Source organism: Seriola aureovittata, chromosome 17, assembly GCF_021018895.1.
Source record: "Seriola aureovittata isolate HTS-2021-v1 ecotype China chromosome 17, ASM2101889v1, whole genome shotgun sequence".
NCBI lineage: Eukaryota > Metazoa > Chordata > Actinopteri > Carangiformes > Carangidae > Seriola > Seriola aureovittata.
Window position 1 is genome coordinate 9,550,039 of NC_079380.1, and position 59,393 is coordinate 9,609,431.

General features: G+C 40.9%; 4 protein-coding genes across 7 annotated transcripts; 1 reads left to right on the forward strand and 3 right to left on the reverse strand.

Annotated features, from left to right (window-relative positions):
* Positions 1–573: 573 nt before the first annotated feature.
* micall2a (mical-like 2a) lies at positions 574–12,486 on the reverse strand. Its single transcript, XM_056400759.1, has 17 exons — positions 12,226–12,486; positions 11,800–11,848; positions 10,423–10,564; positions 10,090–10,256; positions 9,762–9,892; positions 9,162–9,671; positions 8,872–9,056; positions 7,651–7,711; positions 6,958–7,148; positions 5,917–6,024; positions 5,630–5,694; positions 5,324–5,447; positions 2,789–2,891; positions 2,401–2,474; positions 2,194–2,308; positions 2,014–2,060; positions 574–1,922 (listed from the first exon to the last, which is right to left on the reverse strand). Exons 1-17 carry the CDS (start codon positions 12,366–12,368, stop codon positions 1,843–1,845), a joined length of 2,295 nt encoding a protein of 764 aa, XP_056256734.1. The 5' UTR covers positions 12,369–12,486; the 3' UTR covers positions 574–1,842.
* Positions 12,487–14,001: 1,515 nt separating this feature from the next.
* si:dkey-43p13.5 (visual system homeobox 2) lies at positions 14,002–17,514 on the reverse strand. The gene is made up of 3 exons (XM_056401937.1): positions 17,148–17,514; positions 16,693–16,850; positions 14,002–16,058 (listed from the first exon to the last, which is right to left on the reverse strand). The coding sequence occupies exons 1-3, from the start codon at positions 17,380–17,382 to the stop codon at positions 15,636–15,638; spliced, it is 816 nt and encodes a 271-aa protein (XP_056257912.1). The 5' UTR covers positions 17,383–17,514; the 3' UTR covers positions 14,002–15,635.
* Positions 17,515–25,103: 7,589 nt separating this feature from the next.
* Positions 25,104–41,999, reverse strand: ints1 (integrator complex subunit 1). 4 transcript variants are annotated; one of them, XM_056401737.1, is made up of 48 exons: positions 41,882–41,999; positions 41,446–41,544; positions 41,039–41,329; positions 40,722–40,918; positions 40,389–40,526; positions 40,137–40,296; positions 39,928–40,033; positions 39,520–39,706; positions 39,165–39,310; positions 38,926–39,067; positions 38,615–38,791; positions 38,424–38,532; positions 38,214–38,334; positions 38,036–38,113; positions 37,798–37,955; positions 37,361–37,457; positions 37,186–37,277; positions 37,046–37,106; positions 36,768–36,965; positions 36,029–36,158; positions 35,662–35,841; positions 35,352–35,501; positions 35,093–35,272; positions 34,873–34,977; positions 34,600–34,767; positions 34,200–34,311; positions 33,953–34,111; positions 33,712–33,858; positions 33,503–33,601; positions 33,121–33,245; positions 32,687–32,941; positions 32,425–32,584; positions 32,205–32,336; positions 31,683–31,851; positions 31,029–31,152; positions 30,802–30,917; positions 30,619–30,706; positions 30,246–30,496; positions 28,625–28,754; positions 28,027–28,160; positions 27,711–27,903; positions 27,503–27,627; positions 27,300–27,409; positions 27,012–27,125; positions 26,844–26,914; positions 26,661–26,752; positions 26,357–26,466; positions 25,104–26,144 (listed from the first exon to the last, which is right to left on the reverse strand). In XM_056401737.1, exons 2-48 carry the CDS (start codon positions 41,498–41,500, stop codon positions 26,029–26,031), a joined length of 6,558 nt encoding a protein of 2,185 aa, XP_056257712.1. In that variant the 5' UTR covers positions 41,501–41,544; positions 41,882–41,999; the 3' UTR covers positions 25,104–26,028. The 4 variants fall into 4 exon arrangements, with proteins under 4 accessions (XP_056257712.1, XP_056257711.1, XP_056257710.1 ...); XM_056401736.1 differs by having other exon boundaries at positions 31,029–31,155; XM_056401735.1 differs by having other exon boundaries at positions 34,864–34,977.
* A 4,817-nt stretch (positions 42,000–46,816) lies between these two features.
* Positions 46,817–57,555, forward strand: mafk (v-maf avian musculoaponeurotic fibrosarcoma oncogene homolog K). Its single transcript, XM_056401028.1, has 3 exons — positions 46,817–48,319; positions 54,640–54,718; positions 54,798–57,555. Exons 1-3 carry the CDS (start codon positions 48,156–48,158, stop codon positions 55,233–55,235), a joined length of 681 nt encoding a protein of 226 aa, XP_056257003.1. The 5' UTR covers positions 46,817–48,155; the 3' UTR covers positions 55,236–57,555.
* Positions 57,556–59,393: the final 1,838 nt, after the last annotated feature.

Sequence of the window (59,393 nt, forward strand, 5' to 3'; positions counted from 1 at the left end):
TGTATTAGACACCCCCCTGACACTAAGCCCTCGCCTTTGATTCTTAATTGCAGAAGTGCAAGCATTTGCAGTAGATGGGGCGCAAAGCTTTAATTAACTCTAATATCACACATTCAGTCTCGACTGTCACCCACATCACGCGTGGCATTTTTGTACCAATATCATCCCCAACTCTGCTCAGCTAGAAAGATTGTGTTCCAAGTTCATGATCACGATTTCATGCATCTCAAAATGAGGGATATGTAGTTTATAAGTAGCTGCAATATATTGACGCCAGTGAATTATCTTGATGCCGTCTTTAAAAAGCCTTTTAAAAAAAAAAAAAAAAAAAAAAAAAAAAAGCATACATTGCAGCAGCTCTGTGATCACTGTGCAGCTTTAATGCAAAGGAGTCGCAGCATTGTTGGTTTCTCAGTGGAAAGCAACGTCTGATCTTGGCAGTCGTTGAATCAACAGTCTTTGGGTGAAGCTTGCAACATGGGAAGTGGAGTGATAAAAAAAAATAAAAAAAGTTCTGGGATGTGCGGCAAAGGAAGGTGTTATTAAGTAAATAATTCAACCTCTCGTGCATGCTAATCTTCAAAGGATTTATTGGACAACAGATTTCAAGTTTAAAAATATAAATAGAGTACAAGTACAACATAGCATTCAATAACACTTCTAAAATTGCAACATTACAGTACGTCCCTCACAAACACTGTGAATGCCATTTTCACACACGAGTGACTCTACGCGTCGTTTGAACATTTTAATAGCTCAGGTGCAGAGCAATTCTGATGCAGATATTAGTAAAGAGTAATGTTTAATTAAACCAGGTTTGAAGATAAAGAGCTCAATACAACCTATAGTTTATAAGCCTTCGCCGGCCATAAGCTACTGCTCTACCTAATCCTCTTTCACATAACATTATTGCATCAGCACAGCTGAACATTTTTGCAGCATTTATAAAATTAGCAAAGAAATTAACTGTCTGTACTGTGGCAAATTGGATTTCCAAGTTCTTGCCTTGTGATACAGCATACCCAGGCTGCCACCTACAGTACAGAGTGAGAGGGGAGCTCCAGTCTGCAACAAGGCAGTTCAACATGTGTGGCTCTCCATTTTACACTCCACAGCCATTCAAACTTAATTGTCAAGGCTTTTTTTTTCCTCCTGCTAATATCCTTACAGGAAATTTGTTAAAATCCATTATTAAATAAATACTGAAATAATTTCATTTTGGATCAAGGCTGTTGAAGGATTACACATTTATTCTCTTCAGTCCTATTTGCACGTGGAGCATCCAGTGCTCCCTTTGTAATTTACACATCATGATATTTGATTTTAACTTCCCAGCATCCAATTTTTTTTGACCAAGTGCATTTTAATTTGCTAAACCTTAAAATGAGACACCTCACTCCAATCATTCAATGAAACATAAAGCACCTTTACATAACATCTATATCCATAAATAGTGGCTTTTTAAAAATCGATATAAAGGAAACATTCACAGCAGTGTTGGCTACGTAATTAAACACCTTCTTTTCTTTTTTCTTTTAAATGTGAAAAACAATTGTGAAAAAACATGACACCCCTTGTGAAAAAAAGTAAAGACTGAGTCACAACCTACAGAGAAATTTCTTGCCCCACTTAAATACCACCAAACTAAGAACTGAAGGTGAATCTTGAACCAAAATTTGGGAGAATTAAAAACATTATGCTTCTTCATTCGACACCTTTTCCTTTGCCTTTTCATTAGCACACCATCTACTGCAGAACTTAAATATAAAAAGCTTAGAATTCAATATAAGGAATATTAATACATTAATAAAATAACAAGGTTTAGTAGAAAAAAAAAATCCATCATTCCACTCGTCTTTTACTTCTTCGTCTGAACAGTTTCGAGATGGAGGATTTCCTCTTATTTTTGGCTTTCTTTACTCCTATTCACCAACAAAAATGTACATTAGAATGATATATTGAGGTTTAAGAAAAACACTTTCTTAAATAAAAGACATTTTATATGGGACTTACCAAGATTTTTCATCATTTCATTCAGCTGCTGATCCTCCTCCACTTCCCTGGAATTAATCAAAAATAAAACCACATTCAGTCTTCTTTGCATTGGATTCAGATTGTTATCTAAGCAGTATTGCTCTACATTAGTGATCACTGTTTCAATGTAAACATTCGTGATAAGACGCATCATGTTACCTCAGCCTGTCTTCATCCAGACCCTCCACAATCGCATTTCTGCCGTCCACAATCTCCATCAGCCTGTGCATCAAAAACGTCTCCCGCTGTTGCTCCTCTCTGGACTTTAAATGATCTGTGATACCAGGTGGATTTCAGTGTTCAGTGGAGACAAAAAAAAAAAAAAAAAGAAGTAATAGAGCTGAAGTTAAACCTGTAATGTCTTACCTGGCTTCTCCAGCAGCCTGCGAAGTTCCCCCTCCACACCTGGCTGCTGCTGCTCCAGCTCCTGAGTCCTGGCTCTGAGATATCCATCATTAATTACATGCAAAAAGAGGCAAATCTAATTTACTATGCACATGACATCTATCCCAACACGGTAACAATCTTGAACAAATGCATTTGGTTTGACAGTCAATAAGTTTGAATTCTCCCTTGTGTTATACAACTGTATGGAAAAACAGGCTTCATTCTCATAGAGGAATCCCAGTGGAGAGGAAGTTATTTCATATTACTAAAAAATAAAACAACTTTGGCACAACATCAACACTGACTGTAAGAGAATCAGTTACAACTAAAACTCTGATGTTTTAAGCTATAAAACAGTTGCACTCACGTGTACACAAGCTCCGACTCCTTCCTAATGAACATCTGCTTCCTTCGAATCAGGTTGAACCAGTCGACCATCAGTGGGTCCATCAGTACGTCTCCCTCTCCCTCTGAAAAAAAAAAAAACACAACACAAACTTGTTTCAAATACGTTTGTAAAACACTGGATACAATTTGTGACTCTCTCAACGGAGTAGAGACTCATGAATCAGTCATGATACAACACTTATAATGCCGGTTTTTAAAAACATATGCGTTTAGTATCTCCTGCTGTGTGGTCGATTTAATGCAACTCAGCTGTATGCTTCTGATTTGTGAGTAAATGAAATTCTGCAGGGATGAATTAAGCTCAAAGAAAGTGTTCAGACAGCAATATTTAAATACTGCTCTGTGCTCTTCTGATGTCAAATAATGCGGCGACTGAGGTTAATGGGGAAAGCGGTAAAATAATTCTGTTTTCATTTACATTATACCGTTTTTTCTATAACATTCAAGAAGCATCCCCTCATCCAGAATCATGGCTCATTTTTTCTTCACCAGCTCTTTTGTTTTCATGAGACTGCATTCATTACACAATAATAAAATTAAGTGCAATAACAAATTAGGTTTTTGAGTAATTTGGCTGGTGGAGGTGAGATGAAGGGTGACTCACCTCCTGGGACCACGTCAACACTCTTAAACACTCTGCAGCAGCCAATAACACACAGCTCTCAACCTTAAAATGGATCCCTTAAAATTCAGCGTTAATATCACTCTCATATGCAGCAGAGCAAAGACATCTTCAACATTTATCATGTAATGGAGATCATTGGTCAACCCTGCTGTTGTGTATACTTCTCAGCAGGACGCTGCGTTCCTTCATTTTGCAGAGTGTGAATATTTCGATTAGTCGATTATCAAAATAGTCGGTCGTGTAATCACTTCGGTCAGTTTTCATGCAAAAATGCCAAAGATTCTCTTATTCCGCTTTGTCAACGGGAAAGGAACTGTTGCTTTTCTTGTCACATATGAAAGTAAACTTAATTTTTTTTTTGGGGGGGGGGGGGGGGGGTTCAGACTTGTCACACAAAACAAGGATTTTAAAATGTCACCTTTTGAAATTATAATGAAAATTTTTCTATCTTTTTTGACACTATATTAAAACACAGAGACACACACACACAGTGAAAATGAAAATAAGTCTTATTTGCAGCCCTTCATTAAAGGCAGAGGCCGCAGCATTGTGTCTGTCAAATGCTATGAAATGCTACACCCAAATGTTATCTTAATGCTCGAGTTTTAACATGCAGAGGACGTAGACCTACACAGAGGGAATACACAGTGAAGTACAGATTTGTCTTAATCACTTATTTAATAATGACTAGCAACAATTCAGCAGGGATTAGCTTTCATTCTTCTAATAGCTTTGGCACGCTTAAAAAGAAAAGGACCATGTTCAAGAAGTCCTCGACAAATAGTGAACATCCAAACTCTAAAACATTAAGGCACTTTAAATATTTTTCTAACCCAGTTTTCATGGTTAAGTGACTATGTTGTCACACTATACTGTGTGCACAATAACACAGTACTGGGTAGCGATGTCAACAGTTTGAATATTTTGTGTTTCACAAAGTCAGGTTGGAGTACCTGAGTAGGTGGAATAATTGATTTTAAATGAATATTAGCCATTGCCAATTAGCGAACCAATCAATCAAAACACACACGAGAGTCACATTTACAATAATGGCTGATCTGGACTGTGACAAGGCAGCCCACATCCTGCCATCACCAGAACAAACACGATTTTATTCTGAATTGAACTCGAGTGCCAGGGTTCAGTTTTTTACGCCGACAAATTCCAGAAGTCGATGATCTCCTAGGTGGTGTGCAATTGATGTCAAATTCTGGCCAAGCGGTTGCATGCTCAGGCTTCCTGGGTGGCACGTAGAGAAAAAAAAAAAAAAAAAAAAAAAAAACACAGTACGCAATTGACCAGAATATATATTACTATACCCAAGTCATGTTGACCTTGAGGAAAGCAATCAGGCCCCCTACTCCCACTACCTTAAAAGAGAAGCAACATCCCTATGGGCTGTCTGTGCCTCTCACCTCATTTGGCTGCAGAAACAGTAATAGAAATGGTAGGTAAATCCCCTGCACACACACACACACACACACACACACACACACACACACACGCACACAAACCTCCAGCTGACTGTGAGTTAATGTGAGTGTGTGTGTGTGTGTGTGCGCATGTGTGAAGCTACCAGGACACAATTCTGCACTAGAGATACTGAAGCAGGAAAAGGGATTCAGCAGTTTGCACTAATACAGTAAAATATCAAAAGTTTGTGGCGGGGGTTATTCACGGCAAGAGAAGCAAAACTGACGACTGGCATCATCTTCTGCCTCAGAGTAAGTGAGCGGTTTGAAGGACTCTTTATTTCCTAAATTGAAAAGCTTGTTTCCGATTTGTCCACATTCAATTTTATTTGTATGACTAAACAAGGCAAAAAGGAGGAAGTGGGATAAAAAAAAAAAAAAAAAAAAAGAAAAGTACCTTCTTCACAGCTGCGCAGCTTCTTTTCCAGCTCCACACCCTCCTTCTCCAACTGAGCCAAGTTCGTCTCAATATCATTCAGCTCCGTCTCAATCTGCTCCACCGGGATGTGATAAGACTTCACCTGATATAAAACAAAGAATTTAAAGTGTCACAGTCAAGTAAAGATCATTTTCATTTCAAAATTCTGACTTTGGCCACTTAGATGTAAAGAAGGTCGTCCATTTTTTTTCCTGGGAATGTAATGAAAGCATATTTGTAGAGCTGTTAATTAATCTCTTAAGAGACTTAATGGAGGGAACTTACAGAGGGTGACCTCATTTCAGTCCTGGAGGCGTTGGTGGGTGACAAATACTTTCCCTTTTTAGCGCCTAAGAGGTAGATAAAATAGGATTAGATAGTCCTTTCATGGCAGCTTTTCAGAAAAGCATTGTCACATACGACTTCACCTGATTTATTTTCAGTATAAAAAAAAAAAAAAAAAAAGAAGAAAGAAAAAAAGGCTGCTCGTATGAAATCAACAAGATGGCTGAGGCCATACATGTGTGGCTTTGATGATGACATTTTTTTTTTTTTTAAAGCTGGGAACCAACCTGGCGGATTTCCGTGATTGGCTGGAGCAGTGGTGGAGAAGCTAATAGATTCCACAGCTGGTCGTCTGGGTGGGGATTTCACAGGCGAGCGACTCCCATGTTTAAAACCTAAAATAAGGACAGGAAGGTTTACATGCAGTAGTTCTGCAGTAAGTTCAATCTGCTAATGCCTTTTTCTGTTTCCTGCAGAATCAGACAAAAATCTTATCACAAGAATCACCAGAACACATGTAAGGCAGCGTGTCTTTGTGGGAATCAGTGTGTGTGGATGTTGCTTCATGAACTTCTAGCCACACTACTTTTGTCCGGACTATATCTCAACGCGTATGGGATGGATTGCCAAATGTGTACAGATGTGCATGGTCCCCAGAAGGTGCCTTCAGTGACCCTTTTCTCCAGCGTCACCTTGAGGTTCATATATGTGGTTTTGAGTGAAATGTCTCAACAACTTCAGGAAAGGATTGCCATGAAATGTGGCACAGTCATTCATGCCCTTCTCAGGATGAATTGTAACGACTTTGAGGATCCTCTGACTTTTCATCTTTACTTGTGTTTAGCGTTAATTAACAAATGTTGGCATGCTAACACACTAAACTAAGCAGGTAACCATTACACTGGCAAAACATCTCGACGTCGACGTGCTGGTATAATAGAATTTGGTTCACCTGTAAGCTTCAGTTGCTGTGCACTCTTAGTCTTGTTAATGCTTTACAAGGTTTCAGCGTAAAAGTTGATTAAGCTGAACATAGCTGAAAATAACTGAACTTTGGTTCCACAATAGACTCTATTGTGGAACCAAAGTTCAATTATTTCTTTACACACAGACATAGACTAACAGTGAGAGTGTACACAGCTTTTCAATGGGGATTGCTTAGACAAGTGCAAAAAACCAGTTCCAAGCACTGTATTTTTATCCACTGATGCATTTTACCGACTACATCAAGCAGTACTGAAGAAAAATAGCTTTTTGGTATCCAACAACCAACAAATACAAATAGACATTGCTGGAAAACAAATGTCTCCTATAACAGTGTGACTTACTGAGGTTTCCAGAGGCAGGCAGAGGTTTCTGTGGAGAGACATCCACAAAGTGCGCGGGATCAAACAGAGCAACGCTGACTGGAGGTGCTGCAGGTGGTGGGGACGACGGAGGCCTTGTTGTAATGACGGAGGCATTTGAGGACATGAATCGAGGCTTATGTTGCTCAGTGGAGGGTTCAGCTTCAGCATCTCTGTAAGAAAGTCATACCGAAATAAACCTTTAAGTGTGTGACCATTTAAAAAAAAAAAAAAAAAAAAAAAAAACTGTAGAAGCACAGCTTGTATCTGACACAGATGTAACACACCAGCAGGGCTGATCATAAAGAATGAAAATATAAGAAAAAAGGCCTCACCTTTTTTATTTTGAAATGATAAAAAAGGTGGGGACAATGGAGGGATCATCAGCAGGGATTAGAAACGAGAGAGTCTATAGTGTTAAGAGTAGGAAAGGTTCAGGCCCGGCACTCCTCAGGGTTTGTTAGGATCGGGGACAGAGCTAGCGGCTGCACTCTGAGCCAGTCAACAAGGACAGAGACGGATGAAGCCTGAGGTTTCTGCATTCTGGAGAGTGAATATGCTGAGTAGTCAGGGATGTGTTAAGGCAAAATCTTTCTCCACCTGCGTGACCTTCCCGCTCCCAGCTGAGTGAGTTATATGGTAATATTGATTATTAAGATGATTGATCATACTTACTTCAGACCTAGCTCGGTTCTCGCAGCTCTGAGCTTTGACTGTCCCTCTAGGCAGACTGGATCTGCAGAAGAACAATTACACAGCAAACTAATGAAAACAAAAGTAAGGCGGCCAATTATTTTAGTTATTTATATTTTTCATTGACACTTAATCTGTTGATTATTTTTTCAATTCATCAATTAATTGTATAATTTAAAGTACAAAAAAAAAAAAAAAAAAAAAAAGCTCAGGATGATATATCTCAATAGTCCAAAACACAAAGATATTCAATCTAAAATAATATTTTAAAAAAACAGAGGAATTCAGCAAATACTCAGATTTGAGAAAGTGGGACTCAAACATTTGGCACTTCTGCTTAATAAACAACAGGAGCCATTAACTGATAATCAAAACTGTTCAGTTGATCAACTAATCAATTAATCAACTAAATGGTTTCAGCTCTGAATAAAAGCATGATGATATCATCTTGTGTCATGCGTAACTACTGAAATCATCAATTTCAACACCAGGGAGAAAATAGCACCTCAACTTTAATGGTGCATCTGCTTCGGCGATGAGGTGTGAACTCAAAGCAGTTCAAGTTTCTGTACAACAAAAGACTCCCTCGACTCTTCTCCATGTCACACTCACCTGAGCAGCTGATAATGAGTGCAGCTACTGGTTTCATTATCTAGTCTCTCACAACAAGGCACTAAAGTGACTGATCTTCATCTGCACATCTGTATTAAAGACCCAAATCGCGCTTTAATCCGTGCATGAAACAAATGGATAAATGCAAACCGATTTCCGAGACAAGTTGGAGTAATGTCTACATGTGGTCCATATTAGCAAACAGAATTACTTTCCACAATAGGGAAACTTCTATCGATGCTGATAATATGGTGACCATATATACTGAAAACCAACAGTAATTGTATTTCTGTCTGAATGGCTTCTGACTGTCAGGATGTTGCACCCATGCATGCACATCCATCCCGGGAGAGTGACAGTTCAACTATGAAAGTTCATTACAAGTGTGAGAGAGAAATTAAAATGTCAGCTAACAGCCCACTAGATAGATGCACTGGCTGTGTAAATAGGGCAAAAAATGACAAAAAGGGGGCTTTGTTTTCTATGAATGCTTTCTGAGACAGACAGAGAGAAAGGATGGGGGGGGGGGTGGTTTGGCTAGATGTCAAATAATGGATCAAGAATAACTGAAATGAATTTAGTGGCGCTTGCCTTTGGCTGTTGTGTGTACAGTTGTTGGCCTTGTGTTGTCTATGTTCACGGCCTTCAGACATGGCGATTCCTTATTGTTTGTCTGGCTGGTGGAGGGCTGTCTTGCCCAGTTTCCTGCTGGGCCTTGGCTGCATTTATCCTTTCTGAGACTGGGGCTGTCAGCTGAACTTGGCTCATCTCCAAACCTGCAGAGGCAGAAAACCCTCACCATCAGCAAAAGCTATTACAAAACCATACAGTGGGAAAGAATAGAAATATTAAAATACTGCGAAGAAGAGTCCAAAGCTCACCGTCTTTCTGCTGAGCGGATGGTGAACGGGCGTTTGTTGTTATTGTTGCGGTTTTCTTCTGCTAGTTTCTTTCCAATTGTAGTCCTGGCTCTGTTCTTCTCATCATTAGGACTCAGTGGGGCCTTTGCCCTTCCTAAAACAGTTGAGGGCTCTGTGGGCTTCCTGTTGTCTGCTGTGGCCTCTGTGACTGGCTTGGCAGTCTGGAAAAACCTCTGCCGGGCTGCCTGAGTCTTCTGGGCTGAGACCGTCCAGGACTGGGAAGGTGGAGGAGGATTGACTGGCTTCAGAACAACATTCAGCGGGGCTGACAGCACGGAAGAGGGGCGTGGTGCAGGCTGGGTCTGGCTGGCACCATTTATTCGTACAGCTGAACTGGCGGGTCCGTTTTTGATCCCAGCCTCGGAGGAAGAAGGTTTACAACTGTTCTGGTGGGCGTTACAGATAAAAGTGTCTGGACTCTTCCCAGGTTTGTAGCCTCCCGCATGAAGCACGCTGGAGCATTCGCTGCATCTGGTGGAAGTTTATTAACACAAAAATGACTCGTGCAGCAAATACAACACATGAGGGGAAGGTATCAAAGAATATGGGTCAAATTCTTACTTGAAACAGCTTCTGTGATAGAGCTTCCCGTCCACAAGGTGCCTCTGAACCAGATGAACGTGGCTCTTGCATGCAACACATTTGCTATTGAGGGTCCCGCTTTTGTTGGCATTTTCTGCCAAAACCGCCTTCTGTGAAAGAAGAACTAAAAGTGAGGGACTGCTCCATCCAAAAATGTCTAACACTTCCTTCATTAACATTTACCTAACCCACTGAAAATGAGCTAAATCCTCCTTATTCTTAAATACGGGGGATTAAAAAGGCAACACTGTAAGACAACAAAGATGTATTGTAATTTTGAATGCATGATAATGACCCGAGCACTGACCTGAGCAGCAGCTCTGGACAACGTGGGTGAGGTCTGAGCCTTGAGAGTGGAAGGTAGACGGTTCTCGATGGCGGTTTTAGACACAAAGGTCTTGGCAACCACTGGGAGATTTTTCTTCTCTGATGGCTCCTCCTTGGAGCCCTCTGCTGGCCTTTTTACACCTCCCACTGAGGAGAAATAAAACACCATCAGTGTCAAACATCACAAGGTAGCACAGGAGAGGAACAGTATACCTCAGCCGGGGAAGTAAAAATATTAAGAATTAAAGAGAATCTTAATAGTTGGGAGGATGGACAGCTCTTAAACTTTGCTACAAGTCAGACTTGTTCTCACTCGGAGGCCGCCCCTTGAAGTAGTTGTAGTACTGGGAGACGTAGGTGAGAATGCTCAGCCTGTCTGGGATCCTTAAAGCCACCATGTCTTCTGCATCCAACAAAGCCGGGATCCCCAACTTCTCCTCTGCGACCTGAAAAGCCTTGAGAGAAATAAATAAATAAATAAATAAATAAATAAATAAATAAATAAATAAATAACCTACAGCCTTCCACTCCTGCCAAGACAACATTTAATGGCAGTGTATGATGTGCCAAGTAAACAGATCTAAAAGCATTTTTCACCATATAAAAAACATGGTATTCACCAGGGCACACAGACTCCCTACAATTACAGCATGTGTAAAAATGTCAGACAATACAATTTACTTTAAATAGAGCATTCTGTGGCTCAGGCACAGAGAGGTCTGAGAAGGGCTGCATAATGAATGGCAAACTTCCTGTGAGCTTGTCGGGGGATAAGAATGAGAATGGAGGGAGCAGGATATCAGGGCATTGTTTAGGATCAGCCTGGACATGCTCATTAAATTTACAGCAAGGGGCCTTACTGAATACTAAGTTTGCTCATGTAAAAGAAGAACACAAAAAATAAAGAACGTGTGTGAGTCTGTGAGGTGGATCTGCAAACTAAATACAAACAATTTTCTTACTTAACAACCACCTGTAAGTAACACGACACTATTCATGAAATATAGAAGGGTGTAAATTAAACCACAAGGAGCTGTGTTCTCATGTTCCAGCACAGGAAGCCTCTTCGACAGTTGATCAACGCTTAAACATGATCAAATGCACAATTCTCCCACCACAAATCTGGTTTAAAGTGAACCTTCAAGGAGGTATATAACTGCAGTGTCTTCCAGCGAACTGTCATCATGTGGAATCAAGTGGCAGACGACAGCAGGCCTCATTCAAAATGAATGGCCCGGAGAGCCTCTCCCCAGAGCTCAGGTTTGTTGCTGACACTGCCAGGTTGGTCCAAGATGACAAGGAAGTCATACAGAGTGCATACTGTAGCACACTGCAGGGCCTGTAGCCCCCAGAGGAAGCCGGTAGAATGGAAGAAGACTAAATAATAGAGAGGTCCCCCGCTGTGCTGCTCGGGTCACGTCAGGGTTAACAAAATGAATTAGGTCAAGTGGACAGAGGGAGAGTTTGAGTTTGGTTTAAAATTCTGTGCTGTTCAAAATGTGGAAACAGATGAATATTTACCCACATACCCTCCGTGTGTGTGTCTGTGTGTGTGTGTTGCCTGGATGTGCCGTCATGTGTCTGGGGTTAATGAGGTGGATATTTTTTGCTGCATCAGATTGTGCATGTCGAGTGTGAAATCAGTCCCACTCGAGAATGCAAAGGTTCAACAAGTTGATCATCATCTTACCAGTCTGTTGTTCTCGAACACATCCTCCTTTCTGAGTGAGTCATAGTCTCTGGGAAACGAACAATGTACAATGAACAGATAAGACATGTGTCAGACATGTTGGTGACAAGTGAACTCACCTAACATAGGCTCGGGACTCTGAGGAGTTAAAACTATTGAAACATGTTAGATCTACACAAGCATAAGGTTTCTTTAGAAATAACACATGCTTCACGCTGTAACAGCAGATTTACACTAAAGGGGTCAAACATGGTTAGAATAAAACCACTTTCAGGTCAATGCTGAGCATCAAAGACAGATATAAACTTATGGAGAAAACCAGAAGAAATTATAGTAACTCAGGAGGGAACAGGGAAGGCTGCTCCAGGACAAAGCCTATCACTTCCACCTGCATTTTAACCACCTACTCAAAGTTCCAATACTTACATCAAGTCCGGTCTGTACTTGTGTATAAGCGCACAAAAAGCCAGTCCGTTCCTGAATGAGGTCGTCATGTTAGTGATGGCCACATCTCGGTAGCCTTCACACTGCATTTTACACCACTGCTCCAGAGCCTTGATGGCAGCCATGCTCACTGCTCAACACTCACTGCTGACAAGAGTGCGCAACAGGCAGAGCCGTCAGCGTGGGGAGGAGCCGGAGGAAAGAGAGGTAAAAACAAAGTGTCTCACTGCTCAGGGTTTGACCGTGAACTGCGGCGCAGCAGCTGCGTCCTGTTTCCGTCTTTTTACCCGAATGAGTCGAGTCTCCGAGACGAGCTGTCGCTGGTTCTGCTGCTGGAGGTGGTGGTGTGCGTTTCTGTGCGCTCATTACACCATTACACTAATTGACACCCACTGCCGATTCGTCATTCACAACCGTTGAATCAAACTCAGAAAGGTAAATAATAGTTTTTCTAATGTTGTCTCAAGGAAAAAAATCCAGCAAAATGAATTGGTGCATAAACCTGAATCCGATCTAAATATCAAGCACCTGAAGTGATGGTGAGCTACATTTGAATGCAACAGTTCCAGTTATATTCTGTAAAAAAAATAATAATAAATAGTCAAATTGTCATATTAAAGTTACATATTCAAGTTTGAGACTATAATCCAACCACCTGATGAAATATAAGTCCATAGAATCTGATTCTGCTTCAGCTCCCGGTATGAAAGGTAAAATTAGTGCAGTTAGTCCTTCACCAGCCACCATGACATGTTCAGGGGGGGTTTCCTCAGAGAGAACCTTATGCTTAAAAGTGTGACCTTTCAGATAAAATGAAGGCGAATTCTGATTATATTATTGCTCTTTACAGTTTTTTGCTTCTCATTATTAAATGATGTCTGAAGTAGCCACCTGGATTGTTGGGAAATTAAATGTTACAAGAAGAAGTTATAGTAGCCTATCATTTCAATTCTGGTGGAGCAGAGTGACTTTTTTTTGATAGTTTGCCAATGAAACAGTGTATTGGAATCTGACAAAGGATGCTGCTGCGCTTTTTTGTGTTTAAATGGTCTTTTGGAATCTCATCTGAGGGGAAAACCTTCATTTGTCATTTCCACACAGGTTATTTGAACATTTACAATAATATTTTCATTAAAAGATTCAGGAAATTAATCATTTTTTATGTTCCAGTAAGGGGGGTGGGGCAATGATGCTGTAGGATTTCTGAGGTAATTATACACCAGACCTGGTTATCTCAGCCAGCATGTCAGGGTCATTATGCAGAGGAACCAATAACAGAATCTATGACATGCTTTTTTTTTTTTCACCTCAGTCATCTTTGTGTGGGGCCTAACTGGGGGACTAATTGAGGCCAGCCATTGTCATATAAGGATTCTGACCTAATTAGCCCTCATTATAGTGTCCCACAAAAAATTTTGGGAACTCAGCAACTTTCATTTCATTAACTGATTATGAAGAATTATACTACTATGCTACATCATTCCATCTTAACATGAAACAAAACTCCAATCTTCGAATGTGCTACTCTGACCCATTTTAAAATGCGGTTTCAGATTTGACCCACGGACCTCATCAGTGAGGGTTAAACCTCTGACATGGAGGGTGTAATTAGTGTGAGGCCAGAGCTGAACTTTAGTCTTTGAAATGTGAGCGACCCACACTGACCTCATTCACTAAAACGGGTTACAAATACTGTCAACATGAATTGTTTATTAACCGTAAAAAACAAAACAAAAAAAAAAAAACAAGAGGCCTGAGAAAATTTAAGCAGAGCAACACAGATTTAAAAGTATTGCAAACAACACTTGAAAGATGTGTGATGACATTACAGGGGGAAAAAAAAGATGCAAACAGTTGTTGCATTTTAAAAACTCTCACTGTATGTTGCCACATCTTTCCTGTCTGAGGACACCTTCGTGCCCAGAAGGGGGCAGTGTCACTCTGCACTGTTTAGAGATACTTTGATCACTCCAAACCTGTGGTCACATGCATAAACAATGCATACACATTATTAGTATCACTCCCATGCAATAGTATGTAATAGCATATATAAGATGTATGTAAGTTAAAGTAGAATTACGCCAGCACACCGCCTGCAGACTGTGTGCACAGTTCAGAACAACCAGTCGATGTTATGGAAATAGGCAGTTTTATAAACCATTACTTTTATCATCTTATACTATTCACATTATCAATCTCTATTATCAGAAGATGAAACATTCGATTTATTAAAACTTTATGTGGAATTTATGAGCTGATGTTTCAAACCAGTATCTTCCTGTCATGTTTTTTGTGTGTGAGTAAAGTCTGATGTATTCAGTAAAAACACACCCAAGAGATTATGAAATGCTTCCAGCCCCTCTGCTTAATGTTTTCTTAACATTTAATGATTCACTTTCATTCACCGTCTTGTCAGTTTGTGGTGTTTATGTGGCGTAACCTGAATTTATTTGTTAGGGCAAAACTAGATGCATATTGTTCTTCACTAAGTCACATCTAATGACCTCAACATTGATCTACCACAGCTGATATTTCATTATGATATTATCATTGTTGTATTTGTTGACTGCTTTAAATCACCTTCACAGCTCTTTATACAATCTGTGTCACTATCTACCAAATGTCAGCGCAGCCAGGTCTTTAATGTATAAGCTATATTTAAAAAAACAAAAAAACATAGACATGTATCATGTCATCTACATACAATAGACTCACTCTTCATGATTGGAGTTTTCAGCTATTTCCATTGTTTCCTGTGAGGACATGTGGCTGCACGCAGACATCCTGCCTGTCTGTGAAGGTAACCTGAGAGGTCATGGATGAGCTCGTCACTGGTGAAATCATTTTAAAATCACTTGACATGATAAGATGGCAACATTTGCCATTTGTCACTGCTCTGTTCTGTTTAAGACCCAGAGTACAGTATCTGCAGTATCTGTATTCAGAGTAAAAATTAACATTTAAGATGCGATGAAAATCACATTCAAAATATAAGAGGCTTAAAAAGCCCATGCATGTGATGTTAACTAATACATGTAGCGTATAAAACCTTTTAACGGTTCTACATTTCTATCAAAACAGAAAAAACAGTGATACATGTTCACATGCAAAAATTCGAGAGAAGTTTAAAAGTTCTATGAAAATAAAATAAAATAAAAAGTCAAGAAAATGTCTCAAAGGCTGGATGTACCATGAAGGCAAAATTAGAAATAGCTACAGTATAACCACTTGTCTATAGTTCTGTAGATATTACTAATATTTTATATTGTAAGACATATTTTAATTATAACAGCTAAATGATGAAAAGGCTCAGAAAGTTCAGGCATATTGATGGTATACACTGTTTTTCTTTAGGTTATGATTATCTATACAAACAGGAAGAAGGAAAAGAATCAATCACTGTGCATAGCATCAGCTTCCTGTGTTTGTGACTGTGTGTCACCTCCTGACATGTTTACAGTGCTGTGGATCTCGGCCTCGTGCTCTCTGGCTTTGGCCCTCAGATTGGCGATGCTGCAGGAGCGGAGCTCGTCTGAGCTCGGCCCCTCCGGCCTCTCCCACTTCTCCATCTTCTGGGTCACAGGCTGCATATGCCCGCTCAGCGCGCCACTCACAGCTTTTGTCCATGGGTAATTTTCTCCTTCCTGTCGCTTCTCCCAGTGCTCGCTGTCAGAACTCTCTGAGTGCTGTTTTAAACTCCTTTTCACTCCCTCAGATGTTTCATCACTGTCTCTCTTTACATAAGACCCAGCAACAAGCTGGCCCTGGAGCTTGAGCTGTCGCCTCATCTTGGCACGACGATTTTGAAACCAAACCTGGAAACAAACAAAAAAGTATCCAAACATAAATATAAATATGAATATAGGGTAACGTTTGTGTTAAAGTTTCAAAATGTTGACAAGATATCAAACTAAAATCGTAACATAAAAGTTATGTAAAAACTTTCCATAATATTTTATTAGGTAAATGAAGCCTCATTTAAGTTTCAGCTGAACTTTTGAATGCAAGTAGTGCAGATTTTGACCCCCATCTCTTACAGTATAGAGAAATGTATATTGCAAGTAAGGAATTTTTCCGCAGCCAGTATGGACCGGAGGAACAAATACAGAAACCAGTAACTGTTTCACTGTACATGGGGGCGTGTGACTATTGTTTTAAGACAGACTTGAGGAGCTGTAAACCTATCCAAGCTATATTAGATTTAGTGATTGCTGTGCCAAAATACAATGCATTTTTCCCAGAATTTATTGTGACATTCTTGGTACTGTTGACAACTTTGAGATCATGAAAAGAACTGACTTCAGAAACAGGAATTCAATGTTAATCAACACAAAAAGAGTTGGTTGTCACAAGCTGAAAAGCTTCATTTACACACTGTACAAACAAATTAATATCACATGGATGAGTATGAGGTGAATATTTCCAGAAAGAGCTCAGTCTGCCAAGTACCTGTACTCTGGCCTCAATGAGGTCCAGTCTGAGGGCCAGGGCTTCCCTCATGAAGATGTCCGGGTAGTGTGTGGTCTCGAAGGCCTTCTCCAGCTCCTCCAGCTGCCAGCTGCTGTAGTTGGCCCGTGCGCGACGCTGCTTCACTGGCCTCTGTTCATCTGGAAAGCACAGCGCGAGCACCAATTACACAATCGCCAACGGGTGACAAGGAACTAATGGCTCTAGATTGGGTAATTAGCGCAGCGATCATTAGGCCCACTTTAACACTGCTTGATAATTGATTGTTAGTTACGAGCTGTTAGCCAATCTTTTGTAAACATTTACACTGCAATCAGATGGTGCTCACTGACTGTCTTAGACACTGTGGTAACACAGTGCCAGTTTGGCTCTGCACAAGTCCTGTATCATACAGTCAGTCCCCGGGTCTAGTCACAGCAGCTGTGGTTTGAACTCACCTATGGCCTCTGTGAGTGGCCCCATCCCGACTGCCTGTGTGGCCAGGAGCAAAGCCTCCTTGCATGGCTCCGGCTGCAGATAACTCCTCAAGGTTTCGTAGCTGATAAAGGGCCCCGGGATCAGAATCTGAGGCTGAGAGCTCAGTCTGGTTGGGAATGCCGGGAAAAAGTGAGCTGCAGGTGAATGGAAAACTGCAGGCAGGAGAGTAGAGACCAGTTGCCCTGGGCCAAACATGTCCAAGCTATTAAGGGTCCAATATTAAGCAGCAGTCCAGTGGAAAGGGCCAGGTTGACTCCTACAGGGATGCTGATTGGATGGTGAAATGCATCCCAACATTCCAGATTTTAAAAAAATACAAAGAATTAAAAAAAGTTATGATAAAATCGCTGCATGTATCAGTCCAGTTGGTTGTTGGAGCTGCTGGATGTGCTTCAGTGCAGGTATAAGGTGTTGCCTGAATAAGACTTGAGTGGTGGAGGTGGTCTCACCATAGCTCTCTGCTCTTCTCTCTCAATCCTTTCCCCCTCCTTTCCCAGTCACATGACCTCCAAACAGACAGCAGGGTTTGGTTTAGAGGACAGAGGTGAAAAATCCAACCTGTGACTCATCTCTCAGTGGATTATCAGTATTATCCCATCAGTGTTTGCTGTGTTCCTCATTACTTTCCCAACCGCATAGGCCCTGTACTCTATTTCTCTCTCATCTATTAACATTATAGTGACAGTGTACGACTTCCTCAGAATTTCTCTCTTTCTGCCTGCCGGGGACAAGTTGCAACATCTTTGGCTCCTGAGGTTTCAAGCAGTGAGATGGACGCGATCTCAGTGTGCGTGTGTGTGTGTGTGTTTATGTTCATCTAGACACGTACACCTTGAAGATTTGCACAACTCTTATCTGACTGGTTTAACAGTTGTCAAGTATAATAAGAGAAAATTACTGCAAAGGAGACTTAATTAAAAGAAAAAAAACACACGCAGGTTGTTCAGTCCTGTGGGACAAAAAGGCAGCAGACCCTGAAAAGCAGGTTCCAGGATAAACACCTCTCCTGACAACAAAGTGACATTTGCGAAGTGTTTTTTTTAAATCCCTCCTAGTAACGTCATGTTAAATCTTATTGTTGATTTAATTTCATCGTTTTTTTTCCAAAAGTATTATTTTCCATATCTGAAAGACAATTATGTCAATTGTCTAAACAAATAGTAGCAGTGTAGACACACACACACACACGCACACACACACACCTTCTTTACCTGACAGAAGACATCCATTAGTGGAATATTAAAGCAGGTAAGCCAGGTGTAATAAAAAATGACAACTGTAAAAATAGGCTAATAGATAACTACATTGTTGTGCTTAACTACTTGCATGCCATGCTTTTTATCTTTACTTATTATACTTTTATACTCACTGACCTCATTGATGTTAATAAAGTGTGACTTATGGAACACATGGATCTTTGTACAAGATCATCATACCATGTAAAAAAGCATATATATGTATATATATAGCAATAATTAGTGGTGCTTTCTTCTTATTACCATCGTTGTAAAGCATGCAGTAGTCAGTGTTACCAGTCACCTACAAGATTTTTCCATCTTAGATCAAAGCACACACATCAACACATTAACAACCAAGACAGGAAGATTATTAACACTTCTTTTTTTCTTTGAGGAGGCAGCTGTAGCTTAGTGTTGATGGATCTCTGATGAGATGATTGCCAGCACTGTCTGTGTGAATTAAACACAGGTGTGTCAATTAATCCGCAGATGCATATCACCCAACAGCGCATCTCGCTAACTGCTCACCACCGGCTCAGACGGCGGTGAAAAACACTCAGCTGTCAGTGTTGTCACCGCTGAACTGGCGGGCTGAGGCGGCTTTGATCAGCCCGGGACCTCTCTGCAGGCAGGAGGCAGCTGGTCAGAGCTGAGGTGAGTCAGAGGATGGTCATACCTGTGCAAGCAGCGAGGACTGCAACTCCCTCACCTGTGGCCCTTTCATCTGCACCTGTTCAAACACCACATTAAAGCTTTAGTGGCGGCAATAAAGAGGTCAGGGCTAGAGTTTGACCGTTTTGGATTTCTTTAAAGCCGATATTTAGTTAATTCTACTCGTTTTTGTGTCAATAGATTCACTGTTTGACCCCTAATGTGAATCCCTGACATTGTTAGAAAATCTCTTTGACAGCATTTAAAACATCATGGGACACTCAAACTCCCCAATAATGCTTAGGCTGACAAAACATTTCCATCATCAAAAAACACCTAGACTGATCGACCACTTTTAAGGCACGTTTTTATGATACACCTTTTAGTTCTTGGTTATTTTTAACTATATATTTTAACCCGATGAAGGATTTTAACCTTCGGATAACCGGAACTGAAGTTATCAGAGAAACAAGCTGAGCAAACGTTAGCAGCACCTGCATCCGTTGATCAGTGCCGGAGAAGCACTGATTTCTAACATGAAACTGCTTTATCAATGATTTTACCAGATTTAATCACATGGTTATAACCGCAAGTAGCTCAATGCAATGACAGCAGTGGTGGTGAAGACAACAACTCCCATGATCCCACGCTACTTCACAATGTCACCAAGATCCGTCTTTTGTTCCTGTTTTGATTGAGAGACTCCTAGCAGCAGAAAATTACATATTGTGTCTTTAAAATACACATTACTAAAAAGGTACCTATATTTATTTAATATTGTGAATAATTCAGGCTCTGCATTACTTTAATGTTTGGCCACCATCAATGATAGATGACACAACCAGCTGATTTAGGACAGTTTTTAGCACTTAAGTATGTTTGTGTGTGTTAGAGGGAGAGGGAGGACAGACAGAGATAGAAAGAAATCATTTCTTCTTTGCAAGTTCTGCAGGGAGAAGGAAAATAGATTAAAAGTGTCTGGTTTGAGCTGTAGCTAAATAAACACTGTGTGTGGTGGGACTGACGACTGAATAGGCATCTTCGTTTGTCCCTGGCACACAGGTAGTCACAGGGATTTCTGGTCTGTCTGAAAGTAGACCCCCTTACCCCAACCCCCCCAAATTTCTGTGTTTGTCTGTGTGTGGGTCCTTTAATGCCCATTGATCCAGGTAATCAGGGATAAAATTGGTGAAAAACCGGTGGGGGAGGTTCTGACAGTAGCTGCTCAAAAGAACTGCTCGTGGATAATTGAAGGAGGCATTAAGACAACAATAGTAATGGCTAATGCCAGGCCTTATTGGTCTCTTAGGTATTTCTAGCTCCCTGGATGACAAGGCAACACCGGAGATCTTCAGCTGAAATGGCAATCATCGTATCATTAGCAGACCTTCAACTGCAGGGACATAACGTGCATTATCTGTTGGTTTAGCAAGCCATCAGTGGGATACCCTTCAGAAGGCATTAGCTTGAAATGGACTTGTTTGAGCTTGCATTCATTCATTCATTGCAGAGTGGAGGAAAAGGGACATGTGAACTCCCCCCTCAAAGGTGTGTTTTCGGATCTCAGGTAACATAATGATTCTGAAATTTGGAGACACTTAAGGTCTAACTCCACTCAAAAATATGCTCTGCTTATTGTTATTGTTATCTGCACGTTTCATCTTCACTGTACAGAATGAGGTATGAAGAGTCACTGGAAGGCTTCTCTGTGTTCAACCACAACCATGTGATTGTGCTTTTGTGATTTCAAAACTAGTTTGGAAGCCAGTTGTGGTCCAGGATGCAACTTATACAAGTATGATGTGGAAACTTACATTTTTTGTAGGAAAATCTAAACCAAATTATTATTTAAAGCAGAGCCTTTTCCTTTATTAAGTCTTAAACATGTCTGAGGAGGATCTTTAAACCTGTAATAACATTTTTTTTGTGTGTGTGTGTGTGTGTGTGTGTGTGTGAACACAATACTGACATATCATCTTTTAAAGGGTTATAATATGTCCTCTGATCAGCACACATCAGGGCGCACTCAGGGCACATTGGAGGCTACAGTGAGTCACTATCGGTGATGAGATGGGCTGGGGCTAGCTGGTTAGCATGTTGAATTCAGGGGAAGAAAAGACATGATAGAGACAAGAGTAAATGTTGCTCTCCACCACTGAAGACAGGTCTTGGTGAGTAAAGGAATGAAGTTTGATGCTGAACTCGACCGGTAAATACACAGCTGTTTAAACTAACGCTCGCCATGTAGCTGTAGCAAAACTTAAAAATAGCTCCTTTAAGTTGATATGCTGAACTGAACTTTTATCCAACAGTTATGGAGCAACATTATCTTTCACTTGAGGTTATTTTTGTGAGCATTTGATGAATGCAAGTCCAATATTCCCTCTCTTTTTATCTCTGTTTTTGGTCTCCACCCCCCTGAGGGAAATATCTGGCTCTTTGGCTGCAAAACGCTCCACTATGTTCAGTAGCTAGACGCTAACTGTGTATGTCTGCTGTTTGATGCTGATCCGCTAAGTACAGTGGCTTTAAGAGCTTTTTTTTCTTTTTTTAATTCTGAAAACAGCTGCCTGCAGCTCTACAAATATTCATCATATTAAACATTCGATTATTTTTTTTTTTTTTTTTTTTTACAGGCTTATACACTGACATAGAAATTTTTTTACCTTGGAATTTGTTGCAGAAAACACTTAAAGTGAGATGAAATTTAAATGAAATGATGTGGGCTATTAACCCTCTTTTTTCCTTGACAGGCATGGCTGAAGTGGATTAACTGTCACACTCTGCCCTCAGTGTGATAAGATACAATCTGACATAATGGAGATCGTGAACATACCACATTATTATACTTTCTCTTCCACTACAATGGCACTTTAGCTCATAAAACAAGAGTTCTGCCAAATGTCATGCGAAGATGGATGATTATTGTCAGCTCCACTGTCATGGGAATATATCTATCTGGTGTAATTTGCAAGCTGGAGCAGCAATGAGCACAGATAAGATCAATATTTAATGAAAGTGTAAGTGAAGCTTAAGGGTTGTCACTTATGCCTCTGCTGTTAATGACATGTCACATTATCATTCTTATCAGATTGGGTCAATCTTTACTGCAATTACTGGCCTCATTTCTTTTTAATTCATTACAAATGTTGAATCATTTCAGTCTCTGTGCAAACACACCAGGAATATATTCCCCGGCTGCTTGCATATGTATTTTAGTGTCAACCTGCACAAACTTCAAATTAAAATCTATTAATGGGAGTGTGGATTGGTATAATTCAATCAACACACCTAAAATGTGTTTGTAACTTGGAAGAAATGTGTATTTCATGGCTGAGGAAACCCCTATGCTTGGTGCCCCACTCTCCCTGGTAATAGTATCCCACTGTGAGCAGGCTGATTGTTTTAGTCCTGGATCACTGGCCATGGGATAAACCTGAGAGCCCAGCCTGCTTTTCATGTCAAAACCTTCAAGGGAAAGCGGCCACAATCCAAGAGCAATCACACTTGAGACATCAAAGTGCCAGGGAGAAGAGAGGCGAGAGACGGTCCACATTTTTTCCACGCAAGCCAAGTGCAACTCAAGCGTGGAGGAAGAGGAGATGATCTAAGGCGAGGGTGCCATTGAGAGGAAGACGGAGAGCAGACAGATGTGCATGGGCAGGTAGCGGCACATCAGGGCCCCTCCTGTAGCTGAGAGAGACACAGAGAAGCCTCCGCTGGTCGCATTCCTGTTTGCTGCTCACTCCCTGTCCACTTTCACATGGGCAGGAGGACCCACTGACAACCATGTACTACCTGCACTTTGAAACATTTCACATAATATTTCTAACACCCTTAATCCTGGAACAGGTATTCAGATCCTTTAGTCAACTTAATGTGCCAATGAATTTACGAAAAGCAAACACTTCATTACAAGTCCTGCATTAAAAACTGAACATAAAAGTATGAAAAGTAAAAGCACAAAGATGTTCCCCTCTGGACGTTCCAATTGCCTGATGTTTAAGGCGCATGCCACGTAACAGCCGCATCCACGGTTTGACTCCTGACATGTCATACCCCTGTCTCTAACTCCTCTTCCACTGTCGAATAAAAGCAAAAATGCTCAATCATTATCTTGAAAAATGCCCGCTGCGTCAGACACATTATTATATATGACACTATAAGATTGTTAATACTGATGCATTATTAGAATTTCACTGTTGTAACTGGTTGAGGAATCTACACTTCCTCGGTTTAGTCCAAGGCATCAGGCCCACTCCAAAGGGCCACAACATAAACTTGAGAGATGATTAATGAGGTAGGAGGGGGGGGGCTTATACACAAATTTCTATTAAAATGTTGTGAAATATTACATAAGCTGAATCCATCTGAGAAGTTTAGAGAGGAAATCTTCGATGGAACTGCTCACAACTCATTTTTTGTGGCGGGTAGAGGAGTAAAAAGTATATTTCCCTTTGAAATACACTGTAGTAGAAGTATAAAGTTGTATAAAAAAATAAGTACTATAGTAAAGTACAAATACCTCAAAACTGCACTTGTGTAAATAAACTCAGTTACTCTACACCACTGCCCATGTTTACCTTTAATAAATATGTTCTATGAAGATATATTTCATGGACACATGAGCACTTAGCTCGTAGCAGTTGTATTTGAGGGCACCCAGCCTGGTACAATGTACAAAGTCAGAGGTTGTTAACTTGTCATTGGTCTATCACACTATTCAGCAGCAGCGCAGCCCCCACCTGCCCCATCCTCGTTGGCTCGCTGTCACTCATCTCTGTTCCGCCTCACTGCTGCCCAGCCAATAGGATGCTGGCGCCTGACCAAGAGCCCAGGCTGCTAAGACTTGTGCACTAAGTTGATTGATAACCATAAACAGAGCTTTCGGCGAGTTATAGGACACCATACAGGTGCAATTAACACATCAGACAGAAACAGCATTGAGAGATCAGCAGGTATGGTGCATGATGGGTAGGGCGCGATTGGGTTTACATATGAAGAAGTTAATTATAGGAATGAGTGCGGGAATACATATTCATTAAAGAGGATTTTGAGCCATCATGATGGTTCAGAAGACAAAAAAGTGTTTCGTTTTTTTTAATTCCATACATGACTATTGTTACAACAGCCAGTTTATATTTTCTGTTGCCCAAATACAAAAAGGAAAGATGGTTTTCATACTTCAGAGCACTTTGACTCTCTACTGCGTTAGATTTACAAACGCAGCCTGATACAACCTGCTTTCAGCTGTCCACATCCAGCCCGTGTATCTCAATGAATACCTGTTATTTCTGAATGACAGATTCCACTGACCCACCAGTGTGGGCATGTCTCACCCTCACTGAGGATCCTTAACCATGCTGTGGCTTCATCTCCATGTCCTCCTATGTAACAAAACACCAGCAGCGGTCTGAGCTGCAAAAAGGCCTGCCCACATCACATCTTCAAAGCAGCCTTTGCTCTATGTGATTGAACAATTACCGCCATGCTTAATTTACCATCAATAGGGGCATCCACTTTCCTAGTTTACCAGCATGCATACACATTGTTTAACTTATCCCTTTGACTCCATCAAGAGGTTTTCAGATGAAGTCAGTAGCGCTGGGCAAAACAACTCACACTTTCATGGCAAAATGGTTTCCATCACAGCATGTGCATCGCGCCTTTAATTTGTCTGTTACACCCCAGTGAAGAGCAAGCGTACCAATGACAGCTGTTTCCAGTTTTATCAGGATCCAAGAATTATTGGAATGAAATGAAAGACCACAAACCTTCCACCATTTATTTTTTTCCCCTCTTCAATCTTTTTTGAGGTGCTAAAATGTTTTTTTTTTTTTGAAAGGTAATAATTGGTTTTTGTGAAATTTGTATTTTTACTATTTCAGCATTAAACTGCCTTCCAATTAAACAGCGGTAAACTGTCTCCATTTAATCTCTGAACTACAGCAGTTAACTGCTGAAATATGTTACACATTTCACTTTCTGCCTGTTAAAGCTGAATAAAACATTAAAAAAAAAAGAAGGTAATTTCCTAAAAATTATTTTATTCAGTTCACACATCTTAGTGACGGCTCACAGATGGTGTTTCAGTAACAGCAAAGCATCATGACTTTAAAGCATTAATTTCAGCAGTTAAAGGAATGCACAAAACTGTTTTGACTTCTTATTTTTTTGGCAACATTGTTTGGTGTGCTTTTTTTTTTTTTTTTTTTAAACAAATAATGTTGATATTTTTTATTTAAACTTTTAAAAATATGAAGCCAAAAACCAGGTTGCCAATTTCCAAATACACAATGACATTTGTGGTGCCGAATAATGGAACGGCTGGTAATTTAATAACTGCAGAAATGCAAAAATCTCCCTCTAAATGCAACCAAAATGCTTTTATAATTATTTCAATTTAATTGAAAAGTTTTTTTTTTTTTTTTTTTTAAATATTTGTAATACAAGACTATTTATTATGTCACTATTTATTATGTTTTCAATATTTCTCCAATTTTGTATATTATGTGTTATCTTTCACGCATTATATATATTAACATCGCCTAATAATGTTCCAGTTTTTGTCTTTTTTCATTATTGGTTAATGTATTGTTACATTATCAGTTAAAAAATAATTTACATCCTTTACAAAGTAATGGACGCACTAATTGTGACTTTATTACAATTACCAATTTCACAGTTTTAATTATTACATTTTCAACTCATTTAGAGGGAGTTTTAATACATTCTTTGAAGTCGCTGAATTATAACACTGGTAGCTACCAGCTCACTGGAGGATCCTTTAATCTGAACCATTGAAGAGCCAAAGAGTTCGTTAATCTGCCATCATCAAATTAGAGCAACGTTTGAACTAAAGGCTATTAAAAAAAAAAGAATTATCTAGCTGTGGAATGCAGAGAGTGAATGACACCATTTCCAATCAGATGTGGAGTTGTGCACTTTGTTGTTATGTTGTTGCTTCCATGTGAAGGACTTTCATAGACTCTGAGATCATTGAACTGGTGTCAATTTGTCCATAGATACCCACTAAAAACGCCTTGTGGAGCAAGATGTCTGCATGTTCTAGAGAGAGGAAAAACAAAGAAAACAAAAAAAAACACTTTACATCATGTAGCTGTGGATGTGTGACTTCAGTTGCATGCTTCATTAAATCACATCTTTTTGCTGGGAAATACTGCATGGTCATATGACATATAATCCACGACAGGCACGGGAGTGACTGCTTCTTAGCAGATCACTGTCAACAAGGATGTAGCTAAAGAGCTTCTTCTTACCCTGACAGAGAAGCACGTATTCTGGAAGATTCCTGAGAGCAGTCTGTACCACGTCGAAGTTGCCGCTGCCCATACAGTACATGAAAGTCGGCAGGAAGTCTGTTGCCAGGCTGCAGCACAAAAAAATATACACAATCACTTAGTGAAAAGTAACTGGTAATGAACAAAAGTGAATAATGATTGTTAAACATATAGGTCTCACTTTATTTAAACCTCTGGTTTTCCTTCTTTATTTATCTCCACACATTTCCTCAGTTCCAGCATGTTTCTGTTGGTTTTTTGTCCTCTAGTGCCGTAAACTTACCAGGGATTATTCTGCATGCAGCGCAGGGCCAGACTGAAGGCCATGTTCCGACACAGCTCCTCAGAGGAAACCATAAGTCTCTGCAGATCGTTCTACAAACAGCAACACAGGGTGGTGGTGATGGATGTGTTACACACTGACAGGGACTACACATGACCCCTTTTTTTTTTGTTTATGACTCACAATGAAGTATTGGATGATCTCTGGGCTCCTCCTCGACTTATCATCCACCTCTGTCAACACTTCTAACACGTCTATAGCAGATAGAAAAAAAATTTAAAAAACCTGCGCGTTACTCACTATTATACAGGATTTATATGCGTCACATTTCTGCAGCGGTATGTTAGTTACCCTCGACGGCTTCGCCTCTTGACATCTTTTTCAGGTACATTGTCATGTCAGCCGCACTCAGTGAAACTGAGGCGGATATGTTGACCAGGGGCAGGGAACCAGTGGACAAGTCGTCTAGTAAAGAGAAAAAATATCATTTAGCGAAACATATGCCTCTGCAAATGTTGAAGTCTGTAAGAAGGGAGACTTTAGATTTAGATATGCATGTTGGTGCAAGGTGATTACCTTATATTATAAATATTCTCATGTTGCAGGTGTACGAGGGCTGATATGATAAACTGTGCTTACCATCCCTTTCTTCTGTGGTGACCTCTGCAGAAGAGCTTTTCACTGGCAAAGTGAGTCCAGCCAGCAGGGATTTCAGCTGGACCAGGTCAGGGTTTTCTGCACTCAGACACCTAAAAAAAGAACCAACACTAAATCTTTAACAAAACTAATCTTACTTCAATTACTGTTTAAAAAAAAAAATATTGTTGCCATGATATACGAACTGTAAGATGTCAGAGTGCTTCTGTAGATAGGGAATGGCTGTCGCCGCATCGTGCGTTATGTACTTCTGTGTGAACTGCAGAAATTTGTTGATGAAGAGCAACGGAGAACGAGTCCTCTGAAAGTTCTGCAAGAAGAGAAGATGCACTGTTAAACTGATCTCCACACTGAATCCTCAAGTGAACATTTGAAAGTGAGTGAGCCGCTCACCTGAAGGACCTTCATGAAGGACAGAAGGCAGTCTTGAAGCGCCCTCTGGTGGTCGCTGTGGAAAACAAGCGGCTGCAGCAGCTCCAGGATGGCGAGCGCATTGCTGAAGAAGGTCATGTGGTTTTGCTGCCGAAACTCGTGCATGTTTAGGTGAATGCGACCGTGGAGAAGACCTGCAATCATGGGCAGGTGTCTGGGGAGCAAAGCAAAAACGGTCGGCAGGTTGCACCTTCTTCTATGGTGGCAGATAATCCACAAATTTGTAGACTGGATCACAACAAAACTCCTTTTTTAAAAAAAAATATATTTATTTCACCTGAGCAAAAGGACGGGGTGCGACACAGCCAGCTTCCTACAGGCAAGGTTAGCATCAGACACACGGTTCTCTGCAGATTTAGAGTCTCCTATATCAGCGAGCAGAGTGACCAGGCGATGGACCAGGACATCAAGCTGAGAAATGAAAATAAACACTGTATTCTGAGTGGTGTCATGGTGAATTTACGGTTTTACGTATGTTATTTCAAAAACAACCAAAAAAGTTCTTTGCGAATACAAAGAAAGAGATTATAAAATCAGATTTTCACTATGAGAGATTGCTTAACACATCAATGAAATTCAGTAAGAGCTGTAGGTGATGACATTTGTCCGACTCTGTGGAATACTTCAATGTATATACTGCTCGGCATTACTTATGCAGCACTTAGAAAATCTGTTTTCACTCAAATGTATCCAGGAGGTTGCGACTAAACCAGAACAGATACTCCATATGGAGAGCCTCTGGCTTAAGCGACATCTTGGTTATATTCATAAGAAGGATAAACAAACAGAAATCATTACACCATGGCAGCATGGAATTAAAATTCAAATGTCACAACAAAAATCGCTTAGAATTGTGATCTGCCAGAAATCTTCACCTTGCAGCTGCTGCCGTCTGCAGCCCCTCCGCTGCTGAAAGTGCCGTCGGGCAGGGTGACGTGCTGGATGACCTCAGGAAAATGCAGATAGATCTGCAGCAGCAAGTTCTGGCACCGCTTACTCATCGCGCTGAAAGACAAAATAAACAAAAAAGGTAAGTATACCGTGTACTGGAGGCTTAGGGAAGAGCCACTAACTATATAATATGCCATTCACTTTAGGGAAAATACATGTTATTATTGGCTTAGGACAGTTCAGCTGTCCATCATAAAGCCAGAAGCTTAGTAACAAAATAATCAAGACTGTAATCCCTGATGTTATTGCGTTGTGTAGCTTGAAGCTATTTAATTGACAGTGACTGGTTGACCAGTTTTGTGCAGCCATAAAAAAAGTTTGTTACAGCTTTTCAACTCAAGTGAGCTTTACTCTTCAGTGGCACAAACATTATAAAGCAGACAATGTTCCCAGTCGGGTTTTGTGAAATTCACTTTCTCCATCTCTCGCAACTGATTATCACCAGAGCTGATATGAGATCACAGATTAGAGCGCATGATGAAGCACTTCTCTATTGTTTCTGTCTACGAGCGACAATAATTAATGTACATTAATACAAACTAGGCACATGAATAGCATAATGTAATTCTGAGGTATTTGCCTTCAAGTCACTGCAGTTTCATAAAATCCTCTTACTGGCTAAGGCTCTTGTCAAGCTCAAATGATGCGCTCTCTACTAACTGAAAAGTTTATTACAGCTATGCATTAAGCAAATCACAGCGACCTTGACCAAGAGTAAAGAGTCCGCTCCTCTGTGCTCAATAGTTAGTGTGTAATTGGAATAAACACCAGCTTATCTGACAGCGAGCTTTCGCAAGAAGAATGCTTAACATACAATCAAGTGTATTCAACACAAGGCCAAAACCCTCCACTTTCAACATGTTTTTATCCTGCCATATTTTCACAAGCAACCATTTTACCAGACAGCTTAGCTGTACTTAAAATACTGTAATTCGGAAGCTAATTTTGCGTGACCTTGGCCAAAGTTTCCTCATTAAAGTGGTTTAATAACCAGAGACATATTCATGAAAGGAGGGTTTGCCTCCACAAAGAGTTGCACCCTGATCTCTGACAGCTAAGTCAGAGCAGGAATTCACAACACAGGCAAGTTTAGAGCTTCAGCCTTAATCCTCTTGACTTCATTATAATACACTGAGCTTTTAAAGAGATCACAGTACAGACGACTTCTGCTGGTTTTAATTTCACACCAATAGACCTAATTATCGAGTTTCCCCTGGTCCACAGCATTGTGGCTGACAGAGGAAGTCTGAAAAGTTCATCTGCACTGAGAGGGAAAATCTAGTGCGATTTACCCCAAGTTTATCTGCGCACCATAACAGGGAAAAAAAAATGACTTTCACTGTTTGGGCTAATTAGAAAGAACAATACAATGTGTCGAAAGGGATGGGCTGAGCACTTTGGTGAACCTTCTACAATAAAAATATAATGAACATATGTGTCTTCGGATATGGAGGGATGAGAAAGAGGAAACGAGTAAAGATTTGAAAAATGAAGGTGAGTGTTGAAACAATAAACATACTAGATGACTACTAATATACAACTTACCTGTCCTCCCATTTCTTTGTGCAGTTGATAAGGTACTCTGAGACTTTCTTGATGTTTTCCAGATCTCCACTGCAGTAGGAGTGAAGGAGGGGCAGCCTGGACTGGATGAGGGGGCAGGAGGCCTGGTCCACGCTGCTTTTGCCATCATGTTGTGAATCGTGACCGTTGAGCTCCGACTCTGATAGGATCAGGTCCACCAGGCTGCTGAGCTCCTCCGAACTGAGTCGCAGCACAAACTTCTCAGTTTTCTTCTGCATAAACAAAAAGGAAAATGCATGAGTCATCAGCAGAATGATCTGCCTCCTGCTTCTGTCTCATCAAAAATGCAGGAAAAACATCCCGTGTGTGTGTGTGTGTGGGCTTTTGATCTTACTTGAGGGATCTTCTGGTCACGTCCTTGCCAGATGCGCGGGATGTGGCTGCACGCCCACAGGAAATCCAGGGCGGATGATGGGTCCAGTCTGAAAAAGGTTATGCAGATCTCACTGTTCTCACATTGATCTCAATAAATTCTCATTATCACACAAAACAGTAGTTAAGAAAAAAACAGATGTACTTGTAGTCTCTGCGCTTGCCGAGAAGAGCACTGATACACTGCAGGAGGGTGGACCAGTTTGACTGATGTGTAAGCAAGGCCAAAAGATAGGGTCTGTAGGCAGCGGTCCCACGTGCCTAAGACAGAGACACGGTAAGAAAGAATGCATCGCTGACGCAAAGGGAGCACATACTTCAGCGTGACAAGATGAGAGTAGGTATAATATCTGCTGGCACTGCTTATCTTACCTTGTTGAGCGCAAACAGCAGTTTCTGTTGAAGGTCCGGACACACTGACGTGACCTCAGGGTCAAGATGCTCCAGCCAATCGACGAGCAGCCCGGAGCTCAGTCCTGACTTTGTCACCTCAGAGCTGCTGGCATAGGTCAAACTGAGAGATTAGTTCTACGGAGATGTGACTGAACCATCTATTATTCAACTCATACAGCCTTAATTGAGACCTCAGAGAAAAGTAATGCTCAATACATCCAAAAATAAATAAATAAATAAATAAATAAATAAAAGAAAAAAAGGGAGCTAACAATACACAGACAGTATTCAACACAAGTAGAGTAAGTGCAATCGTTCCATCGACATGCAGTTCTTCAACCAGACACTGCATGTTACAATGAGCAACCTTTCGATGTTGCTGTGAAGTGAACAAGATTCTGTAAAGTATTCTAGGATTTTCACACCATGTGAATCTGTACGGCCAATGTAAAGCTGCAAAACCAATTAAACCTTCCCGAACCAAATCCAATTGGAGTTTACAAGTGCAGGGCAACAGACAGCAGGCGCAGTTTTTGCTATTTTTGTCACAGGCAGCTTTGTTTGTCATTTAGTCCTGTCAAATATGAATGTTTCTTGCATGACTTGAGAGGGAAATAGAATTGCGGCGCTCACTTGTTAGAATCCACTTCCTTTTTCACAGCTCGCTCCTCGCTTTCCTGAAGCAGCAGGGAAATCACCATGGCAACAGGGCCAGCTGTACCGTTCTGCGTACCCACAGTCATCAGCAGAGACAGTAGCTCCTCTAAATACGGCGACCTCACCTCCATCAGCCCCTGTAACACTGAGAAATGATAATGAAACTCCATGCTTAGTAACAGATCTTGAAATGCCTTCACTGCATCCATGGAACAAAAACAAATGTTAAATGAGACCGCCGCTGTCGTGCTTCAGTGGCAACAAACTATGGGGGCAACAATACACTATATTTTCTAAAAGTCGTTCAATACAAGACTTTTGATTTTACATGAACGGATTCAGTAAAATGTTTGGTATTTTTATCAATTGAAGATTTTAATAAATAAACTTTCTGTAAATCAGCTATTCTTGTTCTATTAACTAATCTTGAAACAGTAGATGTGTCACTTCAAACTAATTCAGCGCACATTCACGTCCACACAATGACTCCATTAATACCTTTGCCAATGAGCTCTGCTTCTGCATTACATCTGTCTCCAGCTTTCAGCATTGCAATGATGGCTCTTAGTGGCACTTCAGTATCTCTGTGATAGGCCAAAGCCTCAGCCAGGTGGAGGAAACCCGTCCTCACTGCAAGGCAAAGACACGCATCACTCATTGTTTATATAAAAATGGATTGACCAGCATCTGAAAAGATAAAAGCAGCTGAGGTGCTCACCATCATTGTGCCTGTGTTTGTGAGAGTTTTGACCGGCGAAGGATCTGAGCAGAGTCTTCAGAGGTCCTGCCTCCACAGTTGGGTTGTCTAACCAGATTAACATCTCAACAATGACCTTGAGGAACAGTGAGGAGAAAGCAACGTCCTGGGACACGAGGCGCTAGAAAGAAAAAAAAAAAAAAAAAACATTAAGCAACTGTTATATTTCTGTGTTTGTTGAATCAACATACGGAATTAGGCACTGAATGTCAGCGAGGCTTACCTGGTAGAGGTGAAGCTGGCGCATGAGAGGACAGGACAGGGCGTGGCTGCGGTGCATTGACATGACGATAGGCCCTGCGTGGGCAGAAGTAAGCAGGGCAGCAAAGGCCTGCAGGAGGCGAAATGCCAACCCGCCCTGCTGAACTTGGCCCTGTTTAGCCCGCATCAGTTCTTTAGCCAGGGCTTGCTGCAGAGCCAGGGAGAGCTGGCTGGGAGGTGGGCCATGCCAGCGAGGGTCCACCTTTAAGGGGAATATCTGTCGATGTAAAGGAAACAGAAATGGGTCAGTTTGACATAGTCACAGCAACAGTTTGGAATAAATTAAATTTTTGCTTGGAGGTTGTGTTTAACCCCATGTTATCCAATAAGTTGGATAAGGAAAGAAAATCATACCACAAAGATATGACATATGAGCTATAACTACTTAATTCCTACCTGAAGCAACATGCCAGTGAGATCATCGTCAGGTCCGACTGCAGGAAGCTGACTGGCTGCTCTCATCTTCACAGAGCTGTGGGGTGTTTCCACAGTAACTTTGGCCTTACTTGATTCAGCAGAATCTGTCAGGAGGGATGTAATCAGGACATTAAGTAGTAATTTATATCATTTACAGTCATTCCTTGTAGATTTCTGTCAGCCACTTACATTAAAGTCCTATGACATGTAATGTACAAAGATAAATCTTATTAGTGTTACACATTTTGTTAAAGAGAGTGATGTGAGTAAAAATTTACTATTTAGCCGTTTATTTAAATGTGAAATGTTGTTCAAGTCGCCATCGCACAGAAACAACCATCTGGAAGATGAAGTCACTGACCTCTGTGTGGAGGAAGAGAGGAGCTCAATAATGAATGGAAAGTGTGCCCCCCAGTGGCACCTCGCTCATGCTGCACCTCAACCAGGTGGGCCATGTAGTCTATTGCAGAGGAAATACGAAGTAGGATAAATCAAAAAAGATTTACTTCAAATCTTAAAATCTTAAAACGTTTCAAGAGCAGAAAATCTGCAGAAGACTCTTGCTCTTACGCTTGTCCATGATGTTCTGCTCAAGTGTCTGAGGATCATGGGAAACGGCCTGATCCAGGTACTGCAGCAGTTTGCTCATGCTGGATACAGGAATGCCAAAGGACTGAACAAACAACAGCAGCTGCTGAGGCTCCAGGTCTTGCAAAGCTGAGGGACGCATGTGCATCAGTCCATTAATAAGTAAAAGAAAATAATGACTTGGCAAGCTACACTCACTTTTGTGAACTATGAGACAACCTACCTGCATCAACCAATCGAGAAACCTCTGATCGGATCATCCTCAGTTTCAACCAATCGGGCAGCAGAAGAGCCTCCTCAGAGGTGTCAACCAGGAAGGCAGTGGGTAGAGGTTTCTTGTCAGGGAACCAAATGTCCAAAAGAGCGTAGAAATCACTCTCTCCTGTACATATCGTTTTTAAAAACAATATACAATCGTAAGCATGTTCTTTAACAATGCAAGCACTGAACTATAACATGAACAGGACTACCTTTGGGTGGCCCCAGAGTCAGCAGGATAACCATGGCATGGACTACAAGGATGTGCATCGTAGCAGTCTCTCCTGTAGTCCAACGCAGAAACACCTGATCCTGAGATTCTGACTGAAAAAGAAAGCAAAATGTTTGTCAAGCACGAGTTATCATGTGAATCCACCTTCTTCTTCTTCTTCATAGTTCCCCAGTAAATGCCTACAGACATCAAACAGGGATTAATCTGCAGTTGTAGATGAAATTGCTGTTGCACACTCAAAACGTATTTCTCCAACCCGCTTGCTGGTTCCAACTGCAACAAATTTGTCACATCAATAGGCCCAAAACTTTGCACTTTTCTTTAATTGCAACAAGATTCTAGAGGTTGAACACAGAGACAGTTCAGTTAACAGTGCTCACCCAGCTGTAAAGATCCTCGCCCTCTTTGGTCTTCCTCATCCTCTTGATGTAAGTGGAGAAGATGGTGAGGAAAGCAGACAGCACGGCATCGGACTCGGGCCTGGAGGAGTGTTTGGAGAACAGGCTGTTCATGATGGTGGAGCGTTCGACGATGAGCCGGGCAACGTCCTGCAGAGAACAACACCAGATTCGTGTCAGCACTGCTCTATCAACACAAAACCGGATAAAAAAAAAGCATGTCATGCTGAAATTTAAGCAACTCGCCGTGATTACCAGAGCCAGGTCATTGTGAGAGGCTTGCTCCTCTACTGGTGCATGCTGGGATAAATAGATGAGGTAGGCACTGATGGTCTGTGGATCTGTCTCCATGTGAATGGCCTTAGAGGGAGCAGACAGACGAGACACATGCTTCAAACACCTATTCATTAATCTGCCTAAACGGTATACCTTTATTTCCTGTTATGGACAGTTCACTGTGGAGTCAGACATCCACCTGTTGCAGAGCAGTGGACGTCATGCCCCTGACGCTGTCAAACAAGGGGAGCTTTGGGAGGTCTTGTAGCAACCACTGGTACCCTGGCAAGAGCTCAGCATCTGCAGAGTCTTCTTCCATGGGTTGATCCCGCTCATCTCCATCCTTCAAGCCTCCTTCACTCAACACCAGTGACAAACCCTGCACACAAATACATAATATAAGAAATATAACTTTTTTATGCTACCAGGGATTATATAATGTTTCCCGTTTACGTTACCTTCATGGCTAGGACTCTCGATGCCACCTGAGAGGAGCTGAGACGACGGAGGAAATAATCCAGCACTTCACATGTCGTCTGTTCATCAGCCTTAGGACCTAACAAGAGATCCTGGAGTCGCCCAAGTAGCTGCCTTTGCTTTTGTTGTCTCTAAGAGGAAGAGAGAGTAATTCAGGATAGTAAGTGTGAGTATAAATTCAGCATATCGCATGTTAATCATAAACGAGAAAAATTCAGAAAAATTCAACACCAATATAAAAGCAGGACAACTTCAGTAATTGTCGACTACGGTATAATCCAGTTAACATACTTGTCTCTTCTTGGCCCTCTGCTCTTTGCTCTCTCCTTCGTCGTCATCCTCTATTGGCAGACTGTCATCTGCAGCGTCATGCAGAAGGAATTCACACAGGCACTGCACTGGAAGCACATCCAAGGACCCCTCACTGGACTGAACCAAATCAGCCAGCCACGGCATGGACTGAGAGGAAGCCTGTGAAGGATTGAAAATGCATTATGCTTACAGGACCAACGGCATAAGACAGGCTACATAATTTCAGTCTCAGTTCATCTGTCCTCTGGCCAGCAATTTTAGCTGCCAACACATCTCTCTGTCATTTAGTGTGTGCCCCTAATTTCTCCAGCATTTTCAGTTCAACTTTGACAGGCCTTGACGTTACCTGTCTCTGGATGATGTTGAGAAGGAAGTCTGGGTTGCGGCTGCGGCACAGGAGGTGTCCCAGACGCAGAGACTGGTTGAGGCTTTTTACTTGCTCCTGGACTTGCGGTGGAGGTCGACGAGGAGGACCCCTGAACACAAACAAAAAAAAAAAATCAGTCCTTTTTCCAGTGACACAACTGTAGCAACACATTTATCTGGAGTAATACAAGACTCCAGTTCAGCAGACTGACAGCTAATCTGAACTGTACTGCATAAAATGAAGGACTCGGTCAGCTGTCATCGGCTCTGAGAAAACAAACTCTGGGATTTGATTTTTATGGATTGTAGAGTAGCTGAAGTCTGAAGCTCCCAGTTCCCACTTTTTTTTTTGTAGCTTAACTGGGGTTTTTAGAGATTATAAATAATCATTCAACAAGGACATAGAGCATAACTGAAACAAACAGGAAGCTGCTTACAAAGCTAAACAGTCTTTTGTCTTGCCAGACTTTGTGCAGGACTTAAACTGCAATTATTTTATGATTTGCTATGACTTTTAATTGGAATATCTAACAGTGATGGGAATAATGTGTACAGTTTATAGCCGTGTTATATGCAAAGAAATCAAAGTGTTAAAATTTTTCTTTTTTTTTTTTTTTTCCAAGCCAAACAATTTCAAAGGTTCTGATTTATGAGCACAAATCTAACCTGCCAGGTCGGATTTCCATTAAGTCACAGAACACATATACTTGGTATCTTACTGTGGATCCAGACTGGTAAGCTGAGACAACAGTAAACTGTTGCTCTCTGTGATGGTCTGCTTGGTGGAAGCTGCTGCCAGGTGGCTCTCAAAGGCCAGAATCTCTTGTTTCTCTCTTTGGGAGATCTGCAGCTCCCTGTTGATCATCTCGGTCTTTGTGTCCTCGTCCGCAACGGTGCAAGGAGGGTAGGTGTAGTTACTAAAGAAAGAGGCATGCGTTAGTTCGGCATCATCAATCAGCTTGAAATGAATGAACTCTCACTGATAACCTTTACTTACTTTGTCATAACCATCTCCATGAGCATTTTCAGCGTAGGATAGCCATCCCAGGCAGCCAGACCTAAAGGAAAACATGAATTAATGACTTAAAATACATTTCATTACTAATGTTATGTATGTAAACACAAATTTGATCGTACCTATCCTCTGTGGATTAAATGCAGCCACCACAAGTAACAGCAGCCACGCCTTCCAATAGAGCGTGGATATCGCCAAATTTGGCGGCTGGTACCTTAAACATTAAGAGTCACTTGTTATTTTAGACTGTAAACTGTACGGCCTGTAAGTGTTTTTTTAAAAGACGTTGTGATGTACCCTGCTGGCAGCTGAATGTTCTCCGGGTGATGGTATGTACACAGATTCAGCACGGCATCAATGAGCTGGATCCTCTCCACTCTCAGGACCTCCAGATCTGTTTAATGAGAAACAGTCAGTCAGCTCTGCGGCTTCAAACTGCCAAGAATGATGTTAGGAAGTATTCAGACAGTTACTATTAAAAACGTATTTCCCTTTGTTCATGCTCTCCTAAAATTATTATTATAATTATTATTATTATTTTTGATGACTTGACAAGATAAGATGTGAAGAAGGAGATGCCCCTTTGAATACTTTAAACTGGCTGTTCATTAAACCGAAGCACATGTGTTTACCAAATGTCCAAACATTCCTCCGCAGAGTAATACACACAGCTTTAACTGTGATCGTAAACAGTTACAGACTAAGTGGATCTTCACACACACACACACACACACCATCGGACTGAACTCCCGCAGCCCTCTTAACCAAGTGATCTGCCAGCTCCATGGCATCAGCTGGGCCCAGGGGCAAATCACGTGACAAGCCGATCACCAGAATGCGCATCAGTGTGTCTTCCAGCAGAGGCACCTCGGAGCAGAGACGGAGGAAGAAACTGAGGAAAGACAAAAAATGATCAGCTTGGTAAAAGAAACTAGCTAGAGGAACATTTTTAAAACATGGAGGGAGACTCACTTTCTGTCACTCTCAGGAGGCCAGTTGTCCCACTTGTAATATGTCTCAGGTTGCTCTGTGAAAAGCACTTTGTGAAGGCTACAGACATGAGAGAGATGAGAGATGATGATGAATTATGTTTAACGTAGATGAAAAAATCATTAGTTTACAATCTGTCCAGATGAACGCAGATACCGACCAGTGAACGTAGTCTTTTGCGCCAACTTTGCTGATGGTGGGAACCACGGTGTGAAGCCACCACACGGCGTCTCTCTGTATGGAAGCGATCTGATTCTGGAATGACCTCAGGACCTCCAGATCTGAAACAAACCAGACTCAAGTTTGACTAATACCTAATAATGCTTCATGGTTAATAAATATGCCACTGGAACAAATACACAGCGCTCACTCTTCTTCTCGCCTTTGTCCCACGCAATGCCGGCTTCTTTGACCTGAGCAGTGATGCCCAGCATCATGGAAACGGTCAGTAAATCTGTCACTTGGATGACAAAACGCTCCTACAGGAGAGGAGAGGATAAACAGCTCAGAGTCAAGTATAAACAGGTGATGAATTACAGTTGAAAGTCCACATCTACTCACTTTGAACTCCATGTCCACGTAGCTGGCCTCCTTTCTCTCCTGCATTAAACCAAAGCAGAAGGACTGGAAGTTAATCTCATGCTTGGTTTGTTTGATGATCTCTCTCAGCAAAGCTCGGGAGGCACGGAGGTAATCGTCCTTATTGGTAAGCAGGTCCTGGAACACCATCGCCAAGAACTGCAGGCGTAAAGAGACAGGAAGAAGAAAAGAAAAGGGATTCAAACAGAATTCAAAACGAAAACAGATATAAATGATGACTACAATAATAACATGGTTTCAGTTTTTTCTTCAAAAATCTCTTCTAGTTCCACCTTTGGAGCCTGTTCTGGGCTGTGCTGGAGCACTGTATGGAGGACTTGCATGTTGTTGGGATTCCTGGCATTGGACAGCTCATTGAAGATCACCAGCTTGACCATAGTGCCCAGGTTGTCTCGGTGTGCGTTCAGCAGCTCCCTGGAGAACCATATCCAAAGCACCGGTTAGTGTGAGTCACTCTCATACTTAGCGTGTGGTAATAAGATAAGAAGTAAGACAAAATGAGACTACACACCTGACACACAGCATGTAGTGGTTGAGGAGGACTTTCGGTTTGAGCCGGATCTTGATCAGGTTGGAGATCACCTCCATGTCATCTGCTCCGTGGGTGTTGCAGTTCATACACAAAGACATGAGGAGGTCCTGGGCCGGTCGAGTCAGCTGCATGCACGCAAAAGCAAAGAAAGCCATTCATTAGCTGACGCTAACACTGATAAATATACATCGAGACAGTGATGCTGGTGTGTTACGTTTATGCTGATTTTTTACCGGCGATGTTTTACTTTCCGTTACAATAATATTGTGAAAAATTATGTATTACCGTCACTACTGTGCAATAAAGCCTTGCAGATGTTAGTTACACTCCTTACCTTCGGGTTCTGGAGCCACATCTCCAGCCTCTGCACAGCCATGAGTCGCGCCTCTTTGTAGCCGCACGTGGCCGTGAGCAGACGCAACAGATTCCGCGACACGTTGTCCATCGGCTGCCTGCGGTTCAACTGATCCCTGAGGACGTCGAGCACATAGTCCTCCACACTCTCTGCCAGTTCCTCATACCTGCAGCACCCAAGGGGGTGGGACAAAAGACAACTTTTACCTGTTTATTTGCAGAAATCATAAATAATATAACAGTGATAAATGAATTAAATATTAATATCTTGTCATGTACAACTGGAAATTTAAAGCTGAATTGTGTCTAAAACTTGACAATTTCAAGTGATGTCTGTTGGACAGTACACTTTAGCATCCCTCACATCACGTGTGTGTAGTTTTCATACCTCGGCATCACTTGCCCTTCATCCTCTGGGCTGAGTTTCTCCTCTGCTATCAGTAATTCAGTCTGGCTGTCATCCTCATCAGGGGTTGAGGGGTGGGGGCTGCTACCTAAAAAGACCCAAAAGCACCAAAACCAATAAACACTTGTTTTTTTCTACATCAGAAATTCTAGCCTCAAAAGGCCCTGGTGTGTGTTCTCGATGTACTGCACCTGCACTGAGATCTCCTCCAGAGCGGCCAGTGTCGGCCTGCAGCAGCATACTCTTTGGAGGCATCTTTGTGCCAAAAGCCGTCTGGATGTTGTCGACAAAATTCTTACAGTGAGAACTGTCAACCCAGATTCTTTCCCCCAAAGAGTCCTCAATGTACACCTGCAAATACATTTTAGAAAAAAGAGTTACGAGGAAAACTTGTAAAAAAAAAGGAAATCCATAACAACTTACAGTATTTGACTGATTCTCACTTTCACAAAAATCTCTGGCCAGTTCTCATCTTCCTCGTAGGCTGCCATCAGCAGATTGCAAGCAAGAACGGACACCAGGCTGTTCCCCTTTGCTTTAAAGTTGATAGAAGCATCCCGACGCAGGAGGCTACACAACGCCTGGTGACAAGATCAAGTGTTAAAGTGAAATTCCAACATCTGTGAGGTTTACTTAAGACAAACATTTATGATCAGCGCATTTATTTTGCATGAATCAATCACTGATTAATACAAACACAGTTAATTATTTGACTTACTTGCATGATTACTTTCATCACCCTGTTTTATCATATATTACTACAACAGAAGTCTCACCTCAATAATTCCTTCAGTAGCAAAAACATTGGGCTTGATTTTGGCCAGGAACATGAGACTGAGATACAGTGTGATGTCAGGTTTGGCTCGGTTCATCTTGAGTTGTTTCACTGCTCCACACAGGAGTCCCTCAATGCGATCGTCGTTTCCTTCAGACTCTGCAGCTTCAATCTCATCCAGCAGCACTGCCGGTGACACTACAATAACAAAAGAAATTTTAATTTTCCTTGCAAGTGAGGTAAGGGAAGGTATGTAGCCATTTCTGTGTAAACTTGTACATGTCTTCCATAAAAACAGACATAAAGCCATTGGTTTACCTTCAATAGGCACCACTGAAGGCTCCTTTATTGAGGGCGATATTGCCCTCTTGTCCACAGCTGCTACATCAGCGAGTCTTCCCAGGGCACTGACTGGAGGGGTGGTGGATAGTTTGGGACGCTTGGCGAGGCTGGACAGACCCGATGAGGAAGGCAGAGTGGAGGAAGTCTCTCTCTTACGGTCGGCTGGTAGACCTGTGGATGCTGGTTTCAGGAGGACAGCAGGGGCTTTGGGCTCTCCACCCTGGCTCTTTGATCCAAGGGCAATGAAATCTCCTGGTGGTGGGTGAGCTGGGAAAAGCAGACATCACAGTAGGTTGTGATTCTTATTATTTTTGCTTCTTTCTTTCTTTTAAAATCAACATATGCTGAAAGAAACAACACTAGGAAGACACTGGGCATCATACCTGATGGTTTGGCAGCACTGGGGCGCCTGAGAGTTGTGGGTTTTGGACGATTCATCTTGACAAAGTCACAGCAGGTGTCATTACCTAGTTTAGATTAGTCTGTATGAGGGAAAGACACGCACAAAACACAGAACAAGCAAACGTTAAATACTTATTTACGAGCTAAGGTAGCAGCCAGCATCGACTAGCTAGTTACAGTTAGTAAATAACAAAAACTTTTCACTTAACATTAGTGTTACAGATAAAGCGCAGCATAAAGGTGAACTGTGTCTGTTGACAGCCTGTAATGTAAATTGTGCAGTTATTTAAAGCTCTAATAAATGACGATAAGGGACATAAATGTGGCTGTTAGCCTACATGTAGCAAGCACTGGCAGCATCCGAGCGTTAGCCGAGAAACACATAAATACATTTCAATTAACTTAAAGGTAGCTCACCTGTTTAAACGGCTTCATAAAACGGATCGTTGTCAATCTGAACGCTCCACTTGCAACAATATGTAACGTTAATGCAACTCAAAGCTAGCAGAGAGATTGAGCCATTGTAGCTTTGTCTTCTTCTTCTCTGAATTAACTTAACGTGCATACCGCCACCTAGTGCAAGATAGTGCCGGACAGCCGTGACGCAGTTTTATTTTGAAATTATTCACCGGAAGCATCTCAATGTTGTTATATCTAAAGTGATGCCAGAGACAATATTGGGTGCACATGTTAGCATCAGGGCAGACACATTAGCGCAATGGTAGTAGATTTTAAGATAGTTTCCCTCGGGTGGGAAAATGGCAAATATTTTACTGTGTAAGGTAAAGGTTTACCATAAGAATTCATGTGCTATGCTTATCATGAAAAAGAGGTGTAATTATGTGCCATGACCACCAGGGAACACTGTATACAATGTAAGTCATGAGTCAGTTACAATGACCTCTGGTGGTCACAGTGGGTAACTACAACTGTTGTATCAAGTTAAACACTATAGCATAGAAAACTTCCGGTCAACAATTTCAAAGTATAACTTTCAAAAGAGAGTGACGTAATTACGCACCGTGACCAATGAAGACGCACGTTTTTTTTCTTCTTTTACAGTGCACTACATACAGTATATTATATGTACACAAAACTGATCATACAAGGGAATATTTTTTTTAATTATCAAATTAAAATGAATGCATTATTTGCATATAGTCAACGAATTATTAAAATAAATCATAAAATATAATATGTTATAATAATTTTTTGTATGTATGTAGACTTTCCCGTTAATAAACAAGTTGTAGGTAGAAAATAAAATCTCCATCCATCTTGTTAACTTGAAAAATACAAAAAACATCTTTATCTTTTAGATGGATAATGTCTTGAGTTTTTCTCCCTACAAAATGTTCAACATAACATTCATGATTAGTCAACATAAACATTCACGCTAATGCTAACACTTTTAGTTAGAAGTAGTTAGAAGTGTAGTTAAACTGCAATACAATGTCACAGCTTTCAAAGGTAAAGTGTTTTGAAGTGTTGACTTTATGTGACCTTCACTGAAGAAAACATCAGACATGACTACAGTGAGTTTACTTATATTTTGCCACATAGTTTCTCAGGTATTGCATTATATAGATGTATAAATGCAATATCAAGTACTGGCCGGCATATATCATCTTTTTTAATTGTATCAAAACCTTCAGAACAATGTGGTTCAGTCAGTTCCTTTTCTCCATCACTAGTGCTGTGTCAGCAGATACAGTCATAATTATAGTCACCATTATTTCCTTATCTATCTCTGTAATCTTTACCACTAATAATGATTCTCACATCAGAGGAAATAGAGTCCGTATTCCTGACACGTTGTTGTTAATTCTACACAGCGTATAAAAGAATATTCAGAGTTAAGGACGAATCACTAGTTGTTTTTTCTGGTAAACAAAAGCTAAAAAAAGCACCAGAAGTACTGAAAAGAGATTAGACATGAGGATAAATTGGGACAGAGATATAAACACCATTTTTTATAATACTGGTTCACTGGATTTACTGTCTTGCCAAGCAGTCATCTTAATATTCCCATACTAATTTTAAATTCTAACACAAGGTGGCAGCAGTCTCCATCCAACTGCTCTAAATTATTATCATTTCATGTACAGGGTGGTATATTACTTCATAGCTTACCAGAACAGAATTTGAAACTGCAAAATAAATAAACAAGAATGAAATCCCAACAAAACAGGATCCGACTCTAAACAGAATAATCAGTTATGCTTAAAAGTTTGTGAGGACATTTTGTGAGGACTTTGTCAAGGATCATAGACCTGAAAAGGAGCAGCACTGAGAAAAAATAAGAGCAATTTAACCATAATGCTGTACACGCAGCCACAAAGCACGCAATCAGATTGAAACCGAAAAGGAGCAAGAGGCAGATTTTTTCAGTCTGAAGTCATCAAGAAACTTGCAAACCTGACACTCACGATGAGTCACACACTAAAGCAATGTAGATGCAAAGTTTTCTGTGAAATCACAGAATGTACATTTTCATCCTTACAGCTGTTTTCATTCTTTATAAATGTCAGTGCCCTGGGGAAAATGAAGTAAGAGCATCAAAGCCCTCCTTACCCCTCTTAATAATGTCCATATTTAGTCCCGCCCATGGTCAGCGCCAGTGATTTGCTCATTCCTTGAACATTACTAAACTCTGACAAGACTATCAAGTATACAAATGGATAACTCTCAACTATCATGTCTAACAGACTGTGCCATACTTGCTTGCTGTCCCTAAAATCCCAAACTTTTAAACTGGTAAAAAGATAGTTTTCAGTGCAGTGAAGTAATAAGGCAGTTTCACAGATCACTGGTGAATACCAAGCTTTAAGCAGTCCACCATGGCCTGCTCCAGCTGCTGCCACCACTACCACTACTACTGTAACTTCACCATGTTCGTTTCCATGCAGCGCCTTCCAGATAGTTACGTAAAGTGTTTTCATATGAAACACATTTTGGTGAAGTCAGTGGAATGTTCAGTCAATGTTCCAAATTAAATCTTGTGTCATATGGGAAGTCTACAAATCTGCAAAAACAATCCTTTTACTTTTGAAATTACGTACAACCCAAACTTTGCCAGAGGCTGCTGTCTAATGTGTCAGGCATTCTCAGTTAGCGATTCCTGAACACTGTGAAAGAACTTGGAGGGAGAAAATGTGATGTATAATTTAATATTTTCCTCCAGTGTGAATTTTTTTTTTTTGGCTTGACTGGTCATGCTATTTCTTCAGTTGAAGAAATGCTGCGTGGTCAATATCAACCTTTTACTCACTAATGATTTGAAGCATTTGGTAGAAAAGAAATTATCCCTTTACAACAGGGCCCCTCTTTGTGCAAGATCAGATTTCTGAGTTCAACAGTCTGACTCAGAAAGAAGCAAAGATTAGTGACTCAGTGTTACTTCCTGTAATCCAAAACGGCCTGTAAGAACCCCGACCCCACAGCGCGCTGATCTAACGAAAACTCAGACAATTCTGCTGCACATGGTCCGCTGTTTTTGTTTTGTTGGACACAACGGGTGTATTTCAGGTCATCTGTGTACACTGCTGCCAGATGGACAGTAATTGGGTGGTATGGCATTGACTGAGCAGCTGGATGTCTGACTGCTGTAGAATATCAGTGTTTATCCCACAGAGACTTTGTCTCACAACTTTTTGTTTTCTTTGCTGACTCCTCGAAGATTTTGCAGAAAACAGAAAACATACACAATATAATTAACCTAACTTAATGTTACATAATCCAATTCGGTCCCATCTCACCTCATTTTTCTCATTACAGCTCATTTTTATCTCTAATGTAAATGTAATGTAATCCAGTCCAATCTAATCAAATCTCATCTATGATCATCCCTTCTCATCTAATCATATCTCTAATTTAATGAAACCCAATCTCACATAATCTCTAATCTAATATAATGTAATATCATTGAATATGATCTCCAGTTTAATCTCATCTAAACCTATCTCACCTCTATTCTAATCCAACATAACAGTTTCAACTCACCTCATTTTATCCATAATCAAATCAAATCAAATCAAATCCCATCTCATCTCTTCCCATCTCATCTGTATTCTAATCTTATGTAACTCAGAGATGAGATGAGATATGATGCAATTAAATTAAATGAGACTATTATACTGTAATCTAATATAATCTATTGAAATCAAATCTCATCAAATCTCCTGCTACTCTAATTTAATGTAATCCTGTTTAATTATCCCACCTCTAATCATCTAATTTCATGTCATGTCATTCCAAATGAAGTGTAATCAAATCTTATTTCATGTATTCTCAACTTTATCTAATTTAACATAACCCAGTCTCATGTCACATCATTAATCTAATCACATCTCCATTTCTGTATAGTGTAATAAACTGATTATATAAAATAAACCCAATCTCATTTAATCAAACTTCATCTGCAATCTAAATTAATGTAAACCAATCTTATCCCGTCTCAAATCTGTTCTAAATTAATGTTATCCCTCCTAATTCTATCTCATCATATCACATCTCATTTCCAATCAAATGTAATACAGTCTCATTACATCTCATTTAACCTTATCACATTACATCTATGATCTGATCTAATCTAATCTAATCTCCTTTATTCTCACCTCTATTGTAACCTAATGCTACCCACTCTCACCTCATTTCACTTAATCTCATCTCTTTTATAATCTGCAATATATCCCAACTCAAATAATCTATTCTGATCTAATCTCAAATCGAATCTGATGAAATCAAATCACATGTCATTTTATCTAGTCTGAGAATTCCTGCTCGGTGAACTCTCTTGACTTAGAACGTCCCCTTCCCAACACAGCTGTTTCACTTTAGCAAGAAAATACAGAAGCAAATGAGAACTGGTTCCCCAAATGATGCTTGCGTTTGTCTCATCACAGGAAAACTACACAAAGGAAATGGTGTGTTGTTGTTGTTTGTGGTCAAAAAGTGTGGTAACACAAGGTTAACTTGCTCCAGATGAAAGAACCAGGCCCATCATCTCTAGTAAATGACTGATTCCACATGTGTTGTATCACTAGCTGTAAAGCATGATACTCTTGCTGGAAGTGGGCCATTTTAGTTTGTCCAAAGGAGTATTACTCCTGTGACTCAGAAAAGTCAATATTCAACATTTTTTGTCTAAAGTCAATTCTTTGGAAAAACAGTAAAAGAAAAACCTATACTCACTAGGAGAGAGACATCCATACAGAAGTCTTTTTTATTTCTTTTAGCCTAAATAGTCACACAATTGAAATCGAATGCAACATCTACTAGTCATCTATGAGTCACACTTTATCTAAAGGTTAAAATGACATCATGCATCTAAGACAATGTGTGTGGCTTTATTTGTCTGTGTTTCCTCTTTTGTCTCTCCCTTAAACATATGACTGATAAACAATAATGGCACAAAAACTATTGAGTAATGAACTTGCTTTTCCCCTGAAATGGTCAATTACAATCTACAACTACCTCCAGGGAAACCACCTGTGTTCCTATGACAATAAGGTCATGTTGATGTTTTGGTGAATGGACCACTACAGTTCACTATGTAATTTCTATCGATTTGTATTTGTTATGGAAGATATTTGACAGTTTAACTTTTTCTGTGTTTGTGCTGTCAGCATAAATGTTGTCTTCACTAACTGGCTGACAGAGATGAACAAACAATACAACTGCTGTATTTCACAATGGTTCTGGCCTATAATTAAATTAAAGAGATTCGGCGCCTAATTTTGTCACTGAGAGTACACAGGTTCCAAATCCAGATGTTTACCTGTGCTGATCTCAGCTAAATGTTCAACATTATTTCAAACATGTCACAGTTTTGCATGTCAGCAAATCCCACATATTGACATGGATGGGCAACATTATTACTCATATAAGCTATGATGAAAAGTGATCTATTTCTGCCATGGACAGCATTTCCTGCAAGAAACTTATAGGTATTTCTCATAATCATGGTCCAGTCAGCAGAAAAACAACAGCGGGTAAGTGTATTTTCCTCCTTCTTAGCCGTTGTCTGAACTGTGTAACCCACAGTGTTTATAGTGTAAACACTCCTCATCTGTTTTTAACAGGCACCATAGTCTGAGGCAACTTCAAAGCTGAGGTTCTCTTATATCAGCGAAATGAACAGGGAAAACCGATGCCAGGGCAGCCCTTAAAAGGCTACTGACTTAACATATTTACATTCAGTACTTAATTACCCAGAATAACCTGTGACGTTACTGGCAGTAGTGCAGTTAAAATAAGAGAAATCCTGTGACTGCTGGGCTACTACACCACATACTTTCCTCAGGAATGGAATGCTGCTGCTGCTGCTCCCAAGTCAGATGGAGGGAGGAGGTGGTTTTCTCTCAGTTAATGCACATTTTTTGAAGACCTTGTAGTGTAGACCTGACCATAACAGAGTGAGAAGAGGAGACTGTGAGAGCAGCAAGTTTATGATTTCCTTTTGAAACTTATGAGGTTTTTTTTTTTTTTTTTGGCGGCACCGTGAAGTGACTTTGTACAAATTAGTTTTGTAAAGTAAGCAAAAGCAGTCGCCAGCAGTATCTATCTTCTATTTATGGCCTCCCCCCGGCCCCCCTTCCCAGACTGACGTCAGCAGAAAGTTATTTTCATGAATGGAGGGGGCGGTCACGAGGAATCGGTGACGTGAGTGCTTGCGGAAGCAGAGCGTGGAATGTTGGTACATTGTTGTTGTTTTGTAGTTAATTTAGTACGAGGATACACCGCTGCCCGTCCGCTGGACGCTCTACACCAACTGTGTCAAGTTACTGCGTCGCCTCTATCAGGACCCTACTCCGCCACTTTTTTTACGCATTCCGGTCCGGTCCGTCCACAGAGGTGAGGTTGTTTTTTTTTTTTTTTTCTTTTTTTTTTTTGGGGGGGGGGGGGAAGATGTTTTGACATTCCCTACAAAATTGCTGAAGTTTCTCACGGTGACATATTGGAGCATGCAGACAGGCTTATGTTGTGGCCACACTTGCTCGTCATGTAGGGTACAGGCTAAATGTTGATGTCGGTTATTATGAAAGTTGATGTTGACTTTGTAATTTGTGTAGTGCGGACACGTGTTGTGTTGGAGTAACATAACACAATGCCCCACAAAAGGTGGCTCAGCGCTCGATACAGTCGCGTAGGAGAGGTGAAGGAAGAAACAGGCAAAAGAAGTAAATCTACTCTCTACTTTATTTCTATTTTGACAAATTTCAGTCATTCACTTGTAATTTATAGGGAAAAAAATGACTTGAGTTCATGTGACAGAGAAATCTAATATAGCCTACCGTTCAAAAAAATGTCATGAACTTGACAAATTCTGCAACGAGCGCAGAAAACGTGAACACATGCGTATTCAACACATTTAATGAACAATGTATTCAAATCTCACACTATTTTGCCCAACTAGATTAAAACCGACGTCACTGGGACGAATATAATGTTATATCTTTAACTTAATGTCTTTAACTTTATTGTTACAAAACGTAATAATAGCACAGGCGACTACTACTGAGTTATAATAAGATATAAATAGTCTGTTTTGTTTGTTGGGGTTTATTTATAGCCTACTTCTGAGCTTTTGGGGGAAAATGGAAGTGAAATAAACTTAAGTGGCTGCTCTGTTGAAACTAATTCTTATAAATCATTTTCACATCCTCCTTTAATTCTGGCATTGCAGTTCATTTCCAGGCGGGATTTATTACAGGCTGCTATAGCTAATGCAAAATACCAGCCTTCTTTTGACATTGGAAACAACACGTGGTCTGCATTTTAGACATGTGGGACAAAGGGCACGATGAGAAGTTAGACCACCAGGGCTGAATGGCCTACACGGGAGAAAAAAGCAGTCACGGAACAGAGGAGTGCATATTTCCACAAACAGTAAATCACTCTGGAGACAGAAAAGCCTTCATCTTATCTTTCTGTTTAGCTATCATTTCTGGGTCGATATAAATCTTTATGACTTGCGTAAAGATAAGAAACTGTGTCATGAGAGTACAGTTATTTTTTGATAATTACCTAATAATAATAACGCAATTTTACATCAGAAATATCACTACTTGGCTACCTTGTTTGTTTGTCATGTGCCCTTGACTAAATAACTTGGACTTTTGACCTTTAAAGACCATTGTGATTAATAAATGGAAAATATTTGTCTTTGAGTAACTTGTTCCACTTCGATGGCCACAGTTTTTTGCCAAAGGGGGCTTTTCTGATTCACTGTTGTCTCTGGTTGGTGCACAGTGTCGGCTGCTCTCAGGGAGGCGGTGGGAGCGGATACACTCCTCTGTCATGAGGTTAACATGTGGTTAAATCTCAAAACTGATGATGTCTTCTCTGGATAGAGAAGTTACAGTGGCTGACTCATTCTGCCACCACAGTAGTGTGTGACAGTGACAAGGCACATCGGGAGAAATTCCCATGAAGACACAGGATCTAGTTTAGTTTGTATGCCCTTTCTCATTTTACTGCTCTGTGGTGATTAATCAAAGCGACACAGAATGCAAAAACGCTGTGGTGGAGTATTGTGAAAGTGAAATAGCTGTGGTTCGTGATGCGATGACTCAGAGGGGACACGTTCACTATGGTGTATTTTGCTCCTCTTACTGGAATAAAAAAAAAGGTGTAGAGTTTTTATTATTGACTCTGGAAGCTGGTGATTTTATACAACGGCGAACATGCGGAGCAGAGTGTATACAGGCTATAACAGTTTTATTGTGTCTGAGACTGCTCAGTCTGCCACCCACAGTGATTTGCATCCTGTCTTTTCCTGCTTCTTCTGTCAGAATGACTAGATCTCGACCCGCTGATTTCACCTCACCGTGGTCAGAGGTGTGGCAAGTGTCGAGCTCACTCATCTATTTATTTTGTGAGATCATGTTATTGGGAATTCCTTCAATAAGGCAGACTTGCTGATTCAATTGTTTTCCTTTGTAATTTCCTGATTCCACCGTGACTCAATAAACTGCAAGTCCACACCAACACAAACAAACACTTTACAGCTCCACAACACTCAAAATGTATGGTTTTGCTGTCGCTTCCTGTTTGTGCCACTGCCTGAGCCAGCTGTTTTGAAGGAGAAGCACTGAAATCTGGATAGTACTGGATTATTATTAGCAGTATTTTCAACTAAAGATCTTTGGTTTGTTTTGGTATGTCAGGCTGGAAAGTGAGGAAATGTGATGTAATGTAAGCTTTTGGGGAACAGAATATTAATATTTTCCCTAATGCTTCCCATATTATTGGTTCCCAGGTTGTAAAAACTTGGATAGGTATGTCTTTTTTTTTTTTTTGCATTCTTGACATTTCTAGTGTCCCAGTGTCCCTGTTTGGGAGAATATCTTAGCTCAGATATTTGCAGAGTTCTCCTCCCTTTCCGCACAAACGTTCCGGTGCTCATGCCAACCATTTCCAAGGTTCTCTGTACTTTTCCTTCCTCCCCATGAAACAACGGGATTTTCCAGGAAACGTCAGATCGGGAGGGTGTGATTCCCTGCCGCTGGTCGTCGCTTTTACCAGTAAACAGCATGACTCACTGCTCAGCTATGCTCTCCATTTCCTTCACATAATATCCCACCAAATGTGCTGCGCTGGAGAAAGAGCAGAGCGAATGCGCGCCCCAGTCTGTGGAGAAACCTCTGCAAAAAAAAAAAAAATGCAAGAAAAGCAAGAGTTTTGTGAGAGGAATGTATCAGACTGTCGAGGGCAGCAACATGACTACGTTCTGCTTAACCTACTACCAAACTGTGTAGAAAAACAAAGAGCCCAGACAAGCCAACTCTGCATTTATCACTCGAGCATGAGCGCACAAGTCTTTGATATGCTGTTTATTTTAGGAGAAGGCAGGGCCCCACGGTTACCTGCTGTAACTGAAGTGCAGCCTTGAGCTTGGCCAGATGCCTGACTTTAAAAATATAAACACTTGCAATCAGCGAACAAAAAGGTACATAGGTTCATATTGAGTTAGTATATACAGGATTTCATGAATTTGTTCTTTAACAGCCGCTCAGTTTCATGTTGCTTTGTGCAGATGTAGAATCCAGCCTTTTCTTGTTTTCCTGTTTTCTGGTATGACGGTCTTGAAAAGGGTCAGTTCATCTTCAAAAAAACAAAAATGTGTACACCCAAAGAACAAAGTAGCGGCTCTCCACATCAAATGGAACACTGGCTTAACAATCGAGCGTAACCATGAAATGTGTGTACATGGTTTATAATAGACAGTTAGTTGAGAAATAACTCTCATGTTACTCCTTGGCTAAAATCTGCATTGTTGTAATGGTCTGTCAATAGCGCATTAGTCCTCAAAGGAGCATCTTTTACGACTGAAACAGTATAATCTGCTGTTTGAGAGAAGTAGAAAAGTAAAGTGATAAATAGACCATTTTGTTTACAATTCCTTCATCAAAGAGAGGTGGTGGACTCCTGAGTTGCACACGTGTGCACACAGGCTGCCTTTGATTTGTTTGGGCAAGCGAAAGACGTGCGACTCCTCTGAATTCCAGACATTTTGTGAATTTTGCAGCCGTTGTTTTACAAGTGGGATTGTCTGAACTCCACCCCCATAGCTGAGTGCATCGCAGGACATATTCAGACTGCATGTTCCTTCTCTGCCGAAGAATTGCCTCTGTGCATGTGAGGGTTTGCACATGTGTGTTCACTCAGGAATGTAGTTTTTTTTTGTTCTTTACCCGCCATCTGCGGTCTCTCTTTGGAGGTGTTTTTCGCCAGCTCCTTCTCTTACTGTTATGGAACAACTAATACGAGTAGTTTTTTTTGTGCTAGAATGGGAAAACGTGATTTGTCGTCTGTATGGCAAAATCATAAAGAGCGGATTTGGCTGGGTAATACAATTGCTGTTTTTCCTCTGAGGAAACGTTGTCTCTGTGTTAGTTGCAAAAACATAAGCACATGCTTAAAGAATTTCAGAGAAACAACCTGGCCTCCTGGTTCAAGCTGGAGGCCTGTTGTATGAAGGGAGGGAGGCCCCACACCACTTTTCCATGGTTTTCGCAAGGAATATACCCAGGGACCCCCCTCTGACGCAATACCACTTAAATTAGGCTATTTATGCCAACTTGCTGTCGAGGAATGTTTTATTTGAGTCGATCTGCTGAAATTTTAATTATGCAATTCTTTGCTGCATGTTTTGCAAAATGAATCAAGGACATCGGAGACAGCAACAGATGTTCTTTAAATCTCTTAACAGGAGTTTATGTGGCTGGAGGTTTAGCTGTTTTTTTCATCTTCACTACACAATTGCTTTCAGTCAGCATCTGCAGAGTCCTGCATTAGCGCTATCTGTAGCCATATGATGTAGAAACGTGATAAATATCCCAAAAGGAACAAGCCACACCCAGAGTATTTTTCTTCCATGAAAGCTGCTGCTAACCGGACTGCAGAGAATATTTGCCCTCTTACCGAGGTATCGCTTATCGCATGCTCACTTAAATTGTTTAGTTGGCAGAAATTTGTGTCAGCACTGTGGGCTAAATATATCCACCAGAGTTAAATAAGGGCATAGAGCAGCTCAGGAAAGCCCAGTGTAAGAGGATCCAACCAGCCCTGAATCGATAGACTACATTGTCTCACAGCAAAAATACATCAGTGACTATAAAGGAAACTATTTCTCTGTGACACTCTATCTCCAGGAATTTTCCACATGCATATCTACGGCCGTGTAAAGTTCAGCATAACTGTAAATGTTATGCTGATGTGATGATCTGTTTTAATGTCTGTGATGAGGAGGCAAGAGTGGTGTGGACTGGCTGTGTCCCTGCAGACCCAGAGACATTCACATAAATCAAAGGAAGTAACAGGATAAAGAGAAAGATCACAGACAAACTTATGGATCTTTTTTTTGTTTTGTTTTTTTTTCCTGTGCAGGGAGCCTTTAACTTATCAGCACAAGTTAGTGCTTCTTATTTGTCCTATGTATAGGTTGTGTTGCGGTTATGAATGAGGCTTGTTTATCCTTTTGGTGACCATGTGACTCACACTCCCACGCCCATTCGCAGGGTGTTTCCATGGCAGCAGTCGAGCATGGAACAGTGCACTCGTAGTCAGGCTGGTCTGCAGGTCCTGAAATGGAGCCTTGGGGGGATGTGTGCCTCTCACAGGATCACAGCTCAGCGCTCTCGCTTTTTTTGGCCGTGGCGGCAGTCTGGAAAGCATGTGCCTCACTGTAATGAGTACAGAGAAGCTCTTCTAAAAACTGCCCCAGCAAAAATCGCATAGGCAGAGAGCTTAAATGCAAAGTCCTATGGAGAAGGAGAGGCAGAGAGAGAGAGAGAGAGAGAGAGAGAGAGAGAGAGAGAGAGAGAGAGAGAGAGAGAGAGAGAGAGAGAGAGAGAGAGAGAGAGAGAGATTGCCTGTTTCTAATCTTGCTTGGTCTAGTGAACTACATTGTCAAGGCTCTCCTCCTCTTACAAGTAAATAAAGGCGCGCTCCAGTGCTGGTGTTTTAACGGTATCATGCTGCCCTCTACTGGTGTGTGTGGCACTGCCACCACACGGACACAAATATTGACACATGACATAACCCTGGAATGTTGTTGTGATGTCTTCAAAGTGAAGTTACAAGGGGGGAGGGACCGGAGTCAGAGCCAGTTTCTCTCCAATGCCGTGCTCAGTAGCTGCAATGTGCAATAATAGGCACAGGTGGAAGAAGTGTTCAGATCTGTTACTGATGTAAAAGTATCAATAGAGTAACTGAAATTTACTCAATTACAAACAAACGTCCTGTATTCAGAGTCTTGCTTAAACCAAATGTACTTGAAGTGTCAAAAGTAAGAGAACTCATAATGCAGCATATATCACCCAGGAGGGATATATTATTAGATGTTGTTTTATTATTACTGATGGATTAATGTGTAAGCAGCATTTTAATGTTGTAGATGGTCAAAAGGCAGCCAATTTCAACTATAAACTTCAGGTAGTTACATCTGTAACAATACATGATATTTAAGGGACAGTGATGTTTTTTTTGTTTGAAAGGTCCAATATTTCCCTCTTAAATGTAGTGGAGTAAAAATTGAAATATTCAAATTAAATATATAAGTCTCTAAATTGTATGAGAGTACAGAGCTTGAGCAAATAATATGGCAATACACTGTTTCACTTGATTGAAGTGATGTAGTCACTCAGTTTCTTCTTCTCTTTACTTCTCAGTGTGTCTTCTGTGAGATTCTGGCCAGTTGTCTGCATGCAGGGAATGACGACTCATTTTAAGACGAGCAAAGCTTTAAAGGTAAGTGTGCGAAGTCTGAGGAGTGTTTCACTGGACTTAGTCATGCTCTTGTTCCTCACCCTCTGCTCATGTCCTGCAGGTCAAGAAGGAGGTAGGCGAGAATGCCCCCGCACTCAGCGACGATGAGTTGGTGGCCATGTCCGTGCGGGAGCTCAACCAGCATCTGCGTGGGCTGACCAAGGAGGACGTCGTGCGGTTGAAGCAGCGGCGGCGGACCCTGAAAAACCGGGGCTACGCCGCCAGCTGCCGCATCAAACGCGTCACCCAGAAGGAAGAGCTGGAGAGACAAAAGACAGAGCTGCAGCTAGAGGTGGACAAGCTGGCCCGCGAGAACGCCAGCATGAGGCTGGAGCTGGATGCCCTGCGAGCCAAGTATGAGGCCCTGCAGTGTTTTGCCCGGACTGTGACGCGCGGGCCCCTCTCGCCGGGCAAGGTGGCCACCACCAGCGTCATCACCATCGTCAAGTCCGCCAACCACAACAACTCCAGCCCGACCCCGTTCTCAGCTCCCTCCTAGTGTCGACAGGACTGGGCTCTCTTTCTCCTGCCTGGTCCTTCCCGGTTCTGACCCAGCCTGAACCCACCCATCCTGTGCTGAGAGGACGCTCAGTAGTTAAGACTGAAGGATGGAATGGGGTGGCAAGCTCTATGTGATGTAATGCTGAATTCACAACTCTGTCTCCCTCCTTCTGTCTCTCTTACACAATCTACATTGTCTGTGCACTGTGCAAACCCCCCCCTCCTCCCCAGACCCCCAGCACCGGCAGGGTAATGTGCCTCTGTGACCCTACCTCCCTGACTGATAGCAGAGATTTGCTTTTACTCCAGTGTGAAGAAGCGCTTGATATGCCTTAATGTGGTAGCAGTGGTCTAAGACAGCTTTGATACTTATTGCTATTAAGCATAAAACCTGAGAGATTTAAGTAAGGTATATGTGACAGTGAAGCTATTTACAAAGCCTTTGCCAAATTGAGCCTTTGAAGCTTTTGCATTTAAAAGGATCTATGATTGATCCGTATAAATTATCTCACATGTAGTTTAACACACAGAAGATTTGTTGTAAGGTCAGGTGGACACCTCTTCATAACCACAGTTACCAGTGGTTTGCAACCACATGCCTTTAAGAGCCAGCCAATCACAGCACTGATGTCCCTCTTCTCTTTCAGAAGGTGTAAAGCAGTAATAAAAAAAATCACCTGTTGTAGAGTTTGGTTGAAGTGAAATCCTCTACATGGCCCCTCATGGTCCGTATGGAGCTCTGCATTATGCAGCATTATGACCAAGGGCTCTAGTAGTGATACAGGATTGTTTATATTTCTGTCCTGATTATGCAAAGTTTTGCACAGTCTTCAGTCATGCCAAATAGTTTAGTATTTAGTTTTAGAAAATAGTCAGTTCTCTCCAGGAAAAATAAATTTTTCAGTTACATTTTTCACTAGTTTGAGAACTTTAAAACTCCACCATTAGGCCAGAAGTTGTATTTAAATCTTTGCTAGAATATACTGAAGAGGTTCTTTTGTGCATTTTTGTCAACCTACTTGCAGACACCTGCAGGGTGGAGCACATCTGATGCATCTTAAATTTGCTGTCATAATAGCTCATCCATGTGCTGACTTGTGCTTTGTATCTTGGTTAAGAAATTGTTTGTTGAAGACATTGGAAGCTGTTGGGAAGGTGCTACATGTGATCCTGTTGGTGTCTCTGTGGCCCTATTGAACAGAGAAATGATTCACAGTTTCTGCTTATATTATTTTGAAATGCAAGAGAGTTGAATTATACTTGATTTCAACAGAAGGGAGACTTGGGAGGACTAAAATGTAAAACCTGAAAAATGATTAAGGATAATTTTGGGCCAGATTTGTTTGGATTGAGCAGATCTGACGTTGCCCAGTGTCTCATTATAAAGCACTTAAAGGAAACTGTTAAGATACAGTATAAAAGAAAACAATTCATAGGTAAATTGAGTCCTAGAATTGGAGATGATGACAGATAGAAACTACTCTTGCATTTCTAAAGTTACTGGGGCTCAAGTGCATGATGATTAAATGTGGTGTGACCACACTTAGCCTTATGTAATTGAGGATGGTATACTCTCTGATAAGTATATCACAGCACTTACTGGGTGATGTTTTGCCTCTTTCCTTTACATGCCACTCTTTGGTAGGTAATCCATATTGGATATAGTGTAATGAGAGCGGTCCTTAAAAGTGAAATGCAATTCAACTTACTTCCTGTATATTACAGATTACCGAAACGATAAAGCTCCCACTGCCACCGTTGTTACTTCACATTGAGAACTCCGTCCAAATAGAAATCATTCCTACTGCTGGGTCACGAGAAGTGCTGCTGCCGGTGTTGGTAACTCTGAAACAGTAGCTATTTACTTTGCTTTTGACACACTCTTCTGCAAGAGAACTCCTGACGCCCATCTCTAGAAATAGTGGTGTCACGACAGTTAAATGCAGTAAACACCTTTGTCCTGTTGTACGTTTTGAGATATTTAAATATGAAAGTCACTTGAAATAAAAAGCCGTTCTTACCGAGGATCCATTCCTAATTCGGAGTGAAGTCAATAGAGATTGTTCATGTCAGGATTTTCTCTTGGCTAAGAGGACATGACTGTTCTTCCCCTGTTCCATAGCTGCAAAGAACAGTATGGGGAACTTTGCTGCTGTACAACCTGCTGTGATTTTTAAGCAGGGGCATTGCTGTGTTCTTACTCTCATTTTGTATTTTCACTTGGTTTCTATGTTGATACAACCTATGTTCTCTTTCTGATACTTAGTTTTATATGCATATACAGTATATAAAATATATATATTACATATTTTTCTATATTTATGTCTTTTACTATCCTGGGAGTGGTGTGATTATGTAATCATTCTTTGAAGTCTAATTATGTTGATGCTGACCCTTTTACCCGAATAAGTTGTATTCACATTTACAATGAGAAAACTATTCTCATAACTTAAGTCTTCTTTGTGAGTATTTATACCCCGTGAATAGTTCTTCTCAGCACATTTACTATTTGTCTAATCCACGAATTGGACAGACAGCGACTAGGGTTACATATAGGCTGCAGCTAGTTATCTCTGAACGGTCAAGAATGAACTGTTTAAAAAAAACAGGGGAATTACATTCTGACCGCTAGTTCACACTGTTAGTAAAGAGCGCATGTGCATCAGTCATATTTTACATCATCACTTTTAGAATATTGGAGCGAAAAAACAGACAATTAAAATGTAATGGAGCAAGTCAATCTATCTATGCAAAGGAATTCACATACTTTAAATAATTTCGGGATCATTTAGATGGAAAGTTATACCAAACATCTACTTTACCACCATTGGTCTGATGTGATCAGATTAAGGACAGCCCCATATAAGCCAAATGTTCAGTTCTCATTTTGGACTTTAGTTGAATTAATTAGAATATTTCATTTAATAAAAGAGACAAATTTCTCTTAAAATAGAGAGTTAACCTGCATGTAAACCTAGTTGGTCATTACTGACTCTAAGGTAGACTTGGTAAAGTTTTCTAAAGATGACAACTGATTTAGTTGACAGTTTCAAATGATGATGATGATGATGATGATGACGGTAATGCTTTTGAAACTGCTAAGAAACCTTACCTGAAAGTAAGTCCAAAGCTGCTACAGACTGTCCACCCAGACCTGTTAAGTCTAAGGTCACAGAGTCAGAGGAATTTATAGAAAAACACAGTACATGTTTACATTAGTCATTTCTCAGACAAGACAATACTGCTCAAAGCATTTTCTGAGAACATTACAATGCCCTCCTTGTGGGAAAGTTTCCGAACCTAATGCTGTTTGACCCAAATGAGGCTATTGTTTTCATTTCAGCACTTATTACTGTATTTGGATCTGAGGTTAACACACCTTAAAAATAATAACTCTGAAAGTGTATATTTCTGTACTGTGCCAGAATAGAAGACAAACCTCCCCGTGGGTGAATTAAGTACTCTGTTGTTAAACATACATCCAGTGTGACCCAGCAGAGGTCCGTTCATGCTCTCAAACACATGTTGCCCTGAGGTTATCTTACCACAAGTCAATAACAACACACATTTTCTACAAGGCACTTTTTTTCACAACAATAAAAGCAGAGCTGCAAAAAAGTATTATGCAGAAAATGAATAGTTTATGGGTGAAAAGAGGCATAAACATTACCTACCATGAATGTTTACTCAAACCGGTCTGAACAGCCTTCTTTCCTCCCCACAGCTGATGTGAGTGAAGCTTGTTACACCCAGGAGCTATAATGGAACTGTTAAAGATATCAGTGGTTATTTTACATTTTTATATGAACCTAGTATGTACAGAAATTATGTTGCTCGCATATCTTGACTCTGTATTCAAGGTTATGAGTTTTAAATTCCTTCCTGAAAAACAAACAAAAATGTCTGAGTAAATAAGCTTACACACACACACACACACACACACACACACACACGCGCACACGCGCACACACGCACACGCACACACGCACGCTTTGCCAGCCCTACAAGCTACAGTATTTAACTTTAGCTGTGTAGAAAGTCAGTTTTAGAATTGTTGGTTGAAGAGATTGTTTGTCCCTATAAACTCAGAAAAAGCTCCATGACAGTGGGAATGGGGCATGTGTATGGATGACATGTTGTGGGTAAAAAAATTGAT

Coding starts and splice junctions, on each gene's coding strand:
- micall2a (XM_056400759.1), bottom strand. CDS start 12,368: ATGGCTGCCATCAAGGCTCTGGAGCAGTGGTGTAAAATGCAGTGTGAA. Junction 11,849..12,225: donor AAGTACAGACCGGACTTGAT/GTAAGTATTGGA, acceptor TTCGTTTCCCAG/AGACTATGACTCACTCAGAA. Junction 5,695..5,916: donor CAATCACGGAAATCCGCCAG/GTTGGTTCCCAG, acceptor TCTACCTCTTAG/GCGCTAAAAAGGGAAAGTAT.
- si:dkey-43p13.5 (XM_056401937.1), bottom strand. CDS start 17,382: ATGTTTGGCCCAGGGCAACTGGTCTCTACTCTCCTGCCTGCAGTTTTC. Junction 16,851..17,147: donor GCCACTCACAGAGGCCATAG/GTGAGTTCAAAC, acceptor TGTGCTTTCCAG/ATGAACAGAGGCCAGTGAAG. Junction 16,059..16,692: donor TCATTGAGGCCAGAGTACAG/GTACTTGGCAGA, acceptor GTTTGTTTCCAG/GTTTGGTTTCAAAATCGTCG.
- ints1 (XM_056401734.1), bottom strand. CDS start 41,500: ATGAATCGTCCAAAACCCACAACTCTCAGGCGCCCCAGTGCTGCCAAA. Junction 34,978..35,092: donor CGTCCACTGCTCTGCAACAG/GTGGATGTCTGA, acceptor GCTCCCTCTAAG/GCCATTCACATGGAGACAGA. Junction 26,915..27,011: donor AAGAGGCGAAGCCGTCGAGG/GTAACTAACATA, acceptor TATCTGCTATAG/ACGTGTTAGAAGTGTTGACA.
- mafk (XM_056401028.1), top strand. CDS start 48,156: ATGTTGGTACATTGTTGTTGTTTTGTAGTTAATTTAGTACGAGGATAC. Junction 48,320..54,639: donor GGTCCGGTCCGTCCACAGAG/GTGAGGTTGTTT, acceptor TTTACTTCTCAG/TGTGTCTTCTGTGAGATTCT. Junction 54,719..54,797: donor AGACGAGCAAAGCTTTAAAG/GTAAGTGTGCGA, acceptor CATGTCCTGCAG/GTCAAGAAGGAGGTAGGCGA.